This window comes from Choloepus didactylus, chromosome 25, assembly GCF_015220235.1.
Source record: "Choloepus didactylus isolate mChoDid1 chromosome 25, mChoDid1.pri, whole genome shotgun sequence".
Lineage (NCBI taxonomy): Eukaryota > Metazoa > Chordata > Mammalia > Pilosa > Megalonychidae > Choloepus > Choloepus didactylus.
The window spans coordinates 5,192,940-5,265,028 of NC_051331.1; the positions used below are offsets into that span (position 1 = coordinate 5,192,940).

A 72,089-nucleotide genomic window follows, 5' to 3' on the forward strand; every position below is an offset into this window, starting at 1 on the left:
TCTCTTCAGTATTTGAGAGTCTGATCAGAATATGTCTTGGAGTGGGTTTATTTGGATTTATTCTATTTGGAGTCCACTGGGCATTTATGCTTTGTGTATTTATATTGTGTAGAAGGTTGGGGAAGTTTTCCCCAACAGTTTCTTTGAATACTCTTTCTAGACCTTTACCCTTCTCTTCCCCTTCTGGGACACCAAGGAGTCTTAAGTTTGGACATTTTATTTTATCTATCATATCCCTGAGATCCATTTTGTTTTTTTCAATTTTTTTTCTCCATTCTTTGTTTTGTTCTTTCATTTTCTGTTCTGTGGACTTCTAGGACACTGAGATGTTGTTCAGCTTCCTCTAGTCTTGTATTGTGAATATCCAAAGCCTTTTTAATTTGGCCAACAGTTTCTTTTATTTCCATAAGATCATCTGTTTTTTTATTTACTCTTGCAATGTCTTCTTTATGCTCTTCTAGGGTCTTCTTTATGTCGCTTATATCCTGGGCCATGGTCTTCTTGATGTACTTTAAATCCTTTGCCATGTTTTCATTCCTTGATTGTAGTTCTTTTATTAATTGTGTGAGGTAGTGTGTCTCTTCCAATAACTTGATTTGTGTGTTTGGATTTGGATTCTCTGTATCGTCTGGTTTTATCATGTGCATTGAGATTTTCTGTTGCTTTTGGCCTCTTGGCATTTGCTTTGCTTGATAGGGTTCCTTGAAGTTGTAAAAAAAATTCCTATCTAATTTTTCAGCAACACAGTTTGGTGGTGTACACTTTAACTAACCAGCAGACGGCATCTGTGAGTCACCTATACCCCTCAAGTCAGTTCTCCACCTTGTCCCTGAGGTTTGTGAGGAAATTATTCTTGTGGGGTTCAGTTGGAGAACTCAGTTTGGGTGTGTTGCTGGCACTGTCCGCCCTGAATGTGGGGCGTGTGTATGGGTGGCCAGGGAGGAAGGACAGCTTTAATATTCAAATCCCCCAGGTTCCTGGAGATTCAAGGCTGCTGCAAGAGTCTAAGCCTTCATTTCATTTCAGGCCCAGACCCTCTCTCTCACTGTCTCACAAACCACCAGACTTGGCATAGTGTCCCTGGGTTCTCTGAGTGAGTCCCCCTGCCCAGCCACGATCCTCCAGGACCTCTGCTGAGGGAATGCTGTGCTACATCACCAGTGTATGCCATCCCTCAAGGGAAGCCCCGGGCCACCAGGCTGTGCCAGGGCACGTTCGCCCTGATGCAAAAATGGCCGAACGGGGTGTCTCAACACACCCCTCCTCTCACAGTTCCTCCTTCCCAGCTCTGGGACAACTGGCAGGGCTCTGGGCTGTGGGCACGCCCTGGGTAGGAGTTTATCCAGCCCTCCAGGGAGCCAGCTGTGAGCCGTGGTATTTCTTTCTGCTTCCGGCTCTCCCCTCTGTTCCCCAGGACCCAAGGGTATCTGCAGTGGGCTATCTTCCAGGCCAGACACCGAGAGGCCAGTCCAGCCCCCTCTTGCTGTGTTTTACTGAATGGTTCCCACTATCGCAGCTGCAGCTGAGCCTGGGTTTTTTCCTTTTCTTTTTTTTTTTTAAAGAGCCTGTTGCTCTCCAAACACCAAATCCTGGCTTCCCCAGACCACCACATGGCTGCGGGTCTTCCAGCCAGCTCACTCACTCATTTCAGAATGCAGACTCCCGGTTTCACCAAGTATACGGCCCCTGGGAACTAGCAGACCTCGTCCAGCTGGCGCATTGCTGTAACCGGTATTCTGGGTCACTTTCTGGTTTTTATCCAGTGTTTTTCATGGAGGTGTTTTTTGCCCTATCTCACCTACCCGTCATCTAAGTATACTCTCTCTGTATCTCTCTTAAACCTATTACACTATAGTATAATATCAAGTTCTTCCATGTTGGTAGATTTTCTCAAACTGCAGCTCATTATCAATGTTAAAGAGTTTGAACTTAATAACTGTACCCTAAATGGTAACATATGTGAATAGCCTTTTTCTTAGGAAAATTACAGGAAATTATTATGAGTTCCCAGAGAATAATGTACATAACCTACCCTAAAATGTTTTAAAAATAGTCAGAAGCTCTAAGTGGAAAGCTTAACTTAAACTGTCCAGGGTTGGTAATCGCAAATTAAAGTCAAATGTAAATCCTCTCTCTTCCACCTAGACCTCCATGAATTCTCATAAATATGGGCCCAACAAATTAAACAAAACACAACAAAAAGTAGCACCACAGATACTAAGAAACAAAGTACCACTACTAAGAGCCAGAAGAAAATATGATGATGGAAACAAGCCCCTACCTGTTTCAGGAATTGAAATTATTCAGACACAGATCATAAAGCAACAATAAGTTTGAGAAAATTATACATAATCTTCTAAATGCATACAATGGCACAAACAGTTTTCAGAAATGAATCAAACAGAACCTCTAAAGTTGAAATATACAATGAGGGAAATTAAAAATTTCTGTGAAGTAGAATTGAAAGAAAACTGGCCGCAAAACTATTGACATACCCCTCCAGAAACAGAAATTAGATGAAAAAACAAATTTATGTTTGTAGGCTTTCCCTATATGTTTCTCTATGTCCCTGCAGTTACTTCAAGTAAAGCATTCCCTCCTGTGACATTTCTTTCCTACAACACAAAACTTCTCTTGCTCATTCAAGTGATATATTTTTTTTGTTCCACTGTCTCTGGTTCTGCCCTAGAAAACAGATAAATACAAAATATCTGCATTCTGGAACGTCAAGAAGATGAAACAGATATCTCAGTTTGGAGATGTTTCTCAGAGCTACATGGCTACTCCCAAATTTTCTGAGAAGGGTAATCTATAAAGGAGCAGAAAATGAGAATGTTGACATTGGTGGAAGACCATGTGGAAATGATTTCCAAGATGTTTTCATCCAACACTGTTGCTCTATCATTTTGTTCCTCTGGAATCTCAGCTCTTGGCAGTGGGGGAAGGAGGCATTGTTCTTGTGGGACATACATACTCCTCCTTTGACACCAGCAGCATTACTATGGTACAATCTTAGCTTTAAGGGCTCTGTTACTGTCATCTGCTCTGTCTGAGTGTAATTGGTGTGCCCTGGACCTGGCAGGGGGTATATACTGACTTCCCCTACTCTGGACAATTAATCATCTAATAGGAAACATTCATATTTTATAAAATTTTGCATGGAAGTGGCCCAGTCAATGATTACTTTATTTACCAAACAGAATACAATTGAATAGGACAGAGCTCACTCAAAATGATTCTTCTCCTCCTTCAATATAACATAACTTTGAGAGTTTTCATGCAGTTATCAAGTCCCCAGATTTGCCAGGAAAAATAATAGTATTTCCATCTGTAACCTGGTGTTTTTCATTTACACTATTCATGGGAGTTTCTATTGCAGAAATCTATATTTTATGACTCTCCCCAAGATTCATTTTTAGATAAAATGCAACACAGCACTTAAGATTCATCAAGCAAATAATTCGTTGATTTTTTCTTGTAGCTATTTATAGATTCCTACTGAATATTTAGTTTTCCATTAGAACAAATTTATACTCTATTCAAAGTGAATCATTATTGTTACCACATATTTCAAGGTTACTGTAGAGGGTAAAACACTACTGATAAAATCCAGGAATATTTTTCTTTCTTTAGGAAAGGCAAATTAACTAAAGAACAAGGAATATATGGCAGAGTTGTAATGCTCTCCATCAATCAATAATGGCATGATCAACAAAACGTATTGTCTTTGGAACTTATGTTCTAGAGAAGTATTTTAGAAAGAAAACAGGAAAAAGTCTTAGGGAATTTTGAAGGAGATAAAATCTTCCTCCTTCCTAATCACACCCAGAGTATAAGTAAGTTTGGGGTCCATCATGGAGTCTCCATGCTGTGGTGTGAGGTGGGTAGGGGGGACTGGCTCTGGGCATCCATTTCTTCCTCCTCCTGGCCTGCGTTCCTGTGCTCCAGAGGAGGGTGGGCTGCACACGCAGTGCCTGTTTCACCAATAATTATGGCAAGAGTTTCTTACTACATGGACTGCAGAAAGTGCAGCACATTTGTGGATCCAACAATTTCAATGGTGTCTTCTTGATTATACAATGTTCCCAATGATTGCAGAAATATCAACAGTCTTGGGTGGCCTAAACTATTGGCTACAACAACTGATTGCCAAAACACAGATCTTCATGGATAAGAATCTGGGAATTGATGTATCAGCTTGTTGGATGTTAGGACATCAGTGATGTGACTTACATTAGATAAACATATACTACTGTTGTATGTATAGCATTGCAAAATCTGAATCTCAGTATATTGTTTGCAGCAAACCATAAAGAAAGTGCCAAGGGAGGATTTGGAAAACTGAGTGGTTTGTGATATAAGATATATTTTTGGGAATCTTGTTTCAATGAATGTGAAGTGAAGTGGGTCTTTTAATTGCCCTGGAGAGATTTCAAAAAAAAAAAGACAATTTGAGAACTTAAACTCTCAGATTATGGCACAATCAAAAACAACACACTTTCCAGGGCTACATGAATCAAATCTCTTTTCTGTGTGAACTACATTATGACTCAAAAACAAAACCTAACCCTCTGTATTAATGCATTGCATAATAAGATGAATTCAAAATTTTGCCAAAGAATGTGAAGGGAAAAAAAGATATGACCAGGTCAATTTTTTTCAGAACTTGGCATTAGCTCATAGCAATTTTTAATCCCAAATTGCCACTCTGGTTTTGCAAGCAAAGTGATGTCCCTGGATTCAGTTCATGCACAAAGAATTAGATTCATTCCTCCTCACAAAGAACACAGTAGTTTTACAAAAACCCCTGACATTATTTCCTAATGTCTGGGATTAATAGATGAAGAAGACAGAGTTTGCAATGTACAAAATACCCATGTTGCTTTTTAGAATCCGTATTTGAGGACTATTATTGTAGGAAGTGCCAAGAGAAATTTCCTGAAAATTCATCTGTCTATGAAAATAATTTTTTAAAAAGCAACATTACATCACTGGAAGAATCGCAGAGAGTAGTGACCCTATTAATGTTTGAAGAATCAGGGATTGTAATGTCTATTACATCCTCATGTAACTAATATGGGGCTGTGCTGAAGAAAGTCATATATCAAGGAAGTGATGTGGATTATTGAAAATCAGATGGACACAGTTCAGGATGTGACCTCTTTCTGTAGCCAATTAACACAAACTATGTAACAGGCACTCAGCATTTGATAGGTCAAATGATTTTCACCAAAAGCATATAACAAAAGAGCAGTTGATTTCATGTAATAAGGCATGCAGCAGAGCTTCATCCACCCAGCAATTCCTTTAAATTTATACATACCCAATAGCTGCACTAAATATTTACATCTGAATATTCAGCAGTCAGAATCAGTCTGAATACTGAAACCAGGGAATACAATAGAAGTTCAATGATTTAAAACAAAATACCAAAGTACACATGCTTTGGATGGATAAAAAGTAGAGATAGAATTCCAGAAATTAGGCAAAAGTAGATTATGTTTCTAAACACTGTGAAAAATATCTAGACAGATCCCCCAGGATTTAAACTTTGTTAATCATGAAGAAATTTCTATTCTTGAGACAAAAGATCCTCGTATATAGACAATGTTTCTCAGCTGAAGAGTTGTTTTAAGGCATGCTTTAGGTCCTTGTTTCTAAGACTGCAGATAAAGGGGTTCAGCATGGGAGTGACCACCATGTACATCACTGAAGCTATTGCATTTGCCCTTGAAGTTTGGGCAACAGCAGAAGTAAGATACACTCCAAGACCTGTACCATAAAACAGAGACACTACTGAGAGGTGAGACCCACAGATGGAAACAATAGGGTACCCTTGCTGAGGGATGGCCAATGGCATCCAGAGAGCCTCTGTTGGCTGGGAAGGCATGTGGCTGACATCTGCTTGCTCCCATGTTGCATTTCAAAATGGCATGAACCAAAACGTCTGTCTCAGCTGCAGCTTTCAACAACCATCTTCAAAATGTCTCTCAGCTGTAGCTACTGTGAAGTCCTTCTATATCTGATTTTCATATGGCTCCAGTAATTAAATCAAGACCCAAGCTGAATGGGTGAGGTCACACAGCCATGGAAACAATCAAAAGTTCCCAACCTAACCAACTCTGCAACATATGCCTCCACAAGACTGCATTGAAGAACATGGCTTTTTCTGGGAGACATAATATACCCAAACTGGCACAGAAACACAGAAGCTAGTCTATATGCCCTGTATGGAAACCCAGCCCTATTTGGGCTGAGAAATAGGGAAGACTGAACTGTTAAAGCAGGGGACCAAAACAAAACCAGGTCTTGCTAGCTGGTGGAAAACAGAGCACCCCTGGAAGCCAGCAGATTTGTATTACCACTCACAGTGAGCTTGCTGGGTGCCCAGTGCCTACCTCCCATCAATGTGGCAGGCCATGGTGGGCACCTGATTTTCGAGAGAAGACTGGGTGGGGTGGTGCAGAACCAATCTAACAACTAGCCAGGGAGAGAAACAAAGAAAAGATAGAGATCAAAGTTACCAAACAAAAAAACCTTATGCAGAAGACAGAAAGCAGCCTCCAGAATAGACCAATCAAGAAATCCACATGTCAACACAGCATAATAATAATGAGCCACATCAGGAAATAGAAAAATATGGCCCAGTCAAAGGAAGAAACTAACATTTCAACTGAAATTCAGGAATTGAAACAACTAATTATAGATGTTCAACAAATCTCTTAAGTCAACAAACTGAGAGAGAATGTGACAAAAGAGATAAAGGATATAAAGAAGACACTGGGTGATCATAACAATTTGTAAGCTTGAAAAACAAATGGCAGAACTTAAGGAAATGAAAGACACAAGGGAAGAGATGAAAAACACAATGAAGAAATAGAACAGCAGACTTAGAAAGGCAGAAGGAAAGATCAAAGAGATGGAGGTCAAGACATCTGAAATCCTGCACTCAAAAGAACAGATAGAGAAAGACTGGAAAAATATGAGAGAGTCTTAGGAAACTGAAAGACAACATGAAGCACATGAATTTATTTGTTATAGGTGTCCCAGACGAAAAGAGAAGGAAAAAATAGCAAAAGGAATAATAGAGGAATTAATGAAAATTTCCCAACTCTTATGAAAAACATAAAATTACAGGTCCAAGAGGCACAGGGAACCCCAAACAGAATTGATCCAAATAAACCTATTGCAAGACACTTACTAATCACATTTTCAAATGTCAAAGACAAAGAGAGACTTCTGAAAGCAGCAAGAGAAAAGCAATCCATCAGATACAAGGGAAGCTCAGTCAGACAAAATGCAGATCTCTCAACAGAAACCATGGAGGTGAGAAGGCAGTGGTATGACATGTTCAAGATACTGAAAGAGAATAACTGCCAACCAACAATCTTATATCTGGCAAAACTGTCCTTCAAAAATGAGGGAGAGTTTAAAATGCTTACAGATAAACAGACACTGATAGCATTCATGAATAGCTGATTTCCTCTACAGGTAACACTGAAGGGAGTGCTACAGACAGACAGGAAAAGACAGGAGAGAGGGGTTTGGAGAGGAGTGTAGAAATGAAGATACCAGGAGATAGAAAGAGGGTAGAAATTGGACATTTGATGTTGAAGTCATATAAAATGTTCTAGAGGATTGATTGTGTAGATCTAGAAATGGATAGCACAATATTGTGTGATGGTAGCACCATATTGTAAGCACACTGAAAAAAGATGACTATGAATGCAGTTGAAAGAGGAAGGTTAGAGGTTGTAGGATACCAGAAGGAAAGATAGAATATAAAGACTGGGACTGTATAATTTAGTGAAACTTAGAGTGGTCAACATGTGTGATTAAATGTACAAATATAAGAATGTCTTTCCATGAGGAAGCAGCAAGAAAAATAAAGTTATGAGGTATGCAATGAGGAGAATGGACCATGAGGACAGTAGGTTGAGTGAAGTAAACCAGAATTGAAAGGACAAACATTATAAAGCTTAACTAATGTGAACTAATAACAGTGTGTAAACCCTGAGAATTGAATCTGGGAGCATGGGCTATCAGGGGAATGCTTGTGTGGAGGTTCCTAGATTGTAAGCTCCTAGAGAAGTCAGATTTATTCATGAGTTGTAACAGTTATTTCTAAATTGTTGAGATTCTGAGCTCTTTGTGTATGACATGGTAAGTCCCTGTATCTTCAGTGTCTCTGTGGCACCTGGGACTGGGGCTCAGGGTTTGGCAGCTGTGAGTGTCGGCATTGCCCCAAGAATCAACTGCTAGAGAGACTGAAAAGGAGATCAGACCTTGAGTGGAGATGTGAACAAAATGAACTTTGTTGGGATTGGGGTAGATCAGACTAAAGGGTACAGGATGTTACTAACCATGTTTTGGAACTTTGATTTCTGTGTGGGATCAAGGGAATAGATGGTTATATGGTGGAAAATATGTATTTTCTGCAGCAATATATAATTTGACTTGTATGGTCAGTTCACCCAAATGCCATGATTACATGGAACTATGACTAGGGAATGAGACCTTGTTGTTTGTACAGGTTAGCATGAAGCCCCTAAATAACCCACAGTAATCTGGGCAGAGAATAAACAGTATGTACAAAGCCCCATTGCAGGACTGTGGGAAAATGTGGATATATTAAACTTCCCCAGCTGGGGAATTCCTGATATTCTCACAAGTATTGTGGACCACCAGCTTAGTAGGCTGAGCCCTCAATCTTGGGGCTTGCCCTTATGAAGCTTGTTACTGCAAAAGAGAGGCTAAGCCTATTTACAATTGTGCCTAAGAGTCACCCCCTGAGTGCCTCTTTTGTTGCTCAGATGTGACCTCTCTCTAGATAAGCCAACTCAACAGGCAAATTTATCTCCCTCCATTCTATGTGGGACATGACGCCCAGGGATGTAAATCTCCCTGGCAACATGGGACATGACTCCCAGGGATGAGACTGGACCATGCATCGTGTGGTTGAGAAAGACTTTTGGACCAAAAAGTAGAGGAAAATTGAAGTAAAATAAAGTTTCACTGGCTGATAGATTTCAAATGGAGTCAACAGTTCATTCTGGAGGTGACTCTTATGTATTACACAGATATCCCTTTTTAGTTTTTAGTTTATTAGAATAGTTAGAAGGAAATATCTGAAATAGTTAAATTGCATTCCAGTATCCTTGATTCTTGAAGGTGCATTTATAACTATATAGATTATATGATGTGACCATGTGATTGTGAAAACCTTATGGCTCAAACTCCCTGTACTTAGCATATAGACAAATAAGCAGAAAAAATGGGGACAAAAAGTAAATGAGTAATATGGAGGTGGGGGAAGTGGGACGTTTTGAGTGTTCTTTCAATTTCTATTTTTATTCTAATTTTTGTATTTTGGAGTAATGAAAATGTTAAAAAATAACTGTGGTGAAGAATGCACAACTATATGATAATATTGTGAACAATTGTTTTACAGTCTGGATGACTGTATGGTATGCAAATATATTTCATTTAAAAAATGTAAATGGGGGAGGAGGGGTATGAGATACTTTGAGTGTTCTCTTTTACTTTTATTTTTATTTTTATTCTTATTTCCATTTTTATTTTTTACCTTTTGTAGTGATAAAAATGTGCAAAAATCGATTGTGGTATTGAATACACAAATATATGATGGCAATATGAACAACTGTTTTACACTTTGGATGATTGTATGGTATGTGAATATATTTCAATAATATTACATTAAAAAAGAAAAAAGAAAACAGAGAAGATTCAGGGGTTTTTGATGGATGAGGGGCAAAAAGATTAAATTCTAGAAATTAGGCAAAAGCAGATTAAATTCCACAAGAGTATCTAGATAGAGCCCCTATATTTAAACTCTCTTAATCATAAGCAAATTTCTAAACTTGAGCAAAGGATCCTTTTAGCAAGAGAATGATTCTCAGCTGAAGAGTTTTTTTAAGGCATGTTTTATGTCCTTGTTTCGAAGACTATAGATAAAGGGGTTCAGCATGGGTGTGACAACTGTGTATGTCACTGAAGCTATTGCACTTGTCCTTGAGTTTTGAGTAGAAGCAGAACTAAGATATACTCCAAGAACTGTACCATAAAACAGGGACACTACAGAGAGGTGAGACCCACAGTTGGAAAATGCTTTACACTTGCCCCCAATGGATGAAACTCTCAAAATTGAGGATATAATCTTAGAGTAAGAGAGAAGGATACCAATGAGGGGAATAGCTGCCAAGATTCCAGTTGCAAAATTCATCATTAGGTCATTAAGGAAGGTGTATGAACAAGCAAGGTGGACTACTTGATCAAGTTCACAGAAAAAGTGGGGGATTTCCAACTCGGTACAAAAAGACAATTGCAAAACCATTAAGACAAGTAAAAGAGAAACCAGAATACTCAATAACCAGCAAGCCAGCAGCAGGAGGCAACAGAGCCGGGGGTTCATGATGACCGTGTAGTGCAGGGGGTGACAGATGGCCACGAAGCGGTCATAGGCCATCACAGCCAAGAGAAAGTTGTCCAGTTCTCCAAAAAGAATGAAAAAGCACATCTGGGTGAGGCAGTTTTCGTAGGTTATGATTTTACTCTTTGTCTGGATGTTCAACAGCATCTTTGGGATAGTGTTGGAGATAAAACACGTATCTGTAAAAGACAGATTAGAGAGGAAGAAGTACATGGGTGTGTGGAGGTGGGAGTCAGAGAATATGGCCAGGATGATGAGCAAGTTTCCAAAGAAAGTGACCAGGTACATCACCAGAAACAGCCAAAAGAGGAGCGACTGCACTTCTGTATCTTCTGACAGTCCAAGGAGGATAAATTCTGAAACACCTGTTTGGTTTTCTGGCTCCATGTAGCTGATGAAACTGCTGGAAAAGAACTCAGAACAATGAATATTTGACCATGAGCAGTGATCAGCAAATTAACTCAAATGCTGTCATTTCTATGGTAAACAGATTTAATTAATTATTCCTTATTTTATACAGACATATCTAGGGCACAATATCTGACAATACCATGGAAACCAACTGCTCCTGGTTCTCCTTTATGCTGTTGTTGAGTAGCCATGCTTCTTCATAACTGTAAACATTTTCCCAAGGCAATAAGCTCTTCTACAAAAGCTCTTAGACTTTATTATATCTGACAATCATTTTGACCAGCCATTTTGAACCCAGTGATAAAAAGCTGGAATAAAGCATATTGGTGATGGAAGCACATATTTTGAATGGAATTAATATTACCAGGTTATACCTCTGAAAATGGTTTAATGACAAATTTTGAGTTGCATATATGTTACTACAATAAAAAGTTAAAAATATACAATCAAATAAATCCATCTTAACGAGTAGGAAGATCTAATATTGTAAAGATATCATCTCTTCCCAAACTGATCTATACATTCAACTCAATCCCATTCTTAATGCCAGCAAGTTCTTTTGTAGCTTTTGAAAAATTATTCTCAAGCTTCTACAGAAAGGAAAAACACCTCGATAGCCTAAACAATTCCGAGAAAGAAGTAAGAAGTTGAAAGACCAATACTACCTGATTTCAAAGTCTACCTACAGAGACACAATAACCAAACACTGCTGATTTGGTGAAATAGACACACAGGTTAATATTGGAGAGCCCAGAAGTAGACCTACACTAATGCACTCAATTGATCTTTGACAAAGAAGCAAGGGCAATTCAATGGAAAAAGTATGGTCTTTTCAACAAATATTGTTGGAACAATGGGACACACACATGCAAAACTCAAAAGGAGCTTACACACAGATTTTATGCCTTTCACAAAAATTAACTCAAGATAAATCCTATGCTTAAACCTAAAATGTAAAATATAAAGCTTCTAGAATAAAACTTACAGGAACATCTGGGGTGGTTTGGTGATGAACCTTTAGATGTAGCACCCAAGGCAGGACACATGAGGGAAGGAATTTCATAAGTTTTATTTTATTCAAATATAAAACCACTTTTCTGTGAAAAACGTTCATAAGGGAATGAAAAGTCCACCGATTTCAAGTAAAATATTTGCATAGTCATATCAGATAAATGATTTGTATCCCAATATACACAGACTTCGTTACCCCCAATTTAAAATGGGCAAAAGATCTGAACCTAAGACAGTTTGACAGATTCTTACCACAATCTAGCAATTTTACTCTTAGGTAAAATTGTTTGAAAACTTAAGTCCACACAAAAACCAACAAAGAATATTTATAGCAGCTTTATTTGTAATCTCCCAAATCTGAATGCAACCAAGATGTACTTCAGTAGGTGAACAGATGAACACACTCTGCTATATCTATACAGTGGAATATTACTCAGTGCTAAAAGGAAATAATCCATCCAGCCAAAAAGGACAAGGATGACTCTTAAGTGATTGTGGCTAATTGAAAGAAACCAGTCTAAACATGCTACATGATCATAATATAAATTATATTAACTTGTAAATTAGGCAAAAAATAAAGACAATTGAATGGTCACTGGCTGCCAGTGGATTTTGTAGTGGGGAGGAGGGTTGAATAGGTGAAGCACAGGGAACCCACCTCACCAGGATTTTAGTGTCACCTCAGGATATTGCAGTGACTCATCTCTAGCTTTTTCACTAGGTAGGACATGTACGATAAAGCTCCCTTTATGGGTTTTCCCTGTTGATGCCCAAAAAGATACAACCAATATCTTGGTTTCTGTCCTCAAAATACTTTCCCCCTGCTCTGGTAAAGATTCTGTGACTCATCCAGAAATTATCAAAGAGGGGTCTGATCACCGAGGCAGATTCTTCCTTGAATGAAGGATGAAGTTGGAAGCTCTGCTCCCAGGAAGGGCAGGGAGATGGCACTATTCATGAGGTCTCTAGAAGGCACAATTGTGTTTCCTCCTCACCAGAGGTTAGTCAAGTAGGTGAGATAGAGTAGTTGGAGCATTTAGAATTCCCATGACTGTAGGGATTTCATTCCCTTGAGTGCCATGAATGATTATTCTTTTGTCTCTCTACTCCTGGAGATATTTAGTTCACCAGAGACAAGAAAAAAAATGCAATGAAATTTTGTGCAACTTTTGACCCTTTGGAGACAGCTTGGAGCTTCATGTTCACCTCTTATCTCAGTGGACTCCTTCCTCCCAGGAGTCACCTCTCTTTAGGTGTTTACTCTGGTACCACAAGTTTTCTCATGATGATGTCTGTATCACTGATCCTGGAGAGAGATTCTGGGTGCACTAAAATGTCTTCTGTCTAATCTGTCTCCTCCTGTGTATCTCATTCACGGGAATGCCCTCCCTCAACATTATTTCCTATTGTTCCTCTACTTCTCCTTTCTCCCCCATCATTAGCAATATCTGTCCAACTCTCTTCACATTAGTTTTTTTTTTTTTAATCATCATTTTATTGAGATATATTCACATACCATGCAGTCATACAAAACAAATTGTACTTTCGATTGTTTACAGTACCATTACATAGTTGTACATTCATCACCTAAATCAATCCCTGACACCTTCATTAGCACACACACAAAAATAACAAGAATAATAATTAGAGTGAAAAAGAGCAATTGAAGTAAAAAGAACACTGGGTACCTTTGTCTGTTTGTTTCCTTCCCCTACTTTTCTACACATCCATCCATAAACTAGACAAAGTGGAGTTTGGTCCTTATGGCATTCCCAATCCCACTGTCACCCCTCATAAGCTACATTTTTATACAACTGTCTTCGAGATTCATGGGTTCTGGGTTGTAGTTTAATAGTTTCAGGTATCCACCACCAGCTACCCCAATTCTTTAGAACCTAAAAAAGGTTGTCTAAAGTGTGCGTAAGAGTGCCCACCAGAGTGATCTCTCGGCTCGTTTTGGAATCTCTCTGCCACTGAAGCTTATTTCATTTCCTTTCACATCCCCCTTTTGGTCAAGAAGATGTTCTCCATCCCACGATGCCGGGTCTACATTCCTCCCCGGGAGTCATATTCCACGTTGCCAGGGAGATTCACTTCCCTGGGTGTCTGATCCCACATAGGGGGGAGGGCAGTGATTTCACCTTTCAAGTTGGCTTAGCCAGAGAGAGAGGGCCACATCTGAGCAACAAAGAGGCATTCAGGAGGAGACTCTTAGGCACAAATACAGGGAGGCCTACCTTCTCCTTTGCAGCAACCGTCTTCCCAAGGGTAAAACTTATGGTAGAGGGCTCAACCCATCAAACTACCAGTCCCCTATGTCTGTGGTCATGTTAGCAACCATGGAGGTGGGGTAGGCGAATACCCCTGCATTCTCCACAGGCTCCTCAAGGGGGCACTACATCTTTTTTTTTTTTTTCCTTGTTTGTCTTTTTTCTTTTTTTTTTTTTTTTTAACTTTCCCTTCTTTTTTAAATCAACTGTATGAAAAAAAAAGTTAAAAAGAAAACAAACATACAATAAAAGAACATTTCAAAGAGACCATAACAAGGGAGTAAGAAAAAGACAACTAACCTAAGATAACTGCTTAACTTCCAACATGTTCCTACTTTACCCCAAGAAAGTTACATAATATAGCAACATTTCAGTGAACTTGTTCCTACTACATCCATCAGAAATTAACAGACCATAGTCATTTCTGGGCATCCCCAGAACGTTAAATAGCTTATCTGTTCTTCTTGGATTATTGTTCCCCCTTCCTTAATTGCTCTCTAATGCTAGTTCCCCTACATTCTACATTATAAACCATTTGTTTTACATTTTTCAAAGTTCACATTAGTGGTAGCATATAATATTTCTCTTTTTGTGCCTGGCTTATTTCGCTCAGCATTATGTCTTCAAGGTTCATCCATGTTGTCATATGTTTCACGAGATCGTTCCTTCTTACTGCCGCGTAGTATTCCATCGTGTGTATATACCACATTTTATTTATCCACTCATCTGTTGAAGGACATTTGGGTTGTTTCCATCTCTTGGCAATTGTGAATAATGCTGCTATGAACATTGGCGTGCAGATATCTGTTCGTGTCACTGCTTTCCGATCTTCCGGGTATATACCGAGAAGTGCAATAGCTGGATCGAATGGTAGCTCTATATCTAGTTTTCTAAGGAACTGCCAGACTGACTTCCAGAGTGGCTGAACCATTATACAGTCCCACCAACAATGAATAAGAGTTCCAATTTCTCCACATCCCCTCCAGCATTTGTAGTTTCCTGTTTGTTTAATGGCAGCCATTCTAACCGGTGTTAGATGGTATCTCATTGTGGTCTTAATTTGCATCTCTCTAATAGCTAGTGAAGCTGAACATTTTTTCATGTGTTTCTTGGCCATTTGTATTTCCTCTTCAGAGAACTGTCTTTTCACATCTTTTGCCCATTTTATAATTGGGCTGTCTGTACTATTGTCATAGAGTTGTAGGATTTCTTTGTATATGCAAGATATCAGTCTTTTGTCAGATACATGGTTTCCAAAAATTTTTTCCCATTGAGTTGGCTGCCTCTTTACCTTTTTGAGAAATTCCTTTGAGGTGCAGAAACTTCTAAGCTTGAGGAGTTCCCATTTATCTATTTTCTCTTTTGTTGCTTGTGCTTTGGGTGTAAAGTCTAGGAAGTGGCCTCCTAATACAAGGTCTTGAAGATGTTTTCCTACATTATCTTCTAGGAGTTTAATGGTACTTTCTTTTATATTGAGATCTTTGGTCCATTTTGAGTTAATTTTTGTGTAGGGGGTGAGGTAGGGGTCCTCTTTCATTCTTTTGGATATGGATATCCAACTCTCCCAGCCCCATTTGTTGAAAAGACCATTATGGCTCAGTTCGGTGACTTTGGGGGCCTTATCAAAGATCAGTCGGCCATAGATCTGAGGGTCTATCTCTGAATTCTCAATTCGATTCCATTGATCTATATGTCTATCTTTGTGCCAGTACCATGCTGTTTTGGCAACTGTGGCTTTATAATAAGCTTCAAAGTCAGGGAGTGTAAGTCCTCCCACTTCCTTTTTCTTTTTTAGAGTGTCTTTAGCAATTCGAGGCATCTTCCCTTTCCAAATAAATTTGATAACTAGCTTTTCCAAGTCTGCAAAGTAGGTTGTTGGAATTTTGATTGGGATTGCATTGAATCTGTAGATGAGTTTGGGTAGAATTGACATCTTAATGACATTTAGTCTTCCTATCCATGAACATGGAATATTTTTCCATCTTTTAAGGTCCCCTTCTATTTCTTTTAGTAGAGTTATGTAGTTTTCTTTGTATAGGTCTTTTACATCTTTGGTTAAGTTTATTCCTAGGTACTTGATTTTTTTAGTTGCTATTGAAAATGGTATCTTTTTCTTGAGTGTCTCTTCAGTTTGTTCATTTCTAGCATATAGAAACATTACTGACTTATGTGCATTAATCTTGTATCCCGCTACTTTGCTAAATTTGTTTATTAGCTCTAGTAGGTGTATCGTTGATTTCTCAGGGTTTTCTAAATATAAGATCATATCATCTGCAAACAATGACAGTTTTACTTCTTCTTTTCCAATTTGGATGCCTTTTATTTCTTTGTCTTGCCGGATTGCCCTGGCTAGCACTTCCAGCACAATGTTGAATAACAGTGGTGACAGCGGGCATCCTTGTCTTGTTCCTGATCTTAGAGGGAAGGCTTTCAGTCTCTCACCATTGAGTACTATACTGGCTGTGTGTTTTTCATATATGCTCTTTATCATGTTGAGGAAGTTTCCTTCAATTCCTACCTTTTGAAGTGTTTTGATCAAAAAGGGATGTTGGATTTTGTCAAATGCTTTTTCAGCATCTATTGAGATGATCAATTGATTTTTCCCTTTCCAGTTTTTAATGTGTTGTAATACATTGATTGTTTTTCTTATGTTGAACCATCCTTGCATGACTGGAATGAACCCCACTTGGTCATGGTGTATGATTTTTTTAATGTGTCTTTGGATTCGATTTGCAAGTATTTTGTTGAGGATTTTTGCATCTATATTCATTAGGGAGATTGGCCGGTAGTTTTCCTTTTTTGTAGCATCTTTGCCTGGTTTTGGTATTAGATTGATGTTAGCTTCATAAAATGAGTTAGGTAGTGTTCCATTTTTTTCAATGTTTTGAAAGAGTTTGAGTAAGATTGGTATCAGTTCTTTCTGGAAAGTTTGGTAGAATTCCCCTGTGAAGCCATCTGGCCCTGGACATTTATTTGCGGGAAGATTTTTGATGACTGATTGGATCTCTTTGCTTGTGATGGGTTGGTTGAGGTCTTCTATTTCTTCTGTGGTCAGTCTAGGTTGTTCATATGTTTCCAGGAAATTGTCCATTTCTTCTACATTATCCAGTTTGTTGCCATACAGTTGTTCATAATATCCTCTTATAATTTTTTTAATTTCTTCAGGATCTGCAGTTATGTCACCTTTTTCATTCATTATTTTGTTTATATGGGTCTTCTCTCTTTTTGATTTTGTCAGTCTAGCTAGGGGCTTGTCAATCTTGTTGATCTTCTCAAAGAACCAACTTTTGGTGAAATTTATCCTCTCTATTGTTTTTTTGTTCTCTATGTCATTTATTTCTGCTTTAATCCTTGTTATTTCTTTTCTTGTACTTGGTTTAGGATTGGTTTGCTGTTCATTTTCTAGCTTCTTCAGTTGATCCATTAGTTCTTTGATTTTGGCTCTTTCTTCCTTTTTAATATATGCGTTTAGTGCTATAAATTTCCCCCTCAGCACTGCTTTTGCTGCATCCCATAGGTTTTGGTATGTTGTGTTCTCATTTTCATTCGTCTCTATATATTTAGCAATTTCTCTTGTTATTTCTTCTGTAACCCACTGATTGTTTAGGAGTGTGTTGTTTAACCTCCAGGTATTTGTGAATTTTCTAAGTCTCTGATGGTTATTGACTTCTAATTGTATTCCATTGTGGTCAGAGAATGTGCTTTGAATAATTTCAATCTTTTTAAATTTATTGAGGCTTGTTTTATGTCCCAGCATATGATCTATTCTGGAGAAAGTTCCATGAGCACTAGAAAAGTATGTGTATCCTGGTGATTTGGGATGTAATGTCCTGTATATGTCTGTTAAATCTAATTCATTTATCAGATTGTTTAGGTTTTCAATTTCCTTATTGGTCTTCTGTCTGGTTGATCTATCTATAGGAGAGAGTGATGTGTTGAAGTCTCCCACAATTATTGTGGAAACATCAATTGCTTCCTTTAGTTTTGCCAGTGTTTCTCTCATGTATTTTGTGGCACCTTGATTGGGTGCATAGACATTTACGATTGTTATTTCTTCTTGCTGAATTGCCCCTTTTATTAGTATGTAGTGGCCTTCTTTGTCTCTCAAAACATCCCTGCATTTGAAGTCTATTTTATCTGAGATTAATATTGCTACACCTGCTTTCTTTTGGCTGTAGCTTGCATGAAATATTTTTTTCCATCCTTTCACTTTCAGTTTCTTTGTGTCCCTGTGTCTAAGATGAGTCTCTTGTATGCAACATATTGATGGTTCATTTTTTTTGATCCATTCTGCGAATCTATATCTTTTAATTGGGGAGTTTAATCCATTTACATTCAACGTTAAAACCGTGAAGGCATTTCTTGAATCGGCCATCTTATCCTTTGGTTTATGTTTGCCATATTTTTCCCTCTCTCTATTAATATCCTTTATTGTACCCATACCGAATCTCTTTAGTACTGAACCTTTTTCCAAGTCTCTCTGTCCTGTCTTTGTTTCTCTGTCTGTAGGGCTCCCTTTAGTATCTCCAGTAGGGCAGGTCTCTTGTTAGCAAATTCTCTCAGCATTTCTTTGTCTGTGAAAAATTTAAGCTCTCCCTCAAATTTGAAGGAGAGCTTTGCTGGATAAAGTATTCTTGGCTGGAAATTCCTCTCACTCAGAATTTTAAATATATTGTGCCACTGCCTTCTCGCCTCCATGGTGGCTGCTGAGTAGTCACTACTTAGTCTTATGCTGTTTCCTTTGTATGTGGTGAATTGCTTTTCTCTTGCTGCTTTCAGAACTTGCTCCTTCTCTTCTGTGTTTGACAGTGTGATCAGTATATGTCTCAGAGTGGGTTTATTTGGATTTATTCTATTTGGAGTTCGCTGAGCATTTATGATTTGCGTATTTATGTTGTTTAGAAGATTTGGGAAGTTTTCCCCAACAATTTCTTTGAATACTCTTCCTAGACCTTTACCCTTTTCTTCCCCTTCAGGGACACCAATGAGTCTTATATTCGGACGTTTCATATTATCTATCATATCCATGAGGTCCATTTCGAGTTTTTCAATTTTTTTCCCCATTCTTTCTTTTATGCTTTCATTTTCCATTCTGTCATCTTCCAGGTCACTGATTCGTTGTTCAACTTCCTCTAGTCTTGTACTATGAGTGTCCAGAATCTTTTTAATTTGGTCAACAGTTTCTTTAATTTCCATAAGATCATCCATTTTTTTATTTAGTCTTGCAATGTCTTCTTTATGCTCTTCTAGGGTCTTCTTGATTTCCTTCATATCCCGTACTATGGTCTCATTGTTCATCTTTAGTTCTTTGAGTAGCTGCTCTAGGTGCTGTGTCTCTTCTGGTCTTTTGATTTGGGTGCTTGGGCTTGGGTTATCCATATCCTCTGTTTTTTCATATGCTTTATAATTTTCTGTTGTTTTTGGCCTCTTGGCATTTGCTGAACTTGATAGGGTTCTTTTAGGGTTTGTAGACCTATTGAAGTCCTTATCTCTAATTTATCAGATCTACAGCTTCGTGGAGTACACTTTCTCTAACTAACCAGCAGGTGGCGTCCATGAGCCACCTGTTCTCCACAAGCCAGATCTCCCCTGCTTAGCCTTTTTGGTGAGTGGGTGAGTGAGTCTTGTGGGGCCCAATTGGTGTACCAAGCTTGCGTGTGTAGTTGGTGTTGCCTGCCCTGTATGTGGGGTGTGTTTCTGGGCAGTCGGGGAGGGGGGGTGGCCCTAACAATCAAATCTCCCTGATGATCCTAGAGTTTTAAAGCTGCTGCAATAGTCTAATCCTTCAGTTCAGTCCTGCCACAGTTTGTCTCTGCCACTGACCCACAAGTCTTTGGTATTGGCGTATGGCTCCTGAGACTTGCAAGTGGGCCCCTCTTCCAGGCTGTGTACCCCGGGTCCTCTGTTGAGGGATGACTGTGCTATGTCACAGGTGAGTGCTGTCCCCCCAGGGCAGTTCTGGGCTGCTGGGCTGTGTAGGGAGGCTCCCAGTCTGCTCAAATGATGGCTGAATGGGGCTTTGTTAATTCACACTGCTCCACCTTCCCAGCTCTGGGACATTCAGCTGAGGTTGCAGGGAAGGCTAATGTCCACGCCCAGTTTTGTGGTGTGTGCCTGTTATTTGAAGCCCTTCTGTCACACTGGGTTGTCTGGGGCAGCTCTGGGCTATGGGGCTGGCGATGGGCAGGAGTGTTTCCTGTCCACCAGGATGGTGGCTGTGAGCGGACACCCCCCTTTTCTTGGGAAGTTGTGTTGTTTAGTGAATTTTCTCAGCCACTGGATTATTGCCTTTTGTCTCAGAGCTCTCTTAGTTCTGCTCTTGACTTGACGTGCCCAAATTGCAATTCTTTGAAGCTTTCTGTATTGAGCTTCTTAGAGTAATTGTTTTAGAAAAAGCAAAAAGGATTTAAAAAAAAAAAAACAAACAAAAAAAAACGGCCCTCCTCAGAGATCTAATGGGTTATTGAAATGCTAATAGACAAAGCAACCAGGGCCATTAAGGAAAGGTGCACAGGGCAGAGAGATCAGCTTTGCTTCGGGATTTGCATATGCGCCTCAAGGCCTGAGCTCCACCCTTCCCCTTTCTGTGTTCACCAGAACTCCAAAAATCCTCTGCTTTTATTTTGGAGTTTTTCGTGTTGTTTTTTTTCTATGCCTGTCTCCTCTCTGCTGGGCTGGCTGCTCTCAGAGTCTCTGGTGTCTGGTCTCAGTCTATCTATGGTTGGAGTTTGAATCAGTAGAATGAGTTTTCGATAAGAGCAGCCACTGCAGTTCTCCCTTCTCCTTCCCGGAGCTGACAGCCCCTCCTCCCCCGGGGCTGAGCCTGGCAGGGAGGGGCGCGGGTCCCCTGGCCGCAAAAACTTACAGATTTCGCTGATCTCAGCAGTTCCACGTTTTCATGAGTGTTGTATGAAGTATGCCCAAAGACAGATTGCTCTGTGGTGTCCAGTCCACGCAGTTCCTGGCTTTTTACCTACTTTCCTGGAGGAGTAACTAAAACTTACAGCTCACCAGTCTGCCATCTTGCCCCGCCTCCCACATTAGTTTTTTAAGTCATGAAAGAAATACTTCTTCAGCATACTGCATGGTAAGCACCAAATTATTGTCTGATAATTGAGAAGAGTAAGTTATTGTGCTTCTCCTCAAACAGCCTAAACACACCAAGAGATATGTAAATAAATAAATGCAATACCCAAGTGTGGTCCTGCAGGCCTGGTGCTTAATAATATTAATCCTTTCTAGCCAAGAAAACATTTGTCTTGCCATTTACTTAGGTCTTCCCTAATTTCCTTCAGCAGTGTTTTGTACATTTCAGTATCTTCATCTCTCACTGCTTCAGATAAAATTATTCCTAAGCATTTGTATTTCCTCCTTGGAAAAGTGTTTATCCATGTCTTTGGCCCATTTTTAATTTGGATGGTTGTCTTTTTGTTGTTGAGTAAGATCACTATATATTATGCAAATATTCATATATAAGCAATACTTATGGCAAGAGCATATTACTACCTAGATTGCCATAAATGCAGTGTATCTGTGGAGCCAACAATCTTAGTGGCATTTTCTTGATTAGACAATGTTCCTGATGATAGAGGAAGTATAATGTTTCTGGCTGCCCTGATTCTCAGTGTTATCTACACTGCCAATTACTTGAGAGACATACCTCTAGCTTCTCAACAATGTTACTTAAGTGTTACAATGCTTACTAAATTTCTTCTCAACATCCTTAAAGGGAGTTGTTTTTTTTTGTTTTTTTTTTTTCAGAAAGAGAGTTCTGCTTAAAGAAAAAAAGCCACACAGGTAAACTATTTGATACAAGAACTGATTGCAAAAGCACAGATCTTCCAGGTTAGGAATTTAGGAATTGATATATGAACTTTTTGTGTGTGAAAACAACAAGATCACTATTTCCAATGGATAAATTCACACCACTGGTGTAATGTATGACACTAATTGACAAAACATTGTTTTCAGGAACCCCATAAGACAGCATAGGGAATATTTTGGAAAAGTGACTGGTTCATGTGATAAATGAGTTTCTTGGGAATCATAATTCAAGGAATGTGGAATAAAATGGGGCTTTAAATTCATTAGAGAGATTTCCCCAAAAATGACAATTTGAGGATTTATAATTCTCAGATTTTGCACAATCAAAAACCAGAAATTATCTAGGACTACAAGAATAGAATCTTTTCTCTGACAACTGCAATTCTTGTGTGGTATGACCAAAAACAGTCTGATCCTGTGGGTTAGTGAGTTACAAAATAAGATGAATTCATACCATTGACAAAGAAAGTGAAATGAGTAAAAAAAAAAAAAATGAATATATCATTTCTTCACAATTGGACACTTTCTCAGATAATTACAGATCCCAAAATGGCACTTGGGCTTGCCAAACAAAGCAAGGGCTCTGAGGTCAGGTGATAAATGAAGCATCCACCTTAGTTTACCTTGCAAAGAACACAGTTGATCTTAAAGTTATGACATTACTTCTTCACTTATGGGATAAATAGCCAAAAAAAAATCATGGTTGGCAATGTTCAAACTGTGCACATTGCTATTTATGATGTGTCAGTAAACAATATTATTGTCGGAAGTGCCAAGGGAAATTTTCTGAAAATGATCCTGCCTATGAAAATAATATTTAAGGAGAAACATTACATCACTGGAATAATCACAGAGATTAGTGATACCCCAATTTTGAAAATCCAAGAGTCCTAATGTCTATTACATCCCCATCTAACTTACATTGTGGACAGTACAGGAGAAAGTCATACATCAGAGATGCAATGTGCACTATTGAAAATTAATTACATGCCGAGTCTAGCACAGTATGTGACCTCTTTCTGCAGCTGATTAAGACACACTTTTGCAACAGGGTCAAAGCCTGTGATGAGGCAAATGATTTTTCACCAAGAGCATTAAACACAAGAGAAGTTGCTTTCATCTGGCAGGGACTGCCATACACCTTCTTCCTCCAACAACTCCCATAATTTTATATAAAACTGATTACCTATATTAAACGTTTTACTACTGAAAATTCAGGCAGGACATTGTCTTCAACACATGACTTCCCTGTCACTGGCTCTAGAGAGAGATTCTGGTATATTACAATATCTTCTATCCCCAAGCTGTCTCCTTTGGTGTTGACTCTCATTCATGGAGCTGCCCTCTCTCAACATTATTTCCTCCCATTTCACTGCTTCTCCTTCCTCCTCCATCATTATCAATATCAGTTCAACTTACTCATACATTTGTTTTCAGTAATTCAATAAATATTTATTCAGTAATACTGAATGGTAAGCACTAAACTATGGGCTGAGAATGAAGAAAAGACTAACATATTTTGCTTCCACTCGAACAGTCTGAACAGGCCAAGAGACATGGAAATAAGTAAATGCAATATCCTAAAGTAGTGCTGCAGCCCTGGTGAAGTGAAATTCCATATGAATAAGGGTTGAAGCTGTAAATGACTTTGGGTATTATTGACATCTTAGTAATATTCATTTTCCTATCCAAGAACATCAGATGTCTTGTCTTTTAGATAGGTCTTTCCTAATATCTTCCAGGAGTGTTTTGTAGTTTCAGTGTATAAGTCCTTAACCTCTGTAATTAAAATTATTCCAAGTATTGTATTCTTTTAAATACTAGGGTGGGTGAAATGTTTTGAAGATTTCCACTTAGGAATGTTATTTCCTGGTGTGTAAAATCGCAACTGATTGTTGCCTGTTAATCTTGTGCTTTGCATTTCCCTGTTTTTTGTTACTGAAATTTTCTTGTGGATGATTTCATATTTCCATATCATCATGTCATCTCTGAATACAGTCTATTTTACTTCTTTATTTGCTGTTTCAATGTGTTTTATTTTATTTTATTGCCTAATTTCTTTGTCAAGTATTTCTGGTACAATACTGAATAGCAACAATGAAAGCAGATATTCCTGTGTTATTCCAGGCTTCAAGGGGAAGACCTTCCCTCTTCCAGCACTCACTATAAGATTAGCTGTGTTTTTATGTATGTGTCCTTTATCAGGTAGAGGATGTTACATTCTATTCTACTTTTTCTGGGTGTTTTTATGGTGAAACGGCATTGGACACTGTCAAATGCATTTTATGAATCAATTGAGGTTTTCTTGTAATTTTCCCCATTGTTCTGTGAATGTGGTGTTTTACCTTGATAGATTTTCCTATGCAGAGCATCCTTGAATCTTGGGATACATCCCGCTTGGTGGTGGTGGTTAATTATTTTAATATAGTGTTGGATTCAATTTGCTAGCATTTTGTTGAGGATTTTGCATCTATATTCATGAAAGAAATTGGTTCTTGGTTTGCTTTTCTTATTATATCTTTATGTGTCTTTGGTATCACAATAACAGCAACCTCATAGAACAAGTTAAGAAGAGTTTGTTCCTCTTCAGTTTGGAAAAGTTTGAGAAGCGTTGGAATCAATTCATCTTTGAATGTTACACTGAAAGTTTCTAGTTCTGGACTTCTCTTTCTTGGGAAGTTTTTTGATTACTGATCAGATCTCTTTACTTCTTAAATATCTGTTGTGATCTTCCTCAGTCAGTTTAGGGAACTTGTGAGTTTCTAGGGATCTTCTCCCAGACTATCTAGATTGTTGGCATGAAATTGTTCATACCATTCACTAATAATACTTTTTATTTTTCAGTATCAGTATCAGTGTCCCCAATTTCCTTTTGGATTTTAGTAATTTGCATCCTTGCTTTTTTTTTCTCTTTCAGTCTAGCTAAATGTTTTCAATGTTATTGAACTATTCGAAGAAACAGGTTTAATTTCATTGGTACACTCAATTGTTTTTCTCTTCTCCATTTCAATTATCTCCAGTCTAACTTGATAACTGTACTTAAAGGGGTTACATATGTGGTTACATTTGTGAATAGCCTCTTCTTAGGAAATGTACATGGAAGTATTACGTGTTCAAGGAGCATAACATAAATAGCTACTTTAAAATGTTTAAAAATAGATGGATGCAGTCAAAGTTGTCTTTTTCTTACTCCCTTGTTATGGTCTCTTTGAAATGTTCTTTTATTGTATGTTTGTTTTCTTTTTAACTTTTTTTTTCATACAGTTGATTTAAAAAAGAAGGGAAAGTTAAAAAAAAAAAAAGAAAAGAAAAACAAGGAAAAAAAAAAAGATGTAGTGCCCCCTTGAGGAGCCTGTGGAGAATGCAGGGGTATTCGCCTACCCCACATCCATGGTTGCTAACATGACCACAGACATAGGGGACTGGTGGTTTGATGGGTTGAGCCCTCTACCACAGGTTTTACCCTTGGGAAGACGGTTGCTGCAAAGGAGAGGCTAGGCCTCCCTATGGTTGTGCCTAAGAGCCTCCTCCCAAATGCCTCTTTGTTGCTCAGATGTGGCCCTGTCTCTCTAGCTAAGCCAACTCGAAAGGTGAAATCACTGCCCTCCCCCCTACATGGGATCAGACACCCATGGGAGTGAATCTCCCTGGCAACGTGGAATACGACTCCCGGGGAGGAATGTAGACCTGGCATTGTGGGACAGAGAACATCTTCTTGACCAAAAGGGGGATGTGAAAGGAAATGAAATAAGCTTCAGTGGCAGAGAGATTCCAAAAGGAGCCGAGAGGTCACTCTGGTGGGCACTCTTATGCACACTTTAGACAACCCTTTTTACGTTCTAAAGAATTGGGGTAGCTGGTGGTGGATACCTGAAACTATCAAACTACAACCCAGAACCCATGAATCTCGAAGACAGTTGTATAAAAATGTAGCTTATGTGGGGTGACAATGGGATTGGGAAAGCCATAAGGACCACACTCCACTTTGTCTAGTTTATGGATGGATGAGTAGAAAAATAGGGGAAGGAAACCAACAGACAAAAGTACCCAGTGTTCTTTTTTACTTCAATTGCTCTTTTTCACTCTAATTATTATTCTTGTTATTTTTGTGTGTGTGCTAATGAAGGTGTCAGGGATTGATTTAGGTGATGAATGTACCACTATGTAATGGTACTGTAAACAATCGAAAGTACGATTTGTTTTGTATGACTGCATGGTATGTGAATATATCTCAAAAAAATGAAGATTTAAAAAAAAAATAGATGGATGGGAGAGAGAGAAGGAGAGAGAGAGAGAGATGAATAGATAGAATGATATAGAAAAAGGGGAAATTCTTTATAATTTGTGTATCTGGGCACCTTCAGGAAGTTGGTAAAGTTGTCTGATTGGATTTCTATCAGTTTTGCTATGGTCTTTTAAGTTTGAAAGTATTTCAAACTAAAATGCTGAAGGAAAAATAAATTATAGCTCCATGTGAACTTCCCTACTCAAACTGGTTCCCTATTATATTATATTTTATTTTGAGGCTCAATCATTATCTTATTTTCAGGGCAGATCAGGGATATATTTGAAATATTATTTTAAATAGTTTTTACAGTATTTTATTTATCAGCACAGAAGTGTTGCATCTTCCATAAAGGCAGTGCTACAATGTTATCAACCTGTCAACAAGTGGTTAACTCATTCTCCAAAGATAAGATTCCACGTGGAGCTCAGCCTTGACTTCTGCTGTTGGAGGCTGAGGAACTCAGCAGTGTCTGCAACCAAATCTGCCTTCGTGAGTCTAAGCCAATGGCTCTCAGCCCAAGAATAACTTCTATCCCTCCAGTGAGCCTACTCGGTTCATGAGTGCATTGGGCAAGGACAGAGGCAACTGGAAGAAAAGCTCACTGTCATCCAAAGTATGGCTAAACTCATCCACAGATTACCATAATTTGCTCTCCTGAAGTTGCTCTTTGGTAAGCATTCTCATAAGACACAAATATCTTCATGTTCTGCACTTACTCATGGATGTATAATAATTCATTGTGTTATATCAGCATTTCCCTGGCACTGTACAACATAATACAATTGGGGAATTTGGGAGAAAATGCACCTATTGCAATTAACAGTAATACCGTAATATTCTTTCATCTGTAGTAACAAATGTGCCACACCAATACTAGGGATCAAAAATATGGAGGGAAATGGGGTGGGATATTTTGGGTTTTCTTTCATATTTTTATTTTATCTTCCTCTTATTATTATTGGAGTTATGAAAATATTCTAAAATTGCTTATGCTGATGATTGCACAGCTATGTGATGATACTGGGAGCCAGTGATGGTACACATTGGATGGACTGTATGGTGTGTGAATATACCTCAATAAAAGTGCATTTAAAAAAATCAAAATAAAAAATTATCCATAAGTATTTTATTCTTTAGGATGCTGTGGTGAATGAAACTTCCTGTTATGAATGTTCTCTGCTGGTATACAAAACAACCAATTTTGCATATTAATCTTGTAGCCTGCATTGGCTGAATTCATTTATGAGCTCTAGAAGTTTTCTCGTGGATGCTTTTGTATTTTTATATAAAATATCATATCTTCTCTGAATATGGATGATTTTACTGCTTGCTTTCCAATTCAGATGCTTCTTATTTCATTCTATCACCCAACTAATTTGGCAAGGAATTCCAGAACAAAGATGAATAGTAATAGTGAAAGTCGTGTCCTTTATGTCTTTATGTTGCTTCGACATCACATTAATGCTTCCCTCACAGAATGAATTAGGAAGAGTTCCCTCCTCTTCAATTTGGAAGATTTGGGGAAGTATCACAGTTAGTTCTTCTTTCAATGCTTCATGGAATTCACTGTGGAAGCTGTCTGGTCCTGGACCTCTCTTTCATAGGCAGATTCTGTCTACTGATGAGTCTCTTTACATATTATAGGTGTGTTGAAATCTTCTCTTTCTCCCTGAGACAGTTTAGGTAAGTTGGATTTCTAGGAATTTATCCTTTGCTTCTCAATTATCCAGATAGTTGGCATGCAGTTGTTCAAGTATTCATTAATCCTTTAATTTCTGTAATATCTAATAGTATCTCCATTTCACTGTGGATTTTAGTAATTTGCATCATCTCTCTTTTATTCTTATTCAGTCTCACTATATGATTGCAATTTTATTGATCTTTTCCAAGAACCGACTTTTAGTTTCATTGGTTCTATTCTTTATTTCATTTATCTCTAGCATTCCAATCTTTATTATTTCTTTCATTCTAGTAGCTTTAGTTAGAGTTTACCCTTCATTTCCTATTTCCTCCTGAGGTGAAGTTAGGTTATTGATATTTTATCTTTCTTTCTTATTTTTCAAAACAGGCATCCATAGCTATAAATTTCCCTCTGAGCACTGATTTTGCTGCATCCCATATGCACTGGTATATTGAATTTCCAATTCATTCATCTGGAGATATTTCCTGATTTCTGACATGATTTATTTTTGGACCCTTTGATTGTTCAAGAGTGTGTTGTATAACTTCCACTCAGATTTGTCCAGTATTGTGCTCTCACAACTTATTCTTAGTTAAAAGGTATTTAATCTGATGTTGAGATAGCCAACCAAGCTTTCCTTTGTTTACGATTTGCTTGGAATATTTTTTTCCATCCTTTCACATTCATCTATTTGAGAATTGGATATACTCTCAAATAGTTGAATGTAAACAACATATTGTTGGATCATGCTTTTTTTTTTTTTAATCTCTTCTGCCAGTGTCTTCTAACTGGAGAAGTTAAGTCATTTACATACAGATAATTACTGATAAGGCAAGACATAATTTAGTCATTTTCTTACTAGTTTCTTCTACATTTTACTCATTTTTGTCCCTCATTTCCTCCAATGCTGCCTTCCTTCATGTATAATTGATCTATATTACTGATGTAAATTGATCCCCTTCTCATTCACTTTTCTTTGTATATGATAGATACACTCTTTGCAGTCACCATGGGGTTTAAATTTCATATCCAAAATCTATAACACAATAGTTTGAATTGCTGCTGACTTGACGTCAAAAGCATCTGCAATCTTAGCTCCCACACCCCTCAGTCTCACCCACAATATTCTTCTCTTAAAACATTTCCTATTTATTTATCTTATGCCTAATAACATAGTTTTATGATGACTGCTTATGCTTTTGTATTTTACATTTTGTGAGTAATGAAAAGTAGCATTACGTACTGAGAATGCAATTATGCTGGGATTATTACATTCACCCAGGTAGTTACATTCACCTAGATATTTATTTTTTCAGATGGCCCTGAGCTACAGTCTAGTGTCTTTTCCTTTCAACCTGAAAAATTCCATGTAATGTTTTCTTAGGGCAGACCTAGTGCTAATATCCCTCAGCTTTTGTCTTTCTGGAAAAATCTTAAACTCACCATGTAACACTAGGCACAGAGAGGAAGCATCTAGATAACCATTTTTGTCCAGTGCCCTATTTATCGCTGGCCTTCAGAATAATAAAGACACAGAAATCTTTCAGCAGAGATTCCAATTTGTGAAGGTCTGAGTTTATAACCCTCTTAAACCTATTACACTATAGTATAATATCAACTTCTACCATGTTGATAGATTCTCTCAAACTGCAGCTCATTATCAATGTTAAAAATTTTGAACTTGATAACTATACTCTAAGTGGTTACATATGTGAATAGCCTTTTTCTTAGGAAAATTACATGAAATTATTATGAGTTCCAGGAGAATAATGTATATAACCTACCCTAAAATGTTTAAAAAATAGTCAGAAGCTCTAAGTGGAAAGCTTAACTTAAACTGTGCAGGGTTGGTAATCACAAATTAAAGTCAAATGTAAATCCTCTCTCTTCCACCTAGGCCTCTGTGAATTCTCTCAAATATGGGCCCAAAAAATTAAACAAAACACAATAAAAAATAGCACCACAGACACTAAGAAGCAAAACATCACTACTAAGACCCAGAAGAAAATATGATGATGAAAACAAGCTCCTACCTGTTTGAGGTATTGAAATTATTCAGACGCAGATCATAAAGCAACAATAAGCTTGAGAAAATTATACGGAATCTTCTAAATGCATATAATGGCACAAACAGTTTTCAAAAATGAATCAAACAGAACCTCTAAAGTTGAAATATACAATGAGGGAAATTAACAATTTCTGTGAAGTGGAATTGAAAGAAAACTGACTGCAAAAGTATTGAAACACCCCTCCAGAAACAGAAATTAGATGATAGAACAAATTTATGTTTGTAGGCTTTCCCTATATCTGTTTCTCTATGTCCCTGCAGTTACTTCGAGTAGACCATTCCCTCCTGTGACGTTTCTTTCCTACGACACAAAACTTCTCTTGCTCATTCATGTTATATATATATTTTTTTGTTCCACTGGCTCTGTTTCTGCCCTAGAAAACAGATAAAAACAAAATATCTGCATTCTGGAACTTCAAGGAGATGAAACAGATATCTAAGTTTGGAGACGTATCTCAGGGCTACGTGGTTGCTCCCAAATTTTCTGAGAAGAGTAATCTATAAGGGAACAGAAAATGAGAATGTTGACATTGGTGGAAGACCATGTGGAGATGATTTCCCATACGTTTTCATCCAACACTGATACTCTATCATTTGGTTCCTTTGGAATCTCAGCTCTGGGCAGTAGGGGAAGGAGACATTGTTCTTGTGGGACATACATACTCGTCCTTTGACACCAGCAACACTACTATGCTACAATCTTAGCATTAAGGGCTCTGTTACTGTCATCTACTCTGTCTGAGTGTAATTGGTGTGCCCTGGACCTGACAGGGTTTATACTGACTTCCCCTATCCTGGACAATTAATCATCCAATAGGAAACATTCATACTTTATAAAATTTTGCATAGGAAGTGGCCCAGTCAATGATTATTTTATTTACCAAACAGAATACAATTGAATAGGACAGAGCTCACTCAACATGATTCTTGTCCTCCTTCAATATAACATACCTTTGAGATTTTTCATGCAGTAATCAAGTCCCCAATTTTTCCAGGAAAAGTAATAGTATTTCCATCTGTAACCTGGTGTTTTTCATTTACACTATTCATGGCACTTTCTATTTCAGAAATCTATATTTTATGACTCTCCCCAAGATTTATCTTAAACAAAATGCAACACAGCACTTAACTTTCATCAAGCAAACAATTTGTTGATTTTTTCTTGTAGCTATTTATAGATTCCTACAGAATATTTAGTTTTCCATTAGAACAAATTTATACTGTATTCAGAGTGAATCATTTTTGTTACCACATATTTCAAGGTTTCATTAGAAGGGCAAAACACTACTGATAAAATCCAGGAATATTTTTCTTCCAGGGGAAAAGCAGGAGATGTAGAAATGACAAATTAATTAAAGAACAATGAATATATGGCAGAGTTGTAATGGCCTCCATCACTCAATAATGGCATGCTCAACAAAAAATATTTTCTTTAGAACTTATGTTCTAGAGAAGTATTTTAGAAAGGAAACAGGGAAAAGTCAGGGAATTTTGAAAGAGATAAAATCTTCCTCCTTCCTAATTACACTCAGAGTATAAGTAAGTTTGGGGTCCATCATGGAGTCTCCATGATGTGGTGTGACGTGGGTAGGGTGGAATAGCTCTGTACATCCATTTCTTCCTCCTCCTAGCCTGTGTTCCTGTGCTCCAGAGGAGGGTGGGCTGCACATGCAGTGCCTGTTTCACCAACACTTATGGCAAGAGCTTCCTACTACCTGGACTGCAGAAAATGCAGCACACTTGTGATCCAACAATTTCAATGGTGTCTTCTTGATTATACAATGTTCCTGATGATTGCTGAAATATCAACAGCCTTGGGTGCCTAAGCTATTGGATACAAGAACTGATTTTAAAAATACAGATCTTCCAGGATAAGAATCTGGGAATTGATATATCAACTTGTTGGATGCTAGGGCATCAGTGATGTGACTTACATTAGATAAATGTATACTACTATTGTATGTATAGCATTGGAAAATCTGAATCTCAACATATTATTTGCAGCTAACCATAAATAAAGTGCCAAGGGAGGATTTGGCAAAACTGAGTGGTTTTTATTATAAGATATATTGTTGGGAATCATATTTCAATGAAAGTGGAGTGAAGTGGGTCTTTTAATTGCCCTTGAGAGATTAAAAAAAAAAAAAAGACAAGTTGAGAATTTCAAATTGTCAGATTATGGCACAATCAAAATGAAGATGCCTTCCAGGACTACATGAATCAAATCTCTTCTGTGTAAACTACATTATGACTCAAAAACAAAGCTTGACCCTCTGTATTAATGCAGAGCAAAATAAGATGAATTCAAAATTTTGCAAAAGGATCTGAAGTGAAAAAAAGAAATGACCAGGTCAATTTTTTTCAAAATTTGGCATTAGCTCATAGCAATTTTTAATCCCAAATAGCCACTCTGTTTTCCCAAGCAAAGTGATGTCTCTGGGGTCAGTTGATGAACAAAACATTAGACTGATTCCTCCTCACAAAGAAAACAGTAGTTCTACAAAAAAAAAAACTGATATTATTTCCTAACATCTGAGATTAACAGTTGCAAAAGACATAGTTTGCAATGGACAAAACACCCATGTTGCTTTTTGGGATCTGTATTTGAGGACTATTATTGTAGAAAGTGCCAAGGGAAATTTCTCCTGCCTATGAAAATAATTTTTTAAAAAGCAACATTACATCACTGGAAGAATCACGGGTTGCAATGTCTGTTACATCCTCACCTAACTAATATCGGGCTGTGCTGAAGAAATTCATATATCAGAGAAGTGATGTGTATTATTGAAACTTAATCAGATGGGCACAGTTCAGGATGTAACCTCCTTTCTAGAGCCAATTAACACAAACTATATAACAGGTACTCAGCATGTGATAGGTCAGATGATTTTCACCAAAAGCATATAACACAAGAGCAGTTGATTTCATGTAATAAGGAATGAAGCACAGTTTCATACATCCAGAAATTCCTTTAAAGTTATATGTACCCAACAACTGGATTAAATGTTTACCTCTGAATATTCATCTGTCAGAATCAGTCTGGATACTGAATCCAGGGCATACAACAGAAGTTCAGTGATTTAAAACAAAATACCAAAGTACACATGCTTTGGATGAATAAAAAGTAGAGGTGGAAGTCTAGAAATTAAGCTAAAGTAGATTATGTTTCTGAACACTGTTAAAAATATCCAGATAGATCCCCCAGGATTTAAACTCTGTTAATCATGAACAAATTTCTATCCTTGAGACAAAAGAGCCTTGTACATAGACAATGTTTCCCAGCTGAAGAGTTGTTTGAAGGCATGCTTTAGGTCCTTGTTTCTAAGACTGTAGATAAAGGGGTTCAGCATGGGAGTGACCACCGTGTACATCACTGAAGCTATTGCATTTGCCCTTGAAGTTTGGGCAACAGCAGAACTAAGATACACTCCAATTCCTGTACCATAAAACAGGGACACTACTGAGAGGTGAGACCCACATGTGGAAAATGCTTTATACTTGCCTCCAGCTGATGAAATTCCCAAAATGGCTGATAAAATCTTAGAGTAAGAGAAAAGGATTCCAGTGAGTGGAAAAATACCCATGATTCCTGTGACAAAATACCTCACTATGTCATTGAGGAAGGTATTAGAACAAGCAAGTTGGAGTACTTGATTATGTTCACAAAATAAGTGGGGGATTTTGAACTTAGTACAAAAAGACAATTGCAAAGCCATTAAGCTCTGTAAGAGAGAGACCAGAACACTCAATACCCAGGAAGCCAGCAGCAGGAGACCACAGAGCTGGGGGTTCATGATGACTGTGTAGTGCAGGGGGTGACAGATGGCCACAAAGCGGTCATAGGCCATCACAGTCAAGATTAAGTTGTCTAATCCTCCAAAAAGAATGAAAAAAAATATATCTGGCAGAGGCAGTGTTCATAAGTTATGATTTTGCTCTCTGTCCGGATAGTTAGCAGCATCTTTGGGACAGTGGTGGAGGTGAGACAGATATCATTTAAAGACAGGTTAGAGAGGAAGAAGTACATGGGCATGTGGAGGTGGGAGTCAGAGATGGTGGCCAGGATGATGAGCAGGTTCCCAGTGAAGGTGACCAGGTACATCATCAGGAACATCCCAAAGATGAGGGGCTGCACTTCTGTATCTTCTGAGAGTCCCAGGAGGTTAAATTCTGAAACACGGGTTTGGTTTTCTGATTCCATGTAGCTGGTGAAACTTCTGGAAAAGAGCCTGAACAATGCAAAGTTAACCACAGGCAGTGGTCAGCAAATTAACATAAATACTCTGGCTATATGTTAAGCTCATTAAATTAATTATTTGTATTTATTATATATAGGTCTGAAGACCTTTAAATAAAAACATCAGGAAAACAAATGCTCCTGTTTCTCTGTGGTGCTGTTTCCAAACACCCATCATTGTCCATAATTGTAGACATGTTCCCAAGGCAATACTTTCCACTACAAATGGTCTTAGAGTTTGTTTTATTCAACAATCATTTTGACCAGTCATTTTGTACCTTTTGATGAAAAAGTCAGAGTCATGAATATCATGATGATAGCACAAGATTTTGAATCTAATTCATATTAATTGCACACCTAAAATGGTTCAGATGAGAATTTTTGAGTATGATATGGGCTATTACAATAAAAAGTTCTAAAATACATAAATAAATGAAGATATTCAATCTTCATGAAATGTAAGATCATACTGTTAAGATGAGTTTCTTCCCAACTTAATCTATGCATTCAACCAAAACGCATTCAAATGCCAGCAGGTTATTTTGTGCATATTGACAAACTAATTCTAAATTTTCTATGGAAACACAAAAGACAAAGATAACCAAAATCATATGAAGAAGGAGTACAAATCTGCAGGATGCATACTACCTGAGTTCAAGTCTAACTAACAAAACACAATAATCAGACACTGTTGTCTTGGTGAAATAGATACATTCACTACATCAGAGAATTCAGAAGTACAGCCAAATAAATGCAGTCAACCAATATTTGACAAAGGAGCAAGGACAATTCAATGGAGAAATTATGGTCCTTCAACAATCACTGCTGGAACAACAGGATTCACACATGCAAAACAAAAGAGGAACTTACACTCAGGATTGCATATATTTCCCGAAAATTAACTCAATAGGAATCCTACAGTTAAAACTGAAATGCAATAGTATAAAACTTCTAGAATGAAACATAGAAGAAAACCTAGACGACTGTGCTTAGGTGATGAGTATTTAAATTTAGCACCCATGTCAGGATCCATGAGAGAAGAATATTTATAAACTGGACTTTATTAAAGTACAAAATTATTGCTTTGTGAAAGACATTGTTAAGGAATGAAAAGAAAATCCACAGATTTGTAATAAATATTTAAAAACATGTTTAATAAAAGATTTGTATCCAAATATACAAAGAACTCTCAACACCTAACAAGAAAAAAAGCAAACATCCAGTTAATAAATAGGCAAATGATCTGAACCAAATACTAACCAAACAAGATATACAGTTGCAAATAAGCCAATAAAAGTAGTTCAAAATTATTTGCTATTGGGTGTTCCAGCTTGTGAAGCTATCGGAATGCAAAATACCAGAAATGAATTGGCTTTTACAAAGGGGTTATATAAGGTTACAAATTTACTGTTCTAAAGCCATAAAAGAGTCCAAACTGAGGCATCAACAAGAGGATACCTTAACTGAAGAAAGGCTCATGGCATCTGGAACACCTCTGTCAGCTGGGAAGGCATGTGGCTGGCACACTAGTCCTTTGCTCCTGGGTTTTGGTTTCAAAATGACTTTCTCTAAAATGCGTCTGGGCTTTTGTCTCTCATAGCTTCTCTCTCTTAGCTCTTGTGCATCCTTGCTTGTTCTCCCAGGGCATGTCTCTCTAAGCATATCAGATCCCCTCTTAGCTTCTCCAGGACAAACTCTGAGCTTCATTGCTTAGCTTAGCATTGCCAAACATCTTTCTGTCTGCATCTCCAAGGGTCTGGGTCTGTGTCAGCTCTCAGCTCTCCTTTGGACTCCAGTAAACTAATGAAGACCCTTCTTAAATGGGTGGGGTCACATCTCCATGCAAATAATCTAATCAAAATGTCACTCCCAAAACTGGATGGGTCACATCTACATGGAAAAGCAATTAATCGAAAGATCCGACACATAATAACACTGCACCCACAAGATTGGGCTTAAAGAACATTTTTTTTTCGTAGGGGACATAATAGATACAAGCCAGCACATTGGGGAATTGCAACAATAAACCTCAGTGTTACACCATCACACACTTATTAGAATAGCTAAAAACCTAACCAGTGACAATACCAGAAGGCACTGAGGATAGGGTGCAATATAAATCCTCGATCATTGCTACTGAGAATACAAAATGTAGCAGAGCCAGAGGACAGTTTGGCAGTACCAAGTAAAACTAAACATTGCCTTACAATCTGTACTGGTTTGAAGCTTTTAAACCATGCTTGTGGGTGCAGATCTATTGGTGGTAAGATCTTTTGATTGGATTGTTTCAACTGAGATGTGACACAGCCCATTCAAGGTGTGTCTTGGTCCTTTACTGGAGTTCTTTAAGAGGACAAAAGACAGGAAAAGCTGAGAAATCTCAGAGACAGGAAACTCCCAACAGAACCACAAAGAGCCTCTGAAGCCAGAAACTGAAAAGCAACAAAACCTGGGAGAGAAAAACCAGCAGAGTCCAGCCATGTGCCTTCTCATGTGATAGTGGTGACCCAAATACCAGTGGACTTTCTTCAGAGAAGGTATCCTCTTGTCGATGCCTTAATTTGAACATTTCATAGTTATAGAAGTATGAAGCCAATAACCCCAACTGTAAAAGCCAATCAATTTCTGGTATATTGCATAGTAGCAGCTTTAGCAAACTGAAACACTATGCAATACTACAACTGTGTTGTCAGGTATACAGCTAATTTGAACCCTTAAGTCCACACAAAAAAACTACATGTAAATGTTTATAGCAGCTTTACCTATATTCTTCAAAATCTAATAGTATCCATGATGTCCTTCAATAGCTGAGTGGATAAACACATTCCACTGTATCCATAAAATGGAATATTATTCAGTGATAAAAAGAAAGAGTCCATCCAGCCTCAAACATCAAGGATGAATCTTAAATGATTTTTGCTAACTGAAAGACCAGTCTAAATATACTACATAAGTATAATTTCAATTATGACACTGGACTAGGCAAAACAATAGATACTCTGGAATGATCACTTTTTGCATAGGGACTGGGGAGAAGGGAGGAGGGTTGAATAAGTGAAGCACATGGGAATTTTAGAGCAGTGAAACTACTCTATATTATACAATAATTATAGACACATGATTTTATGCATTTGTTAAAACACACTGACATTTACAATACAAAGAGTGAACCTTAATATATGCAAATAAAAGATTTATTCACAATATCAAGGAAATGCCTGCATGGAATGTGAAATGTGACAAAGCAATCTAACTATATACAAATGTATGAAACACCCATGCAAGGGAATGAGTGGAAAAGATGCTGAAATAATATTGGCTATGAATGGAGTCTGGAAAATGAAGGGAACAGAAGCTGTGTATAACTGCTGTACACTTTTGGAGAAAGTTTGTCCCACCAGGGTGTGGGCTAATAATTCTATTACTTCTACCCATGTACACTGGAATCAAACAAATAAGTACATGGATGGAAGATGAGGGGTATACATTTCTGACTGTAGTGTGGGAGGTTACACATAAGCAAGGGGAGGAGGTTAGAAGGTTCCATGTGGTGAAGGTCTGTACTTAGACATATCACCATTATCTCATGAGTAGGTTAATACAGATACAGACAATTACATGCAGAAATATTTATGGATATGTGTACATGCACAGGTTAGTAGAAACATATATATTTCTTTCCTTCTCAGTGGTGAGGGCCTAGAGGTCTGGTAGCAAGTAGCACAGATAAAGCCCAGACCCTGGTGTTTAACATGATTCCTCATTAAAAATCTCCTGGGAGAAATGATGACTCTAGGCTTGGAAAAGAAGTCTATTAGAAGAGCCTTGAGCTTCTTGCAGTACCAAAAAGTAAGTAGGTGCTAAAATAAAGCCCTAATGATGGGGCTATATCAAAGAGACACAGGGCACAGCTCAAAGAGATCCCACTGGCAAACCTGAAAGAAATGGAACAACAAAATAAAGTAGTGTATCACAACCCAAAGTATAAAATAATCTCATGGGTCCATAATGATATACATAAATCATTGAATATATGAATAAGGAGAGACAAATCTCCCATGCAGAATTCCAGTAATTTATTTGGATATTGCTTTCTGAACAAGGAGCATAACTCCTACTCCTAAAGTGTAGGATTCATATAGTGACATTTCCAAAGGTGATATATATGGAAAAGTAGGGAAATGAGGAACTTTAAAGTAGGGAAACCTGGCAAACACTGCTGATCAAGTCAACATCAAAAAGGATAAGTCACATTGATAAGATGTACCTGGATACATGACGCAATGAAAATTGGACTTTAACTCTGGTGTCTTCCTCCATAACCTGAAATTCCAGTCTAATCATGAGAAGAACAACATACTAATTACAACTGAAGGATATTTCCCAAAATACCTGACCAGCACTGCTCAAAAATATCCAGGAAAACAAAATCAAGTGGAGTCCGAGAAACATTTATAACAGATAAATGTAATATGAAATTTGGATGAAAGTTATTCAGAATATGAGAATAGGTGAAAGGTTTAGAAACCTGCATCTACTATCCTTGAATTTTTTCTCTAAATCTAACACTGCTTTTAAAAATTACATTTATTACAAAACAAAATTATTAGTGAAATGCAAACCCCAGGAGACCAAGAACTCCAAGCTTCATTCCAGAAGTGATTACATGCCCTAACAAGAATATTGCTCTGATATTAGTCTCATATTCTTCATCAAATAAATCAGAACAGGGATTTAATTTCAAAGAATAATTTAAAGCATTAAATAAAATAATGAATAGAAAATATCTGGAATTATGCCCTAGTAATAAGAGAATATTTCTATACATTAGGATTTAACCCCACAGAGATCCATTACCCAAACCTCTGTCCATACTTCCACTGTGCTATCTCCAACCCTCATCAACTTTCCAGGGATTTGACAACAGAAATTCATCCAGAGTGAGCTTTCCACAGGACAAGACATTTCAGGAACATCACTTCCTATAAACTCTGCAATTACTCTCCAATAACTTCAAACATAAATATCAGCCTCATGGACAAAACACAAGGTTCTCTGTTATCTGGCTGCTGCCAATGTCTCCAGGCTCATGTTACACTTTTCACTCCCAAGCACTCATTATTCATGAGATACTAGGAAATTCTTTTAAAACCCGACCAGAACTTACAGCTATATTGACCCATATTTATGACACTTCTATCATATTCTCCTCCTGGAATTACTCCAAATCATCCTTCAAGACTCAGTAGAATTATCCATGCCCTTGTGAAGCCTTGTGAGCTCAAATTTCTGGATCCTCTTCACCAGGACTTCAGTGCCACCTCAGTGTATTGTATGTGCTCTTTTCTGCGTCTCTTGCCATATTTAGATGTAATCTCTGAAATAAGGAAAAATGTCTTACTTATTTCTTTATGCCCAGAATAATATTCAGTGCCTACCATGAAGTATTTTACAAATAAACATTTGCTGAATGATTTAAAGAAAAAAAAATGTATGAATGTGGTTAGATAGATACTTCCATGAGGGAAGCCCCATGAGTGAGGGCTAAAGCCAAATGAGAGAAATGAGAAAAAGAAGATATTTTAGTGTATCTCTTACCTCCCTCCACAATCAGTCTTTTTTAACTCGGCTGGATATTGTATGAGTAACTTCTGTTTATGTGTTTTCCCTTTCTTGCCTCCAAAGTTACAACCAATATAAGGGTCCTTGTACTCCTACTACATTACCCCTCTCCAGTGAAGATTCATTGACTCACTCAGAAATCATCAAACAAGAGTCTGATGTCACCAATGCAGATTATTCTTTGAATGAGGTATGAAGTTGGAAGCTCTGCTCTCACAAAGGGCAGGGAGATGGAAGGACTCATGAGGTCTCTAGAAGGCAAAATTTCATTTCCTCCTCACCAGAAATTAGTAAAATAGAATTGAGATAGTATACGGGAAGCATTTAGAATTTCCTCACCTTTAGGGATTTTATTCCCATGAGTGCCATGGATGATGTATTCCTTTGTCTCTCTTCTCCTGGAGATATTTAGCTCTCTGGAGATGAGAAAGAAAACACAATGCAAATTGTGCTAGTGTTCACCTTTGGGAGATAGCTTGGAAATTGATGTTCATCCCTTATCTGAGTAGACTTCCCCCCAGGAGGAGGTCACCTCTCTTTAGCTCAGTCTTCTAGTATTTCAACATCTCCAACAATGATTTCCATATCTCTGCTTCCAGAGAGAGATTCTGGGTACACTAAAACGACTTCCGTCTCTCATCCATCTCCTCCTGTGTTGAATCTGATTCATTGGGATGCCTTCAGTCAATAGCGTTTCCTCTTGTTTCTCTACTTCTCCCTTTCCCCTCCAAGGATAGCAATATTTTTCAAACTCACTCAATCTTTTGTTTTCATTCATTCAACAAATATTTATTCAGAAAATACGGTAGGTAAGCACTAAGTTATGATCTGAGAATCATGAAAAGAATGAGATTCTGTGCTTCCACTCAAACAGTCTCAACAGGCCAAGAGACGTGGAAATTAAAAAAGCAACACCCCAAGATGGTCCTGCAGTCCTGCTGAAGTGTAATTCCATGTTAATGAGGAGCAGCTTTTCTATTTCTGCTAAAACTACTCCTGGGATTTTGATAGGGATTTTGTTCAACCATACATCACTTGGGGTATTACTGACAGTTTATAATATTAATTCTTCCTATACAACAACACAGGCAGTCTTGCCATTTACTTAGGTCCTCTCTAATTGTCTTCAGCAGGGTTTTGCAGTTTTCAGTGTACAAGTCCTTTACCTCTTGAGTTCCACTGATACCCAAGTGTTTTCTTTTTTTAAAATTTAAGATATTGTGCTCAGTGAATTCTTGAAAACTTCCAGTTAGGATTCTTCTTTCTTGTGTATAAAACACAACTGATTTTTACATGTTACTACTGTAGCTTGCATTTGACTTCAATTGTTTATGAACTGAAATAGTTTCTTGTAGATCCTTTTGTATTTTCTAGATAAAGTTTCATGTCATCTTAACTAAAAATAGTTGTACTTCTTCCATTCTAGATGGATGCTTTTTATTATTTTCCATTGCCTAATACTTTTGGGAGAGACTTGCAGTCAAAACTGAATAAGAATAGTGAAACTGGGCATCCTTGTCTTCTTCCAGAACTCAAGGGGAAGGCCTTCACTCTATCATCATTGAGTATAAGATTAGCTTTATTATATGCATACACACACACACACACACACACACACACAAACACACATATAACTTTTATTCATGTCAAGGAAGTTATATTCTTGCCTTATTTTTCTGAGTGTTTTTATCTTCAAAGGGTGCTGGATCTGTCAAATGCATTTTCCAAATCAAATGAGATTATCATGTGAATTTCTGCTTCATTCTGTTAGTGTGATATAGTACACTGATTTACTTTATTATGGTAAACACCCTTGCCTTCACAACATAAATCCAATTTGGTCATGGGGTTTAATTCTTTTACACTTCTGTTGGATTCAGTTTGCTAGTATTTGCTAGTATTTGTTCAATAACGGAAACTGAACCTTAGTTTCCTCTTTTATTATGTCTTTATTTAGCTTTGGGTATCACATTAACATTACCCTCCTAGAATGAATTAGGAAGAGTTCCCTGCGCTTCTATTTGGAAGAATTGGCAAATTATTGGAGTTAATTATTTGAATATTTCATGAAATTCATCATTGAAGCTTTTGGTTCTGGACTTCTCATTGGGAGGTTTTTGGTTACTAATTAAATCTCTTTACTTATTATAGTTTCATTGATATCTCCTATTCCTTCTTGAGTCAATTTAGGCAAGTTGTGTGTTTGTAAGAATTTGCCCATTATTCCCAAATTATTTAGATTGTTAATTGTTCAGAGTATTCACTGATAATCTTTCAATATCTACAATACCTAATAATGTCCCCAATATCATTTCACATTTTGCTAATTGTCATTCTCTCCTTCCTTTCTGTTTCTTAGCTGAAATTTTGCAATTTTATTGCTGTTTTCCCCAGAACCATTCTCTCATGACACACCCCATAACTCCTCTTTCCTTCCAGACCTATAACTACACTAAAGTTCCAATAAGCCCCAAAAGGTGAGGTACAAAGTGTGACCCATGAGGAGGTGTGCTGCCCTCCAAATGTACTGCACGCCTTTTCCAATGTATACCAACATAAATCAGGGAAATATGCATGGGAATAGATATGAAGGATGTTGGATAATATCATGTTGGAAGGAACATAAAGTTAGATCAGGTTGCAAGTGTTGAACTGGCCATGAGAAGTCAGAGTTCTCTAGGGAAACAAAACCATCAAGATATGTCTATAAATATAAGGTTTTATAAAAGTGTCTCCTGCAGCTGTGAGGTATACATGATGCCAAATTCCATAGGGAAGTTTGCAAGTTCTGATGAAGGTTTTTGGTGAATTCCCCAGGGGAGGCTGGCTGACTTAAGAAGAGATGAAAATTCTCTCTTCTGATCTGCTGAAGCCATCACTTCTTTTAAAGCCTTCAACTGATTGGAATAAATGACTCTCATTTTTGAAGACACTGCCTTTTTTTGATAGTAGGTGTAATCAGTCATAGATGGAATCCACATACTGATGATTTAAGGCTACAAAATGTCCTTGAAGTAATGGTTACACCGGTGCTTGCTTGACCAGACAAATGGGCACCATTAACTGAGCACATTTACACATAAACCCAACAATCATAGGCCCACTAAGCAGATTCCTAATTCAGTCACATAACATGAGGGGTTAGAAAGGGATGCATCAGTATGTTCAGTTCACTGGCTGAAGCATGGACCAAACAGTAGCCTATATGACGTGAGGTTGAAATGCCAGACCTACCCTTGTGTAATGTGAAATGAAGGAATCTAAAGGCTTAGGGAGATTGGAATGTTAGAGTAGATTCATCATGTCAGACCTGCTCACACAACCCATCAATGTACAGAGGACTCACCTTTCACAACTGTGAGCAATAAATTTGTGAGACTATTTCCATCATCCCTGAAGGTCCCCCTATTATTTTTATATACATGATAATAGTGTGGGAACTGTTGTCCTTGAATTTGGATCCATAAACACTTGGCAGAAACCAAGTGGTAACACTTAATTGCCAAGACAATGTGGGTGTGGCTGCTGTAATGAAGATCAGAGTCAAAGCTGTGATGAGAATATTCTGACTCATAGGGACATGTGTCATTGAATAGTTGATCTTGGGGTACCTAGAAGTGAAATTGATGGGCAGTCAAAAGGATTCTTACTTGATATCCATAAGCACAAGAGTTCTAGGTCAAGTGAACAAAAGCCTTGTTTGAATCACAAAACAAATTCATAGCCCATCAGTCACTTCCCAGGCTTGGGACAGTTTAGAAGCCCAGCACCCATGGAAGGAAGCCTACATCAGGACACTGTGGGGGAAGGATGCTGCTATATGACCAAAAATGTATGCTGTTGATCTACCTCCCAGCATTCCCCAAGTAGAACAATGACCTTTTATCTGGATGATTGTTCATTTTGGAAAAGGAAATGATCACACATTTCAGGGATTACCAAACACTGGCTCTGAACTGACGTTGCTTCCACAAGACCCAAAATGACACCAGGATCGCTGAGTAAATGTAGGAATTTATGGAGGTCAGGTAATCAATGGAGTTTTTGCTCATGTCTGTCTATACAGTGATTCCAGCTGATTGCCAATTCCTTCTGTGGTTGTTTATACCATCCAGAATGCATAATTGAAATAGACATATTCTGCACCTGACAGAATTCCCACACTGTTTACTTGACTTGTGGAATGAGAGATGTTACAGCAGGAAAGGCCTAGTGGAAGCCACTGTAGCTGTCTCTATCTAGAAACATAGTGAAACAAAAGCAATACGACATTCCCAGAGGAATTGCAGGGATTAGTGCCCCATCAAGGACTTGAAAGATGTGGGAGTACTGATTCCCACAAAATCTCCATTCAATTCTCCTCTGTGGCCTGTGCAGAAAACAAATAGCTGTTTGAAGATGACAGCTGATTTTTGTAAAGTTAACCAGGTGGGGACTCCAATAGCAGCTGCTGTTCCTTATATGATATCACTGTTTGAGGAAATAGAAGATGTTTGAAGATATTTGAAGGTTATTGAAGACCATCTGAGGATACTATTTTTAGTTGAGGTGTAGCCAACTAAATCAGGATGGGTCCTAATCTTAATATTGGGGGATTTGTTGAGAAGACCATAGAGAGAAAGCCACAGGAAAGAGCCAGAAGGCAATGGAACCTAGAAGGGAAAAGCAAAGACATCATCATCTGTATTGCCTTTTGAAAGAAAAGCTGAGGAACTGAGCATTCTTGGCAGCCAACCCCAGAACTCTACTGTCTACAAGGACTCTGTCTAGCTTACACCTCGATTTGGAATTTTTCCAGCCTCAAAAGATTGAGCTGAATTTCCCATTGGTTAAGCCAATCCATTGTATAGTGTTTGTTGCAACAGTTGGGAATGTACCACACCCAAAATACACCTTCATGTCCGAACTCAAGGATATATAAACTCTGTAGGCCACTGTCATAAACTAGTGTGCAGAAAAATTGATCGTCTCTCACTTCCAAAGCCCATCACTCTGGTCCATTATATTGATATTATGCTGATTTAACGTAGCAAGTGAGAAGTAGCAACTACTCCAGTCTTATTGGAAAGGCATTTGCATGTCAGAGTGTAGCAGAACAAATCAACCAAAATTCAGGAGCCTTCCACGTTAGTGAAATTTCTAGGTGTCCAATGTTGTGGAGTGTGTAGAGATTACCCTTCTAAGGCAAAGGATAAGCTCTGGCATCTGGCTCTTCCTATGACCCAAAAATTACACTTATTTGGCATCTTTGGATTTGACATATTCCTCAGTTGGATGTCGTTTTCCAGCCCATTTACTGAGTGCCCTGAAAAGCTGCCAGTTTTGAGTGAGAACTTCATAAAAAAAGAGGATATGCCGCAGGTCCAGTCCACTGTGCAAGCTGCTCTGCCACTTGAGCCACATGATCCAATGGTGATAGAAGTTTCACTGGGAAATATAGAGGACATTTGGAGTCTTTGGCATAACTCTATGGCAGAACCAAAGTGAAGCCCCTAAGGAACTTGGAGCAAAGCCCTACCATCCTCTTTAGGTAACTACTCTCCTTTGGAAAAACACATTTTTCCCATTAGGGGTGGGGCAAGTTGGAGGATTGGTGAGGTGTATGTTTTAGTTACTCCTCCAGGAAAGTAGGTAGAAAGCCAGCAACTGCGTGGACTGGACACCACAGAGCAATTTGACTTTCGGCGTACCTCATACAACACTCATGAACACATCGAACTGCTGAGATCAGCAAAATCTGTAAATTTTTGTGGCCAGGGGACCCATGCCCCTCCCTGCCAGGCTCAGTCCCATGGAAAGAGGGTTTGTCAGCGCTGGGAAGGAGAACGGAGAACTGCAGTGGTGGCTCTTATCGGAGACTCATCCTACTGATCCATACTACAATCATAGATAGACTGAGACCAGACACCAGAGAATCTGAGAGCAACCATCCCAGCAGACAGGAGATAGGGATAGCAAGAAACAGCAAGAAAAGCCCAAAAAGAAAATTGGAGGCTTTTTGGAGTTCTGGTGAACATAGAAAGCGTAAGGGCAGAGCTCAGGCCCTGAGGCTCATATGCAAATCCCAAAGAAAAACTGATCTCCCTGCCCCCTGGATTTTTCCTTAATGGCCCTAATTGCCTTGTCTCTTAGCATTTCAATGACCCATTAGATCTCCAAGGAAGGCCCTTTTTTTTAATCTTTGTTTTTCTCTTTCTAAACAATTACTGTAAGAAGCCCAATACAGAAAGCCTCAAAGACTTGCAATTTGGGCAGTTCAACACAAGAGCAGAACTAAGAGAGCTCTGAGACAAAAGGCAATAATCCAGTGGCTGAGAAAATTCACTAAACACCACAACTTCCCAAGAAAAGGGGGGCATCCGCTCAGCGGACTGGGAGCCTCCCTACACAGCCCTGCAGCCCAGAACTGCTCTGGAGGGATGGCACTCACCTGTGACATAGCACAGTCATCCCTCAACAGAGGACCAGGGGCTGCACAGCCTGGAAAAGGGACCCAATTGCAAGTCTCAGGGGCCATACGAAGGACTTGTGGGTTAGTGGCAGAGACAAACTGTGGCAAGACTGAACTGAAGGATTAGACTATTGCAGCACCTTTAAAACTCCAGGAACACCAGGGAGATTTGATTGTTAGAGCCACCCCCCCTCCCTGACCACCCAGACACACGCCCCATGTACAGGGTGGGCAATACCAACTACACATGCAAGCTTGGAACACCAATTGGACCCCATAAGACTCACTCCCCCACTTACCACAAAGGCAAAGTGGGGGAGAACTGGATTGAGGGGAACAGGTGGCTTGTGGACGCCACCTGCTTGTTAGTTAGAGAAAGTGTACTTCATGATGCTGTAGATCAGATAAATTAGAGATAAGGAATTCAATTGGTCTACAAATCCTAAAAGAACCTTATCAGGTTAAGCAAATGCCCAGAAGCCAAAAACAACAGAAAAGTTTGAAGGATATGAAAAAACCAGACGATATGGATAACCCAAGTCCAAGCACTCAAATCAAAAGATCAGAGGAGACACAGCACCTAGAGCAGCTAATCAAAGAACTAAAGATGAATGATGAGAGCATGGCACAGGATATAAAGGACATCAAGAAGACCCTAGAAGAGCATAAAGAAGACATTGCAAGACTAAATAAAAAAATAGATGATCTTATGGAAATTAAAGAAACCGTTGGAGAATTAAACAGATTCTGGATACTCATAGCACAAGACTAGAGGAAGTTGAACAATGAATCAGTGACCTGGAAGATGACAGAATGGAAAATGAAAGCACAAAAGAAAGAGTAGGGAAAAAATCAAACCTCAACCAACCAATCACAAGCCAAGAGATCCAATCAGTCATCAAAAAGCTTCCCACAAATAAATGCCCAGGGCCAGATGGCTTCACAGGGCAATTCTACCAAACTTTCCAGAAAGAACTGACACCAATCTTGCTTAAATTCTTTCAAAATATCAAAGAAAATGGAACACTACCTAACTCATTTTATGAAGCTAACATCAAGCTAATACCAAAACCAGGCAAAGATGCTACAAAAAAGGAAAACTGCCAGCCAATCTCCCTAATGAATATAGATGCAAAAATCCTCAACAAAATACTTGCAAATCGAATCCAAAGACACATTAGAAAAATCATACACCATGACCAAGTGGTGCTAATTCCAGGCATGCAAGAATGCTTCAAAATAAGAAAATCAATCAATGTATTACAACACATTAACAAATCAAAGGGGAAAAATCAAATGATCATCTCAATAGATACTTGAAAAGCATTCGACAAAATCCAACATCCCTTTTTGATACTTTGAAAGGTAGGAATTGAAGGAAACTTCCTCAATATGATAAAGTGCATATATGAAAAACCCACAGCCAGCATAGTACTCAATGGTGAGAGACTGAAAGCCTTCCCTCTAAGATCAGGAACAAGACAAGGATGCCCGCTGTCACCACTGTTATTCAACATTGTGCTGGAAGTGCTAGCCATGGCAATCCAGCAAGACAAAGAAATAAAAGGCATCCAAATTGGAAAGGAAGAAGTAAAACTCTCATTGTTTGCAGATGATATGATCTTATATCTGGAAAACCCCGAGAAATTGACAATACAGCTACTAGAGCTAATAAATTTAGCAAAGTAGCAGGATGCAAGATTAATGCAAATAAGCCAGTAATGTTTCTATATGCTAGAAATGAACAAACTGAAAAGACGCTCAAGAAAAAGATACCATTTTCAACAGCAACTTAAAAAACAAGTACCTGGGAATAAACTTAACCAATGATACAAAAGACCTATACAAAGAAAACTACATAACTCTACTAAAAGAAATAGAAGGGGACCTTACAAGATGGAAAAATACTCCATGTTCATGGAGAAGAAGGCTAAATGTCACTAAGATGTCAACTCTACCCAAACTCATCTATGGATTCAATGCAATCTCAATCAAAATTCCAACAACCTACTTTGCAGACGTGGAAAAGCTAGTTATCAAATTTATTGGAAAAGGGAAGATGCCTCAAACTGAGGAGTTTTTCTAAAGCATGTTTTATGTCCTTGTTTCGAAGACTGTAGATAAAGGGGTTCAGCATGGGAATGACAACTGTGTATGTCACTGAAACTATTGCACTTGTCCTTGAGTTTTGAGTAGCAGCAGAACTAAGATACACTCCAAGACCTGTACCATAAAACAGGGACACTACAGAGAGGTGAGACCCACAGGTGGAAAATGCTTTACACTTGCCCCCAACTGATGAAACTCTCAAAATTGAGGATAGAATCTTAGAGTAAGACAGAAGGATACCAGTGAGGGAAATACCACCCACGATTCCAGGTGCAAAATGTGTCACAATGTCATTAAGGAAGGTGTCCAAACAAGCAAGGTGGACTACTTGATCAAGTTCACAGAAAAAGTGGGGGATTTCCAACTCGGCACAAAAAGACAATTGCAAAACCATTAAGACAAGAAAAAGAGAAACCAGAACACTCAATAACCAGGAAGCCAGCAGCAAAAGAACACAGAGCCGGGGGTTCATAATGACCATGTAGTGCAGGGGGTGACAGATGGCCACGAAGCGGTCATAGGCCATCACAGTCAAGAGAAAGTTGTCTACTTCTCCAAAAAGAATGAAAAAGTACATCTGGGTGAGGCAGTTTTCATAGGATATGATTTTACTCTTTGTCTGGATGTTCAACAGCATCTTTGGGATAGTGTTGGAGATAAAACATGTATCTGTAAAAGACAGATTAGAGAGGAAGAAGTACATAGGTGTGTGGAGGTGGGAGTCAGAGAAGATGGCCAGGATGATGAGCAAGTTTCCAAAGAAAGTGACCAGGTACATCACCAGGAACAGCCCAAAGAGGAGGGGCTGCACTTCTGTATCTTCTGACAGTCCAAGGAGGATAAATTCTGAAACATGTGTTTGATTTTCTGGTTCCATGTAGCTGATGAAACTGCTGGAAAAAAGCCCAGAACAATGAATATTTGACCATGAGCAGTGATCAGCAAATTAACTCAAATGCTATCATTTCTATGGGAAACAGATTTAATTAATTACTCCTTATTTTATATAGACATATCTAGGGCACAATATCTGACAATACCATGGAAACCAACTGCTCCTGGTTCTCCTTTATGCTGTTGTTGAGTAGCCATACTTCTTCACAACTATAAACATTTTCCCAAGGCAGGAAGCTCCTCTACAAAAGCTCTTAGACTATTTTATTTGACACTCATTTTGACCAGCCATTTTGAGTCAAGTGATAAAAAAGCAGGGGTAAGGCATATTGATGATGGAAGCACAATATTTTGGATGCAGTTAATATTACCAAGTGATACCCCTGAAAATGGTTTAATGACAAATTTTGAGCTGCATATAGGTTACTGCATTAAAGGTTAAAAACAATCAAATAAATCAATCTTAATGGATAAGAAGACTCCATATTATTAAGACGCCATTTCTTCCCAAACTGATCTACATATTCAACTCAATCCTATTCTAAATGCCAGCAAGTTCTTTTGTAGCTATTGAAAAATTATTCTCAAGCTTCTACAGCAAGAAAAAACACCTAAATAGCCTAAACAATACTGAGGAAGACATAAGAAGTTGGAAGACTAATACTACCTGTTTTCAAGTCTATTTATAAAGACACAATAATCAAACACTGTTGTTTTGGTGAAATAGACACATAGATTAATGTTGGAGAGCCCAGAAATAGACCTACACAAATGCAATCAATTGATCTTTGACAAAGGAGTAAGGGCAATTCAATCAAAAAAGTATGGTCTTTTCAACAAATGTTGGGTCAATGGGATGCAGAAGTGCAAAACTCAAAAGGAATTTACACACAGATTTTATGCCTTTCACAAAAATTACCTCAAAATAAATTCCATGCTTAAAACTAAAATGTAAAATATAAAACTTCTAGAATAAAGCATAGAAGAACATCTGGGGTGGTTTGGTGATGAGTTTTTAGATAATAGCACCCAAGGCAAGACACATGATGGAAAAAATTTCATAATTTTGATTTTATTCAAATGTAAAACCACTTCTCTGTGAAAAACATTCATAAGGGAATGAAAGAAAATCCACTGATTTCAAGAAAAATATTTGCATAGTCATATCAGATAAATGATTTGTACCCAAATTACACTGATTTCTTAACCCCCAATCTAAAAATGGGCAAAAGACCGGAACATAAGATAGTTTGCCAGTTTCTTGTCGAAGTAAACATATTCTTACCACGCAATCCAGCAAGTGCACTCTTACGTATGCACCTCTTTGGAAACTTACATCCACACAGAAACCCACAAAGAATGTCTGTAGCACCTTTATTTATACTCTCCCAGTCTGAAAACAACAAAGATATCCTTTAGAAGGTGAATGGATAAACACACTCTGCTTTATCTAGACAATGGAATATTATTCAGTGATACAAAGAAATAATCTACCCAGCCAACAATGTCAAGGATGAATGTTAAATGATTGTGGCTAATTGAAAGAAACCAGTCTAAACATGCTACCTGATCATAATTTCAATTATATTAACTTAAAGATTAGGCAAAAATAAAGACAATTGAATGATCACTGGCTGCCAGTGGATTTTGTAGTGGGGAGGAGGGTTGAATAGGTGAAGCCCAGGGAACCCAACTCACCAGAATTTTAGTGTCACCTCAGGATATTGCAGTGACTCATCTCTAGCTTTTTCACTAGGTAGGACATGTATGATAAACCTCCCTTTATGTGTTTTCCATGTTGATTCCCCTAAAGACACAACCAATAAAAGGGGTCGCTGTCCTCATAATACTTTCCCCTACTCTGGTGAAGATTCTGTGACTCACCCAGAAATTATCAAAGAGGGGTCTGATCACCGAGGCAGATTCTTCCTTGGATGAAGGATGAAGTTGGAAGCTCTGCTCCCAGGAAGGGCAGGGAGATGGCACCACTCATGTGGTCTCTAGAAGGCAAGATTGTGTTTCCTCCTCACCAGAGGTTAGTAAAGTAGATGAGATAGTGTAGTTGGAGCATTTAGAGCTCCCATGCCTGTAGGGATTTCATTCCCTTGAGTGTCCATGAATGATTATTCTTTTGTCTCTCTACTCCTGGAGATATTTAGTTCACCAGAGACAAGAAAGAAAAACACAATGAAATTTTGTGCAACTTTTGACCCTTTGGGGACAGCTTGGAGCTTCATGTTCACCTCTTATCTCAGTGGACTCCTTCCTCCCAGGAGGTCACCTCTCCTTAGGTGTTTACTCTGGTACCACAAGGTTTCCCATGATGATGTCTGTATCACTGATCCTGGAGAGAGATTCTGGGTGCACTAAAATATCTTCTGTCTGATCTGTCTCCTCCTGTGTTGTATCTCATTCACGGGAATGCCCTCCCTCAACATTATTTCCTATTGTTACTCTACTTCTCCTTTCTCCCCCATCATTAGCAATATCTGTCCAACTCTCTTCACATTAGTTTTTTAAGTCATAAAACAAATACTTCTTCAGCATACTGCATGGTAAGCACCAAATTATCGTCTGATAATTGAGAAGAGTAAGTTATTGTGCTTCTCCTCAAACAGCCTAAACACACCAAGAGATATGTAAATAAATAAATGCAGTACCCAAATGTGGTCCTGCAGGCCTGGTGCTTAATAATATTAATCCTTTCTATCCAAGAAAACATTTGTCTTGCCATTTACTTAGGTCTTCCCTAATTTCCTTCAGCAGTGTTTTGTACCTTTCAGTATCCTCATCTCTCACTGCTTCAGATAAAATTATTCCTAGGCATTTGTATTTCCTCCTTGGAAAAGTGTTTATCCATGTCTTTGGCCCATTTTTAATTCAGATGATTGTCTTTTTGTTGTTGAGTAAGATCACTTTATATGTTATGGAAATATGCATATATAAGCAATACTTATGGCAAGAACATACTACTACCTAGATTGCCAAAAATGCAGTGCATCTGTGGAGCCAATTTCAGTGGCATTTTCTTGATTAGACAATGTTCCTGATGATAGAAGAAGTATAATATTCCTGGCTGCCCTGATTCTCAGTGTTATCTACACTTCCAGTTACTTGAGAGACATACCTCGAGCTTCTGAACAATGTTACTTAAATGTTACAATGCTTGAGAGACATACCTCTAGTTTCTCAACAATGTTACTTAAGTGTTACAATGCTTACTGAATTTCTTCTCAACATCCTTAAAGAGAGCTTTATTTTTTTTCAGAAAGAGAGTTCTGCTTAAAGAAAGTAAGCCACACAGTTGAACTATTAGATACAAGAACTGATTGCAAAAACACAGATTTCCAGGTTAGGAATTTAGGAATTGATATATGAACTTTTTGGTTGTGAAAACAACAAGGTCACTATTTCCAATGGATAAATGCACACCAATAGTGTAATGTATAACACTAATTGACAAAACATGGTTTTCAGGAACCCCATAAGACAGCCTAGGGAACATTTTGGAAAAGTGACTGGTTTATGTGATAAATGAGTTTCTTGGGAATCATAATTCAAGGAATGTGGAATAAAATGGGGCTTTAAATTCATTAGAGAGATTTCCCCAAAAATGACACTTTGAGGATTTATAATTCTCAGATTATTGCACAATCGAAAACCAGAAATTATCTAGGACTGCAAGAATAGAATCCCTTTTCTCTGACAACTGCAGTTCTTGTGTGGTGTGACCAAAAACAGTCTGATCCTGTGGGTTAGTGAATTACAAAATAAGATGAATTCTTACCATTGACAAAGAAAGTGAAATGGGTAAAAAAAAAAAAAAAAAAAAAAAATGACCAGAACATTTTTTCACAATTGGACACTGTTTCCGATAATAACAGATCCCAAAATGCCACTTGGGCTTGCCAAACAAAACAAGGGCTCTGAGGTCAGGTGATAAATGAAGCATCCACCTTAGTTTACCTTGCAAAGAACACAGTCAATCTTAAAGCTATGAATTACTTCCAAACTTATGGGATAAATAGCCAAAAAAATCATGGTTGGCAATGTGCAAAATGTGCACATTGCTATTTATGATGTGTCAATGAACAATGTTATTGTAGGAAGTGCCAAGGGAAATTTCCTGAAAATGTTCCTGCCTATGAAAATAATTTTTAAGGAGAAACATTACATCACTGGAATAATCACAGAGATTAGTGATACCCTAATTTTGAAAATCCAAGAGTCCTAATGTCTGTTACATGCCCACCTAACTTACGTTGTGGACAGTACAGGAGAAAGTCATATATCAGAGATGGAATGTGCATTATTGAAAATTAGTTACATGCTGAGTGTAGTGCAGTATGTGACCTCTTTCTGCAGCTGATTAACACAGACTTTTGCAACAGGGGCAAAGCCTGTGATGAGGTAAATGATTTTTCACCAAGAGCATTAAACACAAGAGACGGTGCTTTCATCTGGCAGAGACTGCCATACACCTTCATCCTCCAACACTTCCCATAATTTTATATAAAACTGATTACCTGTGTTAAATGTTTTGCTACTGAAAATTCAGGCAGGACATTGTCTTCAACACATGACTTCCCTGTCACTGGCTCTAGAGAGAAATTCTGGTATATTACATATCTTCTGTCCCCAATCTGTCTCTTTTGGTATTGACTCTCATTCATGGAGCTGCCTTCTCTCAACATTATTTCCTCCCATTTCACTGCTTCTCCTTCCTCCCCCATCATTATCAATATCAGTTCAACAGACTCATCCATTTGTTTTCAGTAATTCAATAAATATATATTCAGTAATACTGTATGGTAAGCACTAAACTATGGGCTGGGAATGAAGAAAAGAGTAAGATATTTTGCTTCCACTCAAACAGTCTGAACAGGCCAAGAGACATGGAAATAAATAAATGCAATATCCTAAGGTAGTGCTGCAGCCCTGGTGAAGTGAAATTCCTTATGAATAAGGGTTGAAGCTGTAAATCACTTTGGATATTATTGACATCTTAGTAATATTCATTTTCCTATCCAAGAACATTGGATGTCTTGCCTTTCAGTCAGGTCTTTCCTAATATCTTCCAGGAGTGTTTTGTAGTTTCAGTGTATAAGTCCTTCACCTCTCTAATTAAAATTATTCCAAGTATTTTATTCTTTTAAATACTATGGTGGATGAATTTTTTTGAAAATTTCCACTTAGGAATGTTATTTCCTGGTGTGTAAAATCGCAACTGATTGTTGCCTGTTAGTCTTGTACTTTGTATTTCCCTGTTTTCTGTTATTGAAATTTTCTTGTGGATGATTTCATATTTTCCATATCATCATGTCATCTCTGAATACAATCAATTTTACTTCTCTATTTGCTGTTTCAATGTGTTTTATTTTATTTTATTGTCTAATTTCTTTGGCAAGTACTTCTGGTAAAATAGTGAATAGCAACAGTGAAAGCAGATATTCCTGTGTTATTCCAGACTTCCAGGGGAAGGCCTTCCCTCTTTCAGCACTCACTATAAGATTAGCTGTGTTTTTATGTATGTGTCCTTTATCAGGTAGAGGATGTTACATTCTATTCTTATTTTTCTGAGTGTTTTTTGTGGTGAAAGGGCGTTGGACACTGTCAAATGCATTTTATGCATCAGTTGAGGTTTTCCTGTAATTTTCCCCATTGTTCTGTGAATGTGGTGTTTTACCTTGATACATTTTCTTATGCAGAGCATCCTTGAATCTTGGAATATATACTGCTTGGTCATGGTGGTTAATTATTTTAATATAGTGTTGGATTCAATTTGCTAGTATTTTGTTGAGGATTTTGCATCTATATTCATGAAAGAAATTGGTTCTCAGTTTGCTTTTCTCATTATATCCTTATGTGTCTTTGGTATCACAATAACAGTAGTCTCATATAATGAGTTAAGAAGAGTTTGTTCTTCTTCAATTTGGAAAAGTTTGAGAAGTATTGGAATTAATTTGTCTTTCAATGTTAATAGAATTCCCCACTGAAACGTTCTAATCCTGGACTTCTCTTCCTTGTGAGGTTTTTGATGCCTGATTCAATCTCTTTACTTCCTAAATATCTGTTGTGATCTTCCTCAGTCAGCTCAGGTAACCTGCAAGTTTCTAGGGATTTTCTCCTACAGTATCTAAATTGTTGGCATGCAATTGTTCATACTATTCACTAATAATACTTTTTATCTTTCAGTATCAGAAGCACTGTCGCCAATTTCCGTTTGGATTTTAGTGATTTGCTTCTCTTTTTTTCCCTTTCAGTCTAGCTAAATGTTTGCAATTTATTGAAATTTTCCAAGAACCAGTTTTAATTTCATTGGTACACTCAATTGTTTTTCTCCTCTCCATTTCATTTATCTCCAGTCTAACTTGATAACTGTACTTAAAGAGGTTACATATGTGGTTACATATGTGGATAGACTTTTCTTAGGAAATGCACATGGAATTATTATGTGTTCAAGGAGCATAATATAAATAGCTACTCTAATATGTTTAAAATACAGATGGATGACAGATGGGGGGACAGAGAATCATAGAGAAAGGGGGAAATTTTTTTATAATCTGTGTGTCTGTGCATCTTCAGGATTGGGTTTCTATCATTTTTGTAATGGTCGTTTAAGTTTGAAAGAATTTCAAAATGAAATGTTGAAGGAAAAATAAATTATAGCTGCATGTGAACTCCCCTACCCAAAATAGTTCCCTATTCTATCTTATTTTGAGGCTCAATCATTGTCTTATTTTTAGGCCAGATCAGGGATATATTTGAAAGATTATTTTAAATTGTTTTTCCAGCTTTTTATTTATCAACACAGAAGTGTTGTTCCTTCCATTAAGGCAGAGCTACAATGCTATCAATCTGTCAACAAGTGGTTACAAGGATAAGAGTCCACGTGGACCTCAGCCTTGACTTCTGCTGTTGGAGGTTGAGGAACTCAACAATGTCTGCAACCAAATCTGCCTCAGTGAGTCTAAGTCGATGACTCAGCCCAAGAATAACTTCTATCCCTCCCAGTGAGGTTACTCTGTTCATGAGTGCATTGGGCAAGGACAGAAGCAACTGGAAGGAAGAGCTCACTGTCATCCAAAGAATGGCTAAACTTGTCCATGGATTACCATAATTTGCTCTCCTGAAGTTGTTCTTTGGTTAGAATTCTCATGAGATGCAAATATCTTCATGTTCTGCACTTACTCAGGGATGTATAATAATTCATTGTGTTATATCAGCATTTCCCTGGCACTGTACAACACTAATACAAGTGGAGAATTTGGGAGACAATGTACTGATTGCAATTAACAGCAATACCTTAATATTCTTTCATCTGTAGTAACAAATGTGCCACACCAATACTAGGGGTCAAAAATATGGAGGGAAATGGATGGGATATTTTGGGTTTTCTTTCATAATTTTATTTTATCTTCCTCTTATTATTATTATTGGAGGTATGAAAATATTCTAAAATTGATTATGCTGATGATTGCACAACTATGTGATGATACTGGGAGCCAGTGATGGTACACATTGGATGGACTGTATGGTGTGTGAATATACCTCAATAAAATTGCATTTAAAAAAATCAAAATAAAAAATTATCCATAGGTATTTTATTCTTTAGGATGCAGTGGTGAATGAATTTTTTGAGACTTCCTGTTTTGAACGTTCTCTGCTGGTATACAAAACACAACTGATTTTTGCATATTAATCTTGTAGCCTGCATTGGCTGAATTCATTTATGAGCTCTAGAAGTTTTCTTGTGGATGCTTTCATATTTTCTATATAAAGTATCATATCTTCTATGAATATGGATGATTTTACTGCTTCCTTTCCCATTCAGATGTCTCTTGTTTCATTCTATCACTCAACTGATACGGCAAGGAATCCCAGTACAATCCTGAACAGCAATAGTGAAAGTGGCATCCTTTATGTCTTTATGCTGCTTTGACATCACATTAATGTTACCCTCATAGAATGAATTAGGAAGAGCTCCCTCCTCTTCTATTTGGAAGATTTGGGGAAGTATCAGAGTTAATTCTGCTTTCAATGCTTCTTGGAATTCACCGTGGGAGCTGTCAGGTCCCGGACTTCTCTTTCATAGGAGGATTCTGACTACTGATGAGTCTCTTTACATATTATAGGTGTGTTGAAATCTTTTTCTTCCTGAGACAATTTAGGTAAGTTGGATTTCTAGGAATTTATCCTTTGCTTCTAAATTATCCAGATTGTTGGCATGCAGTTATTCATAGTATTCATTAATAATCCTTTAATTTCTATAATATCTAATAGTATCCCCCATTTCACTGTGGATTTTAGTAATTTGCATCCTCTCTCCTTTTTTCTTATTCAGTCTGAGTAAATGATTGCAGTTTTATTGATCTTTTCCAAAAACCAACTTCTAGTTTCATTGGTTTTATTCTTTATTTCATTTATCTCTAGCAGTCCAATCTTTATTATTTCTTTCATTCTACTAGCTTTAGTTTAATTTACCCTTCATTTCCTAGTTCTTCCTGAGGTGAAGTTAGGTTATGGATCTTTTATCTTTCAGTCTTATTTTTTAAAACAGACATTCATAGCTATAAATTTCCCTCTGAGCACTGATTTTGCTGCATCCCATAAGTACTGGTATACTGAGTTTCCAATTCATTCATCTGGAGATATTTCCTGATTTCTGACATGATTTATTTTTTGGCCCTTTGATTGTTCAAGAGGGTGTTGTATAACTTCCACTCAGATTTGTTCAGTATTGTGCTCTGATACTTTATTTTTAGTTAAAGGCTATTTAATCTGCTATTAGGATAGCCAACCCAGCTCCTTTATTTACTATTTGCTTGGAATATTTTTGTCTGTCCTTTCACATTCAACTATTTGAGAATTGAGTATACTCTCAAGTAGTTGAATGTAAACAATATATTGCTGGATCATGCTTTTTTTTCTTATCTCTTCTGCCAGTGTCTTCTAACTGGAGAAGTCAATTCATTTACATGTGAATAATTACTGATAAGGCAAGGCATAATTCAGTCATTTTCTTCCTAGTTTCTTGTACATCTTACACCTTTTTGTCCCTCATTTTCTCCAATGCTGCCTTCTTTTGTGTATAGATGATCTATGTTAGTGATGTAAATTGATCACCTTCTCATTTAATTTACATGTATATTATAGATATACTCTTTGCAGTCACCATGGGGTTTAAATTCAATATCCAAAATCTATAACACAATAGTTTGAAATGATGCTAACTTGACTTCAAAAGCATCTGCAATCGTAGCTCTTATACCCCTCTCCCTCACTCATAATATTCTTCCCTTGAAACATTTTCTCTTTATTTATTTCTTGCCTAATAACATAGACATATGATGATTTATGCTTCTGTATTTTACATCGTGTGAGAAATGAAAAGTAGTGTTACATACTGAGAATGCAATAATACTGGAATAATTGCATTCACCCATGTAGTTATATTTACCTAGATGTTTATTTTTTCAGATGGCCCTGAGCTACAGTCTAGCGTCCTTTCCTTTCAACCTGAAAAATTCCATGTAATATTTTTTTAATGCAGATCTAGTTCTGTTGATCTCCATGCTTTTGTCTTTCTGGGAAATTCTTAAACTCACCATGTAACATTAGGCACAGACAAGCAGTATCTAGATTTCCATTTTTGTCCAGTGTCCTATTTAACACTGGTCTTTAGAATGATAAAGAGACATATATCTTTTAGCAGAGATTCCATTTTGTGAAGGTCTGAGTTTATATCCTTCTTAAAGCTATTACACTATAGTATAATATCAAGTTCTTCCATGTTGACAGATTCTCTCAAACTGCAGCTCATTATCAATGTTAAAGATTTTGAACTTGATAACTGTACTTTAAGTGATTACATATGTGAATAGCCTTTTTCTTAGGAAAATTACATGAAATTATTATGAGTCCCAGGAGAATAATATATATAATATACACTAAAATATTTTAAAGATGGATAGATAGATAGATGATAGATAGATAGATAGATAGATAGATGATAGAATGATATAGAAAATGTGGCACAATTTTATAATTCATGGATCTGAGTGTCTTCAGGAAGATGTTGAAGTTGTCTGATTGTGTTGGTATCATTTATACAACTGCCCATTAAGTTTGAAAGTGTTTGAAAACAAAATGTTGAAGGAAAAATAAACTACAGCAGTATTTGAGCTACCATACCCAACAGACTTACCTATTATATTTTATTTTGTGGCTCAATAATTTTATTTCAAGCCAGATCTGAGATCTATTTGAAGGATTATTTTTCTGCAGTCCTATGACTTAAAAAAAATTTTTTTTCTAGTATTACATGTAAAACCTAAAATTGCCAATTTTATTCATTTCCAAATATACAATTCAATGAAGTTAATTACATTTACACTGTTGTGCTACCATCACCACCCTCCATTACCAAAACTTTCCCATCACCCCAATCAGAAATTCTGTACCAATTAAGCTTTAACTCCTCATTCCCTACCTCCACTGTGACCCCTGGTAAACTGTGTTCTAGTTTCAGACTCCATGAATTTGCTTATTCTAATTATTTCATATCAGTGAGATCATACAATACTGTTCTGTTTTTCAAATGTCCTTTTTTAAAATTAAATTCAGTTTTATTGAGATATATTCACATACCATACAGCCATCCATGGTGTACTGTTCACAGCACCATCATACATAGTTGTGTATTCATCACTCCAATCTATTTATGAACATTTTCCTTACACCAGAAAAAATCAAAACAAGAATAAAAAATAAAAGTAAAAAAGAAAACCCAAATCATCCATCCCCCCTTCCCGTCCCAATCTTCATTTAGTCCCTGTGTCCATTTTTCTACTCATCCATCCATACACTGGATAAAGGGAGTGTGATCCACAAGGTTTCACAATCACACTGTCACCCCTTGTAAGCTACATTGCTATACAATTATCTTCAAGAGTCAAGGCTACTGGGTTGGAGTTTGGTAGTTTCAGGTATTTACTTCTAGCTATTCTAAGACACTAGAAACACTAGAAAGTGTTATCTATATTGTGTGTAAGAATGCCTACCAGAGTGAACTCTCAACTCCATTTGAAATCTCTCAGCCACTGAAGCTTTATTTCATTTCATTTCACATCCCCCTTTTGGTCAAGATGTTCTCAATCCCACAATGCCAGGTCCAGGTTCATCCCCAGGACTCACATCCTGTGTTCCAAGGGAGATTTACACCTCTGGGAGTCAGATCCCATGTAGTGGGGAGGATAGTAAGTTCATCTGCTGAGGTGGCTTAGCTAGAGAGAGAGGGACACATCTGAGCAAAAAGGAGGCACTCAGGGGGAGACTCTAGGGGACAATTATAAGCAGGTTTAGCCTCTCCTTTGCAGTAGCAAGCTTCATAAGGGCAACCCCAACATGGAGGGCTCGGCATACCAAGCCATCAGTCCTCAATGTTTGTGAGAACATCTGAAACAATCCAGGTGAGGAAGTCCAACACTTCAGCAATTTCCCCCAGCTGAAGGATTGCTTTTTACTAGTATTTCCAGCATTTTATTTATCGGAAAAAATGTGGCATGCTTCCCATAAAGCCAGTGCTAGAAGGTTATAAGCTTGTCAACAAATGGTTAACTGATCCTCCAAGGATTTCTTTACACATGGATCTCAGTCTTGGTTTCTGCTGTTGAAGGTCAGGGAAATCATCAGTGACAACAACCAACTATGCCTTAGTGAGTATAAGTCCATGTTTCTCAGCACATAAATAACTTCTATCCCTGCCAATGAAGTCACTCTGGTCATGAGTGCATTGGGCAAGGACAAAGGTAGCTAGAAATAAAGGCTGAATCCAGAGAATGGCTCAACTTGTCAATTGATTACTGTAATTGCAACTGCTGAAGTTGCTCTTTGGTGAGCATTCACATAGCACACAAATGTCTTCATTTTTTTCCACTCAACCAGATGCATGATAATTCATTGTATTAAATCACCCTTTCCCTCATCCTTGGCTTACAGAAGCAGTTGATTATGCAGGAAATAGCAACTAATGTGGACACTTTAGTATAACATCTGTGTCTCAGAGGGTGGGAAATATATTCCACAGAAAATTATGGGCTTACCATCACTGCAAAATGCTTTCCAGTCCAGTAGTCTGGGGCAGGCTGAGATATCCCTTTCAACCTATAGGACAACTTGCAGCATTTGGCTTCTCTTAGCCCTAAGAGAATCAAAATTGCTGTTGGGTTTCCTTGTATATTTGATGACAACTTATATCACATTTGTATATTCTTCTCTACGCATCATATCAAATAGTGGTTGAAGAATCTGTGACAGATGGGGATGCTGTATGGAGTCTTTGGCAAGCCCATGTATGTGAATCACAAAGAAGAACTTGAGGATGTTGCAACAATGTAATGTCACAAAATGAGGATAACTATTCTTCATTTCAGAAAGGGCTTATTGCTTGCAGTTGGACTCTAGCAGAGAAGAGATGCTTAACTTAGGGCCATCAAAAAACCATGAAATCTGAGCTGCCCATCATCAAAACGCACAACCATAAATTTGAGCATACATGAAAACACTCCAAGTGAAGCAGTATATAGAATATCAGACACAAGTGTTGTATGGACACATGGTTTCAATTCTATGGCTCCTAAGCTTCTCAAACCATAATACAGGTCTCATGGGGACTTCCTTAAGACTAGTTGTCTAGGGAAAACTCACTTCAGGGTTGATTGACAGCTCTGTATGGTATCCAAAATGAGAGATGCAGAATTACATCTCCATCCAGCAGTCAACCTGAAGAACAGTCAAAATGGGGATCCTCCGATGGAGGAAGAAATTCGAGAAGTGCACTTGTTTGCTTTTTTCCTTGCAAGAAGAGACAGACAGAGGTATTGGTTTACACCAATTCATGGATATTGTTAATGGTTTGGCAGGATGGTTGGGGAAGTGGAAGGAAAGTATGTGAATGGGCACAAAACCTGAAGATATTCTGTACCACGCAAATACATCCAAAGAGACATTTAAGCAGATGAATTCCATGGTGATCACAGGACAAGTTGAACCACTCTGTGGATGTCAGTGAGTCATTTTCCACAGTTACCTCTGCAGTCATCCGAGGGGCTCCTGTCAGTGTTCTCAGTGACAGGGATGGAGACTATGGGGGCATCTTTCAGATTCATCCATGATCAAGACTGACAATAAAGAATTATTTAGCCACTCAGTAAACAGTTATACGTACTTTTCTTGGGTAGAGGAGTTCAAATGTCAACTGTGCTTTTGGCAGTCTGTCAATACTGAAGAACTGGAGATTCTATATTAGTGAACTCAGTTTCTTATAAGATGAAAATCAAACATCTTGTAAGTGGAAACTCTAGGAAGACACTACTGTATAAAAACAGTATGCCTGGAACTATAGCGGCCTTCTAGAGTTTAAAGATGTAAAAACACACTTATAGAAAATAGGTATCAAGAGACACACTTCCGTGACCCTAGTGCTATGTGGTGGGGAAAACATACTAAATAATAAGCCAGAATGCAGTCTGAAATCACAGCACCTGTGTAGTCTTAGAATCTCTAAGTGGAAAGCTTAAATTAAGCTGTCCTGGGTTGGTAATTGCAAATTAAAGTCAAAGGTAAATCCTCTCTCTTCCACAAAGGCCTCCATGAATATTGGCCCAGCAAATTAAACAAAACACAATAAAAAAATAGCACCACAGACACAAAGAAACAAAGTACCATTACTAAGAGCCAGAAGAAAAGATGATGTTGGAAACAAGCTGCTACCTGTTTCAGGTATTGACATTATTCAGACACAGATCATAAAGCAACAATAAGTTTGAGAAAATTACACAGTGTCTTCTAAATGCATACAATGACAAAAACAGTTCTTAAAAATGCATCAAACAGAACCACCAAAGTTGAAATACATGATAATGGAAATTAAAAATTTCTGTGAAGAGGAACTGAAAGGAAACTGGCTGCAAAAGAATTGAAATACCCCTCCAGAAACAGAAATTAGACAATAAAACAAATTTATATTTGTAGACATTCCCTGTATCTGTTTTTCTATGTACCTGCAGTTACTGCCAGTAAAGCATTCCCTCCTGTGACATTTCTTTCCTGCAGCACAAAACTTTTCTTACTCATTCAAGTGATATATTTTTTTTTTGTTCCACTGGCCCTCTTCCTGCCCTAGAAAATAGATAAATACAAGACATCTGCATTCTGGAATCTCAAGGAGATGAAACATATCTCAGTTTGGAGATGTATCTCAGAGCTACGTGGCTGCTTCCAATACTTCTGAGAAGGGTAATCTAAAAGGGAGCAGAAAATGAGAATGTTGACATTGGTGGAAGACCATGTGGAGATGATTTCTCAGATGTTCTCACCTAATGCTGTCACCATATCTTTTGGTTCTCTTGGAATCTCAGCTCTTGGCAGTGGAGGAAAACGTTGCTCTTGTAGGACATATGTACACACTCTTTGACATCGGCAACATCACTATGGTACAATCTTAGCATTAAGGGCTCTGTTACTGTCATCTACTCTGAGTATAAATGCTGTGCCCTGGACCTGACAGCATTTATTCTGACTTCCTCTACTCTGGACAATTAATCATCTAATAGAAAACATTCCTATTTTATAACATTTTGCATGGAAGTGACCCAGTCAATGATTATTTTATCTACCCAATAGAATACAATTGAATAGGTCAGAGCTCACTTAAAATAATTCCCCCCTTTCAATATAACATACCAAGGGTTCGAGCACAAGCCAAGAAGTTTGCACCCTCAGAAACAGTGCCCTGGTGGCATCGTCACAGGGAGGGGCTGGTTTGGCCAGAACTTGTTTACAACTTTTTTGCAAATCTTAAGTTGCACTGTACAATTACTAGTCCCCTGGGGGAGGCGGGGGGAGCGGTGCGACTCATTTCCGCCACTGGTAGACCACTCTCGGTTCGCTGACTTGCCCAGTTTTTCATACAGACACTCTTCCTTCAGTCTTTTGTATTGTTGATTATTATGTAAAACCTGCTTTTATTTTAATATTGATGTCAGTATTTCAACTGCCGTAAAATTATAAACCCTTATACTTGGATTACGTGTGTGTGTGTTTGTGTGTGTGAGTGTGTGTGTGTGTGTGTGTATGTATGGTCATACCTTGGTAGTTTTCAGGCCATAATCAAGTCCCCAATTTCTCCAGGAAAAATAATAGTATTTCCATCTGTAACCTGGTGTTTTTCATTTACACTATTCATGGGAGAATCTATTGCAGAAATCTATATTTTATGACTTTCCCCAAGATTTATCTTTAAATAAAATGCAACACAGCACATAAGTTTCATCAAGCATACAATTTGTTGATTTTTTTCTTGTAGTTATTTATAGATTCCTATAGAATACTTAGTTTTGCATTAGAACAAATTGATACTCTGTTGAGTGTATCATATTTGTTACCACATATTGCAAGTTATTTGGAGAAGAGTAAAACATTACTGATAAAATCCAGGAATATTTTCCTTCCATGTGAAAAACAGGAGATGTAGGAATGGCAAATTAACTAAAGAACAATGAATATATGGCAGAGTTGCAATGGTCTCCATCTTTCAATAATGGCATGCTCAACAAAACATATTTTCTTTAGAACTAATGTTCTAGAGAAGTATTTTAGAAAGAAAACAGGAAAATATCTTAGGGAATTTGGAAGAGATAAAATCTTCCTCCTTCCTAATTACACTCAGAGTATAAGTAAGTTTGGGGTCCATCATCGAGTCTACATGATGTGGTGTGAGGTGGGTAGGGGGGACTGGCTCTGGACATCCCTTTCTTCCTCCTCCTAGCCTGTGTTCCTGTGCTCCAGAGGAGGGTGGGCTGCACACGCAGTGCCTGTTTCACCAATACTTATGGCAAGAGCTTCCTACTACCTGGACTGCAGAAAATACAGCACATTTGTGGATCCAACAATTTCAATGGTGTCTTCTTGATTTTACAGTGTTCCCAATGATTGCAGAAATATCAACAGCCTTGGGTGGTCTAAACTGTTGCATACAAGAACTGATTGCCAAAACAGATCTTCATGGATAAGAATATGGGAATTGATATATCAGCTTGTTGGACGCTAGGACGTCAGTGATGTGACTGACATTAGATAAACGTATACTACTATTGTAAGTATAGCATTAGAAAATCTGAATCTCAATATACTATTTGCAGCAAACTGTAAAGAAAGGGCCAAGGGAGGATTTGGGAAAACTGAGTGGTTTGTGTTATAAGATATATTATTGGGAATCATATTTCAACGAATGAGGAATAAAGAGGGTCTTTTAATTGCCCTGGAGAGATTTAAAAAAAAAAAAAAAAGTTGAGAATTTCAAATTCTCAGATTATGGCACAATCAAAAACAAGACACTCCAGGACTACATGAATCAAATCTCTTCTGTGTAAACTACATTATGACTCAAAAACAAAGCCTGACCCTCTGTGTTAATGCAGAGCAAAATAAGATGAATTCAAAATTTTGCCAAAGAATGTGAAGTGAAAAAAAGGTATGACAAGGTCAATTTTTTTCAAAACTTGGCATTAGCTCATGGTGATTTCTTTTTGAAATATATTCACATACCATACAATCATCCATGGTCTACAATCAACTGTTCACAGTATGATCATATAGTTATGCATTCATCACCACAATCTATTTCTGAACATTTTCCTTACATCAGAAAGAATTAGAACAAGAATAAAAAATAAAAGTGGGAAAAGAACACCCAAACCTTTCCCCATCCCACCCTATTTGTCATTTAGTTTTTATCCCCATTTTTCTACTCATCCATCCATACACTAGATAAAGGGGGTGTGATCCACAAGGTTTTCACAGTCACACTGTCACCCCTTGTAAGCTACATTATTATATAATCATCTTCAGGAGTCCAGACTGCTGAGTTGGAGTTTGGTAGTTTCAGGTATTTACTTCTAGCTATTCCAATACATTAAAACTCTAAGGGGTGTTATCTATATAATGCATAAGAATGTCCACCAGAGTGACCTCTCGACTCCATTTGAAATCTCTCAGCCACTGAAACTATTTCATCTCACTTTGCATCGCCCTTTTGGTCAAGAAGATACTTTCAGTCCCACGATGCTGGGTCCAGATTCATCCCCGGGAGTCATATCCTGCGTTGCCAGGGAGATTTACACCCCTGGGAGATGGGTCTCACATAGGGGGGAGGGCAGTGAGTTCGTTCACCTGTCGAGGTGGCTCAGTTAGAGAGAGAGAGGGCCACAGCTGAGCAACAAAGAAGTACTCGGGGAGAGACTCTTAGGCACAACTATATGCAAGTTTAGCCTCTCCTTTGCAGTGAAGCTCATAGCAATTTTTAATCCCAAATTGCCACTCTGGTTCTGCAAGCAAAGTGATGTCTCTGGGTTCAGTTCATGCACAAAGAATTAGATTCATTCCTCCTCACAAAGAACACAGTAGTTTTACAAAAAACCCTGATATTACTTCCTAATGTCTGGGATTAATAGTTGAAAAAGACATAGTTTGCAATGGATAAAATACCCATGTTGCTTGTTAGAATCGTATTTGAGGACTATTATTGTAGGAAGTGCCAAGGGAAATTTCCTGAAAATTCACCTGCCTATGAAAATAATTTTTTAAAAAGCAACATTACATCACTGGAAGAGTCACAGAGACTAGGGACCATATCAATGTTTGCAGAATCAGGGATTGTAACGTCTATTACATCCTCACCTAACTAAAATAGGGCTGTGCTGAAGAAAATCATATATCAGGGAAGCGATGTGGATTATTGAAACTTAAACAGATGGTTACAGTTCAGGATGTGACCTCTTTCTGTAGCCAGTTAACACAAACTATATAACAGGTACTCCGCATTTGATAGATCAAATGGTTTTCACCAAAAGCATATACCACAAGAGCAGTTCATTTCAGTAATTAGAAATGCAGCACACCTTCATCCATCCAACATTTCCTTTAAATTTATATGTACCCAATAACCACATTAAATAGTGACCTCTGAATATTCAGCTCTCAGAGTCAGTCTGGATACTGAATCCAGGGAATACAACAGAAGTTCAATGATTTAAAACAAACTACCAAAGTACACATGGTTTGGATGGATAAAGAGTAGAGATGGAATTCTAGAAAGCAGGCAAAAGGAGATTATGTTTCTAAACACTGATAAAAAATATCTAGATAGATACCTCAGTATTTAAACTCTGTTAATCATGAACAAATTTCTATCCTTGAGACAAAAGAGCCTTGTATATAGACAATGTTTCTCAGCTGAAGAGTTTTTTTAAGGCATGCTTTAGGTCCTTGTGTCTAAGACTGTAGATAAAGGGGTTCAGCATGGGAGTGACCACCGTGTACATCACTGAGGCTATTGCACTTGCCCTTGAAGTTTGGGCAACAGCAGAACTAAGATACACTCCAAGACCTGTACCATAAAACAGTGACACTACTGAGAGGTGAGACCCACATGTGGAAAATGCTTTATACTTGCCTCTAGCTGATGGAATTCCCAAAATAGCAGATAAAATCTTAGAGTAAGAGAAAAAGATCCCAGTGAGTGGAAAAATACCCACAATTCCAGTTACAAAGTATATCACTAGGTCACTGAGGAAGGTATTAGAACAAGCAAGCTGGACTACTTGATTAAGTTCACAAAAAAAGTGGGGGATTTCAAACTTGGTACAAAAAGACAATCGCAAAACCATTAAGCTCTGTAAGAGAGAGACCAGAATACTTAATACCCAGGATGCCAGCAGCAGAAGAACACAGAGCTGGGGGTTCATGATGACTGTGTAGTGCAGGGGATGACAGATGGCCACAAAGCGGTCATAGGCCATTGCAGCCAGGAGGAAGTTGTCCAATCCTCCAAAAAGAATAAAAAAGTACATCTAGGTGAGGCAGTTTCCATAAGTTATGATCTTGCTCTCTGTCTGGATAGTTAGCAGCATCTTTGGGACAGTGCTGGAGGTGAGACAGATATCCGTAAAAGACAGGTTAGAGAGGAAGAAGTACATGGGCATGTGGAGGTGGGAGTCAGAGATGATGGTCAGGATGATGAGTAGGTTCCCAATGAAGGTGACCAGGTACATTGTCAGGAACATCGAAAAGAGGAGGGGCTGCACTTCAGCATCTTCTGAGAGTCCCAGGAGGAAAAATTCTGAAACATGGGTTTGGTTTTCTGATTCCATGCAGCTGGTGAAACTGCTGGAAAAGAGCCTGAACAATGCAAATGTAACCACAGGCAGTGGTCAACAAATTAACATAAACACTCTGGTTATGTGTTAAGCTCATTAAATTAATTATTTGTATTTATTATATATAGATCTGAAGACCTTTAACTAAAAACACCATGAAAACAAATGCTCCTGCTTCTCTGTGATGCTGTTTCCAAACACCCATCATTGTCCATAACTGTAGACATGTTCCCAAGGCAATACTTTCCACTACAAATGGTCTTAGAGTTTATTTCATTCAACAATCATTTTGACCAGTCATTTTGTATCTTTTGATGAGAAGTCAGAGTCATAGATATGGTGTGATAGCACAAGATTTTGAATGTAATTCATATCAATTGCACACCTAAAATGTATCAGATGAGAATTTTTGAGTATGATATGGGCTACTACAATAAAAACTTCTAAAATACATAAATAAATAAAGATATTCAATCTTCATGAAATGTAGGATGATATTCTTAAGATGAGTTTCTTCCCAACTTAATTTATGCTTTCAACCAAAACCCATTCAAATGCCAGCAGGTTATTTTGTGTATATTGACAAACTAATTCTAAATTTTCTATGGAAATGCAAAAGACCAAGATAAACAAAATCATATGCACAAGGAGTACAAATCTGCAGGATGCATACTACCTGAGTTCAAGTCTAACAATCAAAACACAATAATCAAACACTGTTGTGTTGCTGAAATAGATACATTCACTATGTTAGAGAATTCAGAAATACACCCAAATAAATGCAGTCAACCAATATTTCACAAAGCAGCAAGGGCAATTCAATGGAGAAATTATGATCTTTCAACAATTGGTGCAGGAAGAATAGGATTCACACATGCAAAACAAAAGAGGAACTTACACACAGATTGCATATAGTTCCCCAAAATTAACTCAATATGAATCGTACACTTAAAAATGAAATGCAATAGTATAAAACTTCTAGAATAAAACATAGAAGAAAATCTAGAGGACAGGGCTTAGGTGATGAGTATTTAAATTTAGCACCCATGTCAGGATCCATGAGTGAAGAATATTTGTAAATCGGACTTTATTAAAATACAAAATTATTGCTCTGTGAAAGACATTGTTAAGGAATGAAAAGAAAATCCACAGATTTGGAGTAAATATTTAAAAAACATGTTTAATAAAAGATTTTTTATCCAAATATATGAAGACCTCTCAACACCAAACACTAAAAAAAGCAAGCATCCAGTTAATAAATAGGCAAAAGATCTGAACCAAATATGAACCAAACAAGATATGTAGTTGTAAATAAGCCAATAAAAGTAGTTCAAAATTATTTGCTATTGGGTGTTCCAGCTTGCTGAAGCTATCAGAATGCAAAATACCAGAAATGAATTGGCTTTTACAAAGGGGATTTATAAGGTTACAAATTTACTGTTCTAAAGCCATAAAAGTGTCCAAACTAAGGCATCAACAAGAGGATACCTTAACTGAAGAAAGGCTTATGGCATCTGGAACATCTCTGTCAGCTGGGAAGGCATGTGGCTGGCACACTAGTCCTTTGCTTCTGGGTTTTGGTTTCAAAATGACTTTCTCTAAAATGTGTCTGGGCTTTTGTCTCTCTTAGCTTCTCTCTCTTAGCTCTTGTGCATCCTTGCTTGTTCTCCCAGGGCATGTCTCTCTAAGCATATCAGATCCCCTCTTAGCTTCTCCAGGACAAACTCTGAGCTTCATCGCTTAGCTTAGCATTGCCAAACGTCTTTCTGTCTGAATCTCCAAGTGTCTGGGTCTGTGTCAGCTCTCAGCTCTCCTTTGGACTCCAGTAAACTAATGAAGACCCTCCTTCAATGGGTGGGGTCACATCTCCATGCAAATAATCTAATCAAAAGGTCACTCCCAAAACTGGATGGGTCACATCTATATGGAAAAACAATTAATCGAAAGATCCCACACATAATAACACTGCACCAACAAGATTCGACTTATAGAACATGTTTTGTTTTTTGTTTTTTTTTTTTTTGTTTTTTTTTTTGGTGGGGGACATAATAGATACAAGCCAGCACATTGGGGAATTGCAACAATAAACCTCAGTGTTACACCATCACACACTTATTAGAATAGCTACAAACCTAACCAGTGACAATACCAGAAGGCACTGAGGATAGGGTGCAATATAAATCCTCGATCATTGCTACTGAGAATACAAAATGTAGCAGAGCCAGAGGACAGTTTGGCAGCACCAAGTAAAACTAAACATTGCCTTACAATCTGTACTGGTTTGAAGCTTTTAAACCATGCTTGTGGGTGAAGATCTATTGGTGATAAGACCTTTTGATTGGATTGTTTCAATTGAGATGTGACACAGCCCATTCAAGGTGTGTCTTGGTCCTTTACTGGAGTTCTTTAAGAGGACAAAAGACAGGAGAAGCTGAGAAATCTCAGAGACAGAAAACTCCCAACAGAAGCAGAGAGAGCCTCTGAAGCCAGAAACTGAAAAGCAACAAAACCTAGGAGAGAAAAACCAGCAGAGTCCAGCCATGTGCCTTCTCATGTGATAGTGGTGACCCAAATACCAGTGGACTTTCTTCAGAGAAGGTATCCTCTTGTTGATGCCTTAATTTGAACATTCCATAGTTATAGAAGTATGAAGCCAATAACCCCAACTGTAAAAGCCAATCAATTTCTGGTATATTGCATTGTGGCAGCTTTAGCAAACTGAAACACCATGCAATACTGCAACTGTGCTGTCAGGTATACAGCTAATTTGAACACTTGAGTCCACACAAAAACTACATGTAAATGTTTATAGAAGCTTTACCTATATTCTCCAAAATCTAAAAACATCCATGATGTCCTTCAATAGCTGAGTGGATAAACACATTCCACTGTATCCATAAAATGGAATATTATTCAGTGATAAAAAGAGTCCATCCAGCCTCAAACCATCAAGGATGAATCTTAAATGTTTCTTGCTAATTGAAAGACCAGTCTAAATATACTACATAAGTATAATTTCAATTATGACACTGGACTAGGCAAAGCAATAGATACTCCAGAATGATCACTTTTCGCATAGGGATTGGGGAGAAGGCAGGAGGGTTGAATAAGTGAAGCACATGGGAATTTTAGAGCAGTGAAACTACTCTATATTATACAATAATTATAGACACATGATTTTATGCATTTGTTAAAACACACTGACCGTTACAATACAAACAGTGAGCCTTAATATATGCAAATAAAAGATTGATTCACAATATCAAGGAAATGCCTTCATGGAATGTAAAATGTGACAAAGCAATCTAACTGTATACAAATGTATGAAACACCCATGCAAGGGAATGAGTGGAAAAGGTGCTGAAATAATATTGGCTATGAATGGAGTCTGGAAAATGAAGGGAACAGAAGCTGTGTATAAGTGCTGTACAATTTTGGAGAAGTTTGTCCCACCAGGGTGTGGGCTAATAATTCTATTACTTCTATCCATGTACACTGGAATCAAACAAATAAGTACATGGATGGAAGATGAAGGGTATACATTTCTCACTGTAGT

General features: G+C 37.8%; 2 protein-coding genes and 2 pseudogenes across 2 annotated transcripts; all 4 read right to left on the reverse strand.

Moving 5' to 3' along the window:
* Positions 1-9,916: 9,916 nt before the first annotated feature.
* Positions 9,917-51,274, reverse strand: LOC119520498 (olfactory receptor 7A17-like). The gene is made up of 2 exons (XM_037818399.1): positions 51,201-51,274; positions 9,917-10,853 (listed from the first exon to the last, which is right to left on the reverse strand). Exon 2 carries the CDS (start codon positions 10,835-10,837, stop codon positions 9,917-9,919), a length of 921 nt encoding a protein of 306 aa, XP_037674327.1. The 5' UTR covers positions 10,838-10,853; positions 51,201-51,274.
* LOC119520235 lies at positions 33,240-34,216 on the reverse strand (annotated as a pseudogene).
* Positions 44,072-49,200, reverse strand: LOC119520236 (olfactory receptor 7C1-like). Its single transcript, XM_037817920.1, has 3 exons — positions 48,846-49,200; positions 48,384-48,557; positions 44,072-44,100 (listed from the first exon to the last, which is right to left on the reverse strand). The coding sequence occupies exons 1-3, from the start codon at positions 49,198-49,200 to the stop codon at positions 44,072-44,074; spliced, it is 558 nt and encodes a 185-aa protein (XP_037673848.1).
* A 16,332-nt stretch (positions 51,275-67,606) lies between the features above and the next one.
* LOC119520590 lies at positions 67,607-68,527 on the reverse strand (annotated as a pseudogene).
* Between the last annotated feature and the right edge of the window lie 3,562 nt (positions 68,528-72,089).

What these genes read in the sequence shown, in the direction of transcription:
- LOC119520498 (XM_037818399.1), bottom strand. Translation starts at nt 10,837, where the DNA reads ATGGAGCCAGAAAACCAAACAGGTGTTTCAGAATTTATCCTCCTTGGA.
- LOC119520236 (XM_037817920.1), bottom strand. Translation starts at nt 49,200, where the DNA reads ATGTACCTGGTCACTTTCTTTGGAAACTTGCTCATCATCCTGGCCATC. An exon ending in GCTGGCTTCCTGGTTATTGA is followed by an intron (nt 48,558 to 48,845) that starts GTGTTCTGGTTT and finishes ACCTCTCTGTAG; the next exon opens with TGTCCCTGTTTTATGGTACA. An exon ending in TGCTTTAGAAAAACTCCTCA is followed by an intron (nt 44,101 to 48,383) that starts GTTTGAGGCATC and finishes CTATGTTTCTAG; the next exon opens with ATAGAGACAGCTACAGTGGC.